Source organism: Polypterus senegalus, chromosome 11 (assembly GCF_016835505.1).
Source record: "Polypterus senegalus isolate Bchr_013 chromosome 11, ASM1683550v1, whole genome shotgun sequence".
In the NCBI taxonomy this organism is placed as follows: Eukaryota; Metazoa; Chordata; class Cladistia; order Polypteriformes; family Polypteridae; genus Polypterus; species Polypterus senegalus.
The window spans coordinates 156,612,534-156,681,193 of NC_053164.1; the positions used below are offsets into that span (position 1 = coordinate 156,612,534).

At 39.2% G+C, this 68,660-nt stretch overlaps 1 protein-coding gene across 2 annotated transcripts; it reads left to right on the forward strand.

Annotated features, from left to right (window-relative positions):
• The first annotated feature begins 6,152 nt into the window (after window positions 1-6,152).
• On the forward strand, window positions 6,153-53,355 carry LOC120539834 (nuclear transcription factor Y subunit beta-like). Of its 2 annotated transcripts, XM_039770211.1 has the most exons (4): window positions 6,153-6,512; window positions 39,578-40,053; window positions 53,002-53,044; window positions 53,205-53,355. In XM_039770211.1, exons 2-4 carry the CDS (start codon window positions 39,610-39,612, stop codon window positions 53,210-53,212), a joined length of 495 nt encoding a protein of 164 aa, XP_039626145.1. In that variant the 5' UTR covers window positions 6,153-6,512; window positions 39,578-39,609; the 3' UTR covers window positions 53,213-53,355. The 2 variants fall into 2 exon arrangements, with proteins under 2 accessions (XP_039626145.1, XP_039626146.1); XM_039770212.1 differs by lacking the exons at window positions 53,002-53,044; window positions 53,205-53,355 and adding an exon at window positions 40,212-40,281.
• The last annotated feature ends 15,305 nt before the right edge of the window (window positions 53,356-68,660 follow it).

Consider the following 68,660-nt stretch of genomic DNA (forward strand, 5'->3'; position numbering starts at 1 on the left):
ACGCTGATCTTGGAGCTGTTTTTTTTTTACTGGCTTCTCCAGTAAGTCCTGTCTTTTTGGGCAGTTGAGCATGTGTATGAGATATAATGTGTTTGTGGTTTTAAGATAGTATTGTGTCTTGGGATGATTTTGGTTACAAAAATTGTGCCGCTACAGAAAAAAGGTTGGAAAACACTAATATAGACAATAGATATTTTTTGGCGGGCTTTGTGAAATGATTCAATTTAATCAGAAAGTAACTGAGAAATTTTCAGGCCTGAAGGAAAGGAGGGCAAAATTTGTTCAAGGAAATACAGATATCCTGATCATAAAATCAGAATAAGATTTAGGTTGGACTTGTTCTGTGGGTTTAGTACAAGACAGGTTTTTTCAAGTTATTTTTTAAGATGTGGAGGTCTGTGGATCTTACAATGTGCATTAGTGCCCAGGTGAGGTACGCCTGGCAAACACAAAGGACTGGGTAGAATTGCAGCTAATGTAGAATAAAATTAGGGTGAGAATGACTCTATGGGTATGGTAAATATTAAACTGGGATAAAAGATTTCAGAAAAATCAAAGAACTACTGATTGTTTGATGTTAATTTATGGAATACAGTGGAAATAGCCAAGGAGTGAGCACTCTAATAGTTTAGGCAAAATAATAATAATAATAATAATAATACATTTTATTTATATAGCACCTTTCCCATGCTCAAGGCACTTACAGAATATAAGAAAGAACGGTAGGGTATACAGTATATAGCATTGTACAAACCAAATAAATAAAGAAAGAAGATTAAGACAGTAAATTCAGAGAAAGTTTAACAGACAACATAATTGATGGCCTAGCACACACATATAGGTTACAGGAGCATCTTGACAGAGAGGTAAACTAAGAGAAGGGTAATAAAGTCAAGTAGAGCTAAAAGGACCTTAGTGGGCAGGCAGGCACATAGTGATGGAGGAGGTCACTGATGTAGTTTGGCGCAAGGTTCTTTAAGGCTTTGTAGGTTATTAGTAGGATTTTATATTTGATTCTGTAAGACACAGGGAGCCAGTGAAGACGGAGCAGGATGGGTTTGATGTGCTCGCTGCTGCTGGTTTGAGTAAGGACTCTTGCAGCTGAGTTTTGAATAAGCTGGAGCTGTGATATAAGATTAGAAGGGGCACCTGCCAGCAGCGAGTTACAATAATTGATGCGGGATGTGATAAAAGCATGGACAAGTTTCTCAGCATTAGAAAAGGAGAGGAAGGAGCAAACACATGATATGTTACGGAGGTGAAAGTAAGAAAGTTTCTTAATGTGATTTATGTGGGTGGAATAAGAGAGGGAGGAATCAAATATGACACCAAGATTTTTTGCAACAGAGGCAGGTCTGACGAGATCACCTCCAAGATGGACTGGGAAGGAGCTCATTTTATTAAGTTGCATTATAATCCCAAATTGCAAGAGTTCAGTTTTGTTGCAATTTAATTTTAAAGATTTCTGCTCCATCCAGGTTTTAATTTCACTAAGGCAGGTTGTGAGCTGAGAAAGCTCTGATGAAGTTCCACTTTTAATATTGAAGTAGAGTTGAGTATCATCTGCATAAAAATGATAGCCCAGTCCATAGCTACGAATAATATGGCCAAGGGGAAGCATATAAATATAGAAGAGAAGAGGGCCAAGGACAGAGTCCTGAGGAACTCTTTGTGTGACTGTCGCCGAGCTGGATCTGCTGTTGTCAAGACTAACAAACTCTTGCCTATCAGTCAGATAGGTCTTGAACCACGGGAAGGCAGTGCCAGAGATACCCAGCATGTTCTTCATACTGGACAGTAGAACGTCATGTCTGACAGTGTCAAATGCTGCACTGAGGTCTAATAGAATTAATATGCTGGTTTGTCCAGAGTTTGCTGCCATAAGCAAATCATTGGTTACCCGTAGCAGAGCAGTTTCACAGCTGTGCCACGCCCTGAAACCAGACTGAAAGATTTCCATCAAGTTATTAGTGGTTAAGTAATTGGTGAGCTGGGAGGCTACAACATGCTCAAGAGCTTTTGACAGGAAAGGTAAGTGGGAAATAGGTCAGAAATTGTTAAGATTGTCAGCATCAAGACCAGACTTTTTTAACATTGGGGTTACTGAAGCGATTTTAAAAGTGAGCAGCACAGAGCCAGTGTCAAGGGATGAGTTTATTATTGTTGTAACACTCGGATTATGGCATCAAGGCAGGATTTAAGTAGTGTGCTGGGGATGGGAAGTACACAAGTAGTCGGCCTCATCTTACAAAGCAGGTTATTAACAAACGCAGATGTGACTGGTGGGAACTTAGAGAAGGAGCTGGATGGAGTGGAAAAACAGAGAGAGATATAAACAGATGATGTGTTTATGTTAGTTGAATTATTTAGATGTTTAATTTTGTTATGGAAAAAGTGGAGGAATTCCTCACAGACTTAAGTAGACGAGGTAGTTGGGCTAGATGCGGGTTCGAGTAGTTTATTAACTACAGAAAACAAAACCCTTGGGTTATCATGGCCACTTTCTATTATTCTGCCACAGTGGGTGTTCTTAGCAGCAGTTAGTGCTTATCTGTAAGCTCTTTGGTGGTCAGAGAAAGCCTGGATGTGCACGGTGAGGCCAGTCTTAGGTGACATTCTCTCAAGGCATCGACCAGCTGCTTTCATAGATCGCAATTCAAAGTTATATCAAGGAGATGAACGCTTAAAGGAAACCTCCTTATGTTTTAAAGGAGCTGTTTTATCCAATGCTGAATGAAGGGCTAAGTTACAAGACTATCTAGTGTTGACGGAATAGGTGCAGACAGTAAAAGATCAGAAATGGATCCAGAAAGGATAGAGGGGCAGATATTTTTAAGGTTTCTGTAAGAAATTTATTGTTTACAGGTAAAAGGAGGGAAAGGCAGTGAGACAGTGAAAAATAAAAATAAGTGCTGTAAATGTTAGCAACAGATAGTCCAGAAGTGCAGATCAGATCCAATATATGACCACTAGAGTGGGTGGGAAAATCAATATGTTGTGTCTGTTGAAGGAAATTTTTTTATATTAGCATAGAAAATTGCAAATTAACATAAAGAGCCATAAAAAGTAATTAAAAGCTTCTAAAACATTAGATTAAGCATAAATTAGAATGTTAAGCAAATAAGATAGGTCAAGCAAATAGTTAACTAAAAATCAGTTATATTGCATTATTTTTAACCTTACAGCAGAAATTACCAGTTTGAGAACGTACAGGAAAAAGAACAAAAAATGACGTACAGAAACCAGCTAGAATAGGACAAGAGGTTGAGAACACCTGTGTCCAAGGCTAGGAAGCTAAGGAAACGATACCTCAGACAGAAGATGGCTCTGGGAGGCACGTAAAGAAACCAGCTGGATTGGGGAGTCAGCAGAAAGGAAACAAAAGGCTTTTGCTGTAAGGTCACACTGACGTAATGCATGAAGAGAAAATCTTAGTAAATTCAGGCATTAGCAAAAATATTAGAAGAATATAGTAGAAATTAACTTTAGTATAGAAATTAAGACAAATCATGCATGCCAAGCAATGATTAAATGAAAGCATTCTCTTTAATAAAACCCCTGTGTGCGTCCAGGTGTCCGTGTGTGTGTGTCTTTTGGTGAAGTGCGCATGCGCTGGCCGCGCCGCACATTGTACCGTGCCCCGCCCATATGCTCGGCACGTGGACGCACACACACTGGAAGCTAGGCGCGCTCAGAAGAGCAAACCTTAGAAAAGGTTGGCATTTACTTGCCAGAATCAGTATTCAGCCATGGTCAGTTTTATGTTGCATTATTATCAAGAGTTAGAAGTTTTCCAGATGTTGTTGTCAAGGTTGTACAGATTCCTGAACAAGGCAAACTGTTGCCAAACTCAGGCAGAATATTTACAAGAAATGCTGTCTATAATGAAATTGTACAGAAAAATTTCATGAGGTAAAAAAATTGAAAATTTTACCTAAATATCTTCTTCAGATATTGTGTCTTACAGATTGTTACAAAGTTTTACACTAAGGTAATATTAATTATACTTACTGTATTGTCATGTACGTTTCTATTTTATTTTTATTATTATTTTACTTTAGGCTTCTTGAAAAAATATTTTTGACAAAAAAAAATTAAGACAAGAAACAGAATGAGGTCAAGGTCCCTTGCCATTTAATATAGACTGTTCCCACTAATGTTTATGCACTACTGTTCTAGCGCCCATTATTGTAACGGGCTTAATGTCTAGTATACTATATTTCTTTTTAATTAAAGCTTAGCTTTAGGCCACCAATGTAGCATAGCATGAAAGGCTAGAAAAGGAAGTGACACCATGAGAGACCAAATATGGAATAAGGAACGTCTGCCTAGTTGAAGAACCAATCAAGAATAAGAAAAACAGAAACTGGAGTGAACAATAGACAGTATAGCCAGGTGCAGAATGAGCTAATTGAACAAGGTTAAAATGATAAGAAATTGTTATAAAAACTTCGAATACTGCAATGTTCAGGGCTCAGCTCAATTTGGCCGAATTGGGTTGAGTCCTTGTTGTTTTTTGTGTTGTTTTATTCAGGGCCGTTTGAAGGAATTTGGGGGCCCCAAGCAAAATGGACATGGAGGCCCCCCGCACGCACGCACGCGCAAAGGAACCACAGCATAGCCATACAGTTTAAATTCACTCACACTTTATATAAATAAAAAAGGTTTACAGTGCAAATACTGCTGTTGCATATACTGTGCATAAATAAAAAAATGTTTAGAGTGCAAATACTGCTGTTGCATATAAAGTGCATAAAATTTGAACATTTTCAACAATTGAACATTTGCAAAAAACACCACTGTACCATAAAATCAAATACAGTAATCCCTCCTCGATCGCGGGGGTTGCGTTCCAGAACCCCCTGCGATAGACGAAAATCTGCGAAGTAGAAACCATATGTTTGTGTAGTTATTTTTATATATTTTAAGCTCTTATAAACTCTCCCACACTGTTAACATTATTAGAGCCCTCTAGACATGAAATAACAGCAGAGATTGCGTGGTTGGCTGGCTGCTGTCAGTGAGGGGGGCCCCCTTGAGGGGGATCCCGATAACAGTGTCATTGTACTTTACTGCATTCACTATCAATGGGGCGCTCACACAGTTTGTCGCTGCATTTTATTCTGACCAGTCGTTGTCTAGGGGCCCCAGGCCAGCTCGGGGCCCCAAGCAATTGCTTGGTTCGCCTGCCTTGTCACGACGGGCCTGGTTTTATTGCAATAAAGCTTTAAAATTCTGTCTGTCTATCCCGAGTCCTAATAGCCTTTATTTTTGGGTAAAAAACCTTCTGATGATGAATTTTTCGCCACCACAGATTGGTGACTTCCCGACGTGATAGAGATAACAGGTCACCTAGGTGAATCCAGCGGCAGGGACGATGCTCTACGAAACGGGCACAGATGGTGGCCACCTAAAAGGTAAGCGATATTTTCGCTAAACTAATTTGTGTAAAGTTTCAGAGAGCACCCGCCCCTCCAACGGAGACAAGCAGCATTTGGCCTTTCTAAAACGAACAGGTAGGAATAAGGGATGAGCAGACAGACTTAAATGGGATGTGTGAAGTCTATACAGCTAATATGAATGTGTATGTATGAATGAGAGTGCAGTAAATAAGACGCCCTGATCCGGTAGACAGAGGACAGGGGGCTGCACGGTGCAGTAAATAAGACACTCCGATCCGTTAGACGGAGGACGGGGGGTTGGGGGAGGACTGGGGGGTTGCATTGTAACGGGTAATGTTGAAATCCTATCAAATAATAACGTTGCCTTAATAACGGCGAACCGAGTATACTAAGGTTGCCGTGATGACGGCGAACCGAGTATAGATGGGTGTGGAATTCTTGAATTAGCACCCTAAGCTGTGGCTGTATATTCTCTTCAGTGAGACAAGTGAGATGTCGTAAAATTCCAGCGTCTCGAGAGGGAGCTAGATGTCGATTAGCTGGATTAAGAGTCACTAGAGATCTTGTATATGAAATACAATCAACTTTGGACCCAGAAGGCATTCAGCTAAGGAGACGCAGGAGACTGCGAAGAAGACATTACCGTGTGCCGGGACCAAATTACCTTTGGCACATGGACAGCTATGATAAACTCACACCTTTTGGTATCGCAGTAAACGGATGCATCAATGGCTTCTCACGCCATATCATCAGGATGCAAGCGAACGTAACAGTAAACCTGAAGTGGTTGCAGGTTACTTTATTAGTGCTGTCATTGAGTTGGGAGGCTGCCCAAAAATAATCAGATCCGATCTCGGTACTGAAAATGTGCACGTTAACAGACTACAGCGTTTTCTACGTGAGGATGAAAACGGCACACTTTCTGAACCTGCTATTCTTCAAGGAAGAGGTACTGCAAATCAGAGGATTGAATGGTGGTGGGGATTCTATCGGAGGCAAAATGTGGACTACTGGAGAGATTTGTTTCTAGAGTTTCAGTCTGTGAGAGACTTCAATGGTGACGTGGTTGACAAAGGTCTCATTCAGTTCTGCTTTCTTGGCGTTATTCAGGTAGGAAGAACTCGTTCGCACAAACACGTGTGGCTAAGTTAGTTTGTTTTATTGTGAACATTCTCAAATTTTTTTTATATACACTGAACTTCTTTTGTTTTATATATATTGTAAATTTTATTTTTGAATGTAATCATTGTATCTGTTGTATATAGTTCCTATTTGTCGGTTGTAGCGGGGTTGGTCCACTTTAATTGATGCAACACCCACGGGACGCGCATGTAGCGTACGGCAGACTCCTGGCAAAAGCTGGATGACGCTTTTGCAGGTAAGGCGCTTCTCAACGCTCTCCGTCTCTTGTATAAGTTGACAAGTTTTAAATAAGTGTTTTCTGTATGAAACTGAATGGAACCATCACGCCATGTGGTTGTCGATGTGCTTTAAGGTTCTGTTGTACCTTTTGGTCGGCAGAAATGGGTTTTAAAAGTGTTTGGTTTAGCGGAGATTCAACCTCATTGGTATATTGTTTGGCTTGCTACAGGAGACCGAGAGCGCCTGACGTTGCATGTGCTGACTGTGCCCTTTACTGCTTGTCTTGTAGGTATGTTGCAACGTTAATTATTGTCCTTCATTATTGTTGTTTATATTCAATTGTTAAATTTGTATTTATTGTATTTGTGCATACATGTTTAATTAAAAGAAAGAAAAAGCTGGATGACGCTTTTGCAGGAGACCGAGAGCGCCTGACGTTGCATGTGCTGACTGTGCCCTTTACTGCTTGTCTTGTAGAAAAAAGCTGGATGACGCTTTTGTAGAATAAACGGCAGAATTCGGGTATTGCTGTGTCTGTCTTCTTCCAAATCACCAGCAACCATTCTAAAGCCGCTACACACGCACACACACACCATAGTAACTTTTTGGCTAAGTATACATATGAATTCTATACTATTACAAGTAGCCTTCACGCTTTAACCATGAGCCCATCGATGTGCCAATTAGGCCTAAATGTATATGCTTGGCGGCTTTCCTTTTTTGGGTAAATATTTATGTTTGCTGAGCCATACCTATTGATGTGAAAGGTGGTGATGATTGTAAGGGTTCACAGCTGGATGGGAACCCACGAACATTTCAGTGAAAAAAAATTACACGCGTGGAATTGCGACTAAGCTATTTCTCACATTATTTGGTAAGAGATCTCAACGTCTTTGTAAAATTATTGTTAAGTAATTGTGCCTAATTTGTCATGTAGGGATTTAGTGTTTTTTTACACTTTACGTTTTGTTAAGTTCTCATGCATGCATCATGCAGCTACTGAATTGCGCAATTTGATCTGCTGTTTAGTGCACCTCTTCAAGTGCGCCAGCGCGTATTGCTGTATGTTTAAACTGCGTTTTAAAAGACACTTGACTAAACTTTATTTACTTAAACGCGAAGAACGTCTGAAGTACATTCTTACAGTAAAATCATACATTTCAGGAAATTAACTTGGATTATTTGGTGAGTCCTTAATCAACTTCGCTCCTTTTTATATGGTGAACTGACCGCAGTGACACAATGATGGACAGTACTCAAAGATAACGTTGAAAAAAGTGTCTGTTAAATATGCCCCTGTTTAAGGTTGCCATCAAACTCTAGAAAGAAAGACAATTCAGCTTATAAATGAAGACTTTGTAGAACGCATTACCCTATGATAGCACAATTCAACTTTACATTATTTTATGGTCTTTTAGAAGTGACTTTTGGTTTTGGCAAAAGTTCATGGCAATTTCAAAGTAAATGTGTACACTGGCTGACTTATAGTCCTTCTCAGGTTACTCCAGTACATAGTAGCAGAGAGCAAGAGCCTATAATGTTAGAACTGGGCTCAAGACAGGGCCTTGACAGGGTACTGGTACATCACAGTGCATGGGTTCAAGAATGTGGAAGGAAAAATGGAGTACCCAGAAAAAAAACACAGAGACATAGGGGGAACATATACACTCCACACAGACAATCATGTGCTGGATTTGAAACAAGCATGCTGAATCTGTGGCAGTGCAAATCAATGTATGCTGTGGTACCTCCCAAGCTAAGGGTATATTAGCTTTTCTTTTTTACTATTGAAATTTTCTTAAATTTGCAGCATTCACACTTACAGCCTTATGTTGACTGCTAAACTGTCTAAGACCTATGGAAAATAATATTATGATAAAAAAAACCAATATAGAATAGATAAAAAAATTAAAAAATACTTGTTTCCTTTTGCATAATTTATTTTACATTCTCTATAGATTTTTAATATTATATGGCAGCCCAGAGCAATATTCTTTCGGAGGACAATAATTCCTACCTCTGTCTATGTGTGCCTGTGTATTGAGGTTGTGCTGAGAAGATTAGTAACACATTTGACTAATTTAAATATTTTTTGCAGAGGGAGTTAGATACTGTGGTCAGAATGTGGAACAACCATCGGATCAGGCCAGGTGGGAGTGGTCGTGATTTATTTTATGGCAGACCTTTTCTCATGTACCAAGCACCAGAACTTTACCAAGCACAGGACTACCTCCGTCCAGTTGACTATGACAAACTTGATATAATTGTTGAAGAGGGTGTTTGTATTTGGAAAACTGGTATTCCCTGTAATCCAGATATTAATGAACTCTGTGTTCTGCTAATGGAGGAACACCACCTTGAATCTAGTTATACTGCTCTTGAGGCTACTAGGCTGTACAGAGAACTTAGGCCTTTGGTAAGAGAAATATTGTCAGTACCAGAATAGTCAGAACCTCCTGATGTACTCACACCAACATACATAATAATATGTCCATAAAGGATCTTATACTCACTGTTTTATTTATGTCTGTTTCTTTTGAGTGTGTATGTTTCCTTTAGATTTTTTTGCTTGTTTGTTTTGCTACTATGGTTTTGCTATTGATAGATTTCAGGTAAATGACCTAACCTTGAAACTTTTGTTGTGCTGAACTTAATTGTAGTGTATTTTGGGAAAGCTGAAAAATGGATAAATTATAACTGAATGAATTATAACTGTTTTCAGAAAGAGTTCTGAATTCAGCTTTAATTCAATTGTTCAGTTTGTGGCAAAAATCGAACATTTAATTCAGTTGCTTTCTGACACTTTTTGTAAAGAGCCCAGCTCATTTGTAAACATGGACATTTTGAGAGGAGCCATGGACATTTAAATGAAGCTTGCTACTTGCATAGCTGCTGGACACCTGTAAAGGAGCTCAATCTACAGCAAGAAATCTTTATTTTAACTTTTTACTTTAATGATATATAATTAATAACTAAGGAACTGGGCCATCTAGAAACTGACATCTGGGACTGAATAAAGATACATGAACCCACCCAGATTGTATAATCTTTGTATTACTTATACTTGTTTTTATTTGTTGTCATTAGTTATTATGCACATAAACATTTTTTATTCGCTGTCATTATGGAAATAAATCATTTTAAATAAAAGCTTAACTCGGTGACTTTGTCCAATTGCTATTGGGAAGCTCAGTGCTTTGATTGATCATTCCTTAGCTACAGCCATTTAAGGGTACAAAGGACAGTTCTTGGAAGCCTTGTATTGGTGGTAAGTTGGGTTGAATTAAAGGTTCAGCAAAGCAGTCTGCCATGGTGGTCTGTAGAGTTGACAGTGAAGGTAACAGATACATAGCTGATATTGAAATTTCTTCCTGTCCCCCAAGAAAAAAACCATAAACTTTAGTTAGTACATTTTGTGTTAGGTGCATACCACAGGTGATCTTATAACACAATAAAACACAAATATTATTTTCTTTTTTCCCTTCTGCTGATGGCTGAATGGAGGACAAGCTGAATTTGCAGCAACCTTCTCTTTCAGACATCTGAGTGAATGTCAGCAGCATGCCCAAAGTGCAGAAATAAGTTTTTTTACTTCATTTTTTTTAACTTCACTCTTCTTCCTCCACTTTTTGATTTCTTTGTAATGCAACATCACTCAATCAGCATGTAAATACATATCTACACTACTAGACAATCTGGTCATTGAAAGTAGTTTGGAAGTTAAGGCACAGAATTTTTTGACATATTTAAATCTGAAAACTAATATTTGAAATCAATATACTCACCCTATTATTTGGGGAAATAAGATGTCTGTAGATTAAGTGTTTATTTTTGTAATACAAAACAATAAAATGCAAATATAAAACTAGAAAAATGTTTTCTCCTCAAATCTTGTTTTCCTCATTATCACACAATAGACCTGCAAAAAAGAAAAGCTGTTAAATGTGAAACATGAATGTATATTAAAAAAACAAACTCATTTTCCAACAGTTCCTCTGGAAAATAATGTGCACAAAATTCAAAGATCAAGCAACAGAAATACAAATTTGAATTAGATGGACAAAATCCATGTGAACTTTGTGATGAAATTTTATATTAATACTTAATAATTACATCATTTATGTTGTTCTAGAAGAACTTTTGTGTAAACAAAATAACTTGCTTGATCTGTAAAGGTAACAAAATGCAATATGTAACAAAGTAATGCATTAAGGAGCATTATGTTGAACTATGAAGAATAACATTTAGTAGTTTGGCTCTTGTTGAAGGAACTATGTTGCCTTTGTTGCGATGACAAAGAAACAGAATGCATATGTAACTGATCTGTGTATAAAGTACCTCAGGGAGACAGCATCCACTATAAAACATTTGGAGCAGTATGTTAATTGTATTTCAGACACCTGTAGCACAGTTCAATGTATAATTGTGTTCCTTACTTGATGTACAGGCCTTCATCCCTGCAGTAACTTATCATGTGGCCATTCTGAGGTCTTCAATTGATCAAAAATTTTTATACCATATCCATGACCCATATTCCACTTTTTAACACAGACAGAAACTCTGACCTGAATTCTGAGAAACTGCTGTAGTTGCATGCTAGTTTCAGGGCACAACTGCAAGTATGGGCTACTGGCCGTCTAGTAAATTCAGACATGTCCTTAAATGTAACATTAATGGTCTTTGCCAGAAAAAGATCAGACCCTGTGCAAAACCTAAGGAACAGTCCAATCTCCTTCTGATCAATCTCTCTGACAAATCTTAGAAGGTAAAGAGATGTGGTCCTCTCAATTGGTGACATTGACTTTGGAAACTGGATGAATTTTGTGATGTTTCTTGGCTTTGGTTGAAGATCATCCAGGATCTTTTCCAGTGTCTTCCCACTCAAAAACTCTCCTATACCTTTCAGGACTGGCTACCAGCACTTTATTATAAATGCTGGCTCTTGGACCATCTCCTTGTGTGCAATTTCTTTCAACAAGGTCAGCAAGTTTTCTTTTGTTGGCAGAGAGGTACAGTTATGACTGCTCAGAATGGTAAGAAGCTCTTCCAAATCAGCTTGACGGAAATCACTCAAAGCCTCTGTCAGTGCATCCTTCTCAGTGGGGCTAATGTAGTTGAAAAATGCCTCCATTAGATTGCAGGTATATGAAGATATGGAAAGAGCTTCATAAAGAAATGGTGGAGCAAGCTGAACAGGTAAGTATTGAAATCTCTGCCACCCAAAGGCCAAGATTCGGGCAACAGCTTTCCACTCCAGTTCTTGATAAGCGTGATGCAAAGTGGGGATTTTATATGTGGCTCCACATGTTCTTGTTTTATAAAACGTGCCCCAGGAGTCAGTAAGACAGTCCATAACAAGCCCATATCCAACTCCATTCTCCAACTGTCCATTTTCTAGCACACGCTCAAATGTTATATTAGCATATAGTATGTTCTCATCTGAAAATGTCTGAATCATGTCAGACACACAATGAACTTTGCGAATAGCAATGGTTGGCTTCTCAGCTATATTCACTGCATTGTCATAGAAAGATGCAGATGAAGTATTTGGGGAGGCATGGTTTGACCTTGCTTCTGGATTTATGACATCAGGTACTGCTGATGGGCTCTCAGGTGAAGCAGCTGAGTTGCTATTTGTGGGTGTATGTTCGGAAGGTTGCACTTCAGTTACAGGTTCACCAACAATGTCTATCATATTATGGAATATTCTGCAATCTGTGTTATCACCAGCAGGGCTGGAAACCCCTTGCTCAAAAGCAGATTCAGCTTTCTGATCTCCTTTGTCTTCAATCACTTCAATATCATTTTCTAATTCCTGCTGTTCAGGGGCAGGCTGATAAATCAAAGTGTCACAGAGAACATCCAAGAACAGGTTTCCGTCATCACCAAGGAAAATAACTTCTTGATCAAATCTTGAAGTGGTGGTAACAGATGGTAAAACTGCAGTCATTAATGAACTGGAAGTAAAAGGTCTTTCTGAGGACAGAGAGCTATGGGATGAAGATATGGGAGATAGATCCTGCTGTGCGGGTGCCACTGATGTCTCAAATCTCTCTAGTGATTCATCCAATTTTACTGATTCATCACATATTTTGGGTTTTGAACAAATGTACAACCTGAGTAATTTATGATAAGTTGTATCATACAACCTGCCAACTGTGAGAGTTGCATCTAAGGGTTCCTCTGAGCCCATAATACATAAAGAGAAGTCAAAGTCTTCAACTCTTCCTTTAGATGATTTCCCCTTAGGAAAGAATATTTGCTTCCCATCTTCTAAAATTTTGTTCACAGTATTATCTTTACTAACAATGAGCTCTCTTGTGCCCCCACCAGTTGGTCGTCTAACCTGCTTAAAGTTATTATTTTGATACACCATTCAGCCCAGTTCTATTTTTCTTGTTTTTCGTTCAGCATTCTTGTTCCACTTACCAACTGCTCAACGAGGATTACTTTGTGAACCTGTTGTTGCTGGGTACAAGCTTGGAAGTTTCATTTTTGATCGCAGACGTTCTATGAGTTTCCTTTTCCTTTTGTCATTGTTTGAAGCTGCTGAAGATGAATCTGTCCAATTTCTTGCATATACACGGTCTCCAAAATGAGGAATGTATTTTGAAATTGTTGCAGATTTATTAAAAAAGAAAAACTGAAATATCACATGGTCCTAAGTATTCAGACCCTTTGCTCAGTATTTAGTAGAAGCACCCTTTTGAGCTAATACTGCCATGAGTCTTCTTGGGAAAGATGCAACAAGTTTTTCACACCTGGATTTGGGGATCCTCTGCCATTCCTCCTTGCAGATCCTCTCCAGTTCTGTCAGGTTGGATGGTAAACGTTGGTGGACAGCCATTTTTAGGTCTCTCCAGAGATGCTCAATTGGGTTTAAGTCAGGGCTCTGACTGGGCCATTCAAGAACAGTCACAGAGTTGTTGTGAAGCCACTCCTTCGTTATTTTAGCTGTGTGCTTAGAGTCATTGTCTTGTTGGAAGGTAAACTTTTGGCCCAGTCTGAGGTCCTTAGCACTCTGGAGAAGGTTTTTGTCCAGGATATCCCTGTACTTGGCCGCATTCATCTTTCCCTCGATTGCAACCAGTCGTCCTGTCCCTGCAGCTGAAAAACACCCCCACAGCATGATGCTGCCACAGCCATGCTTCACTGTGGGGACTGTATTGGACAAGTGATGAGCAGTGTCTGGTTGTCTCCACACATACCGCTTAGAATTATGGCCAAAAAGTTCTATCTTGGTCTCATCTTATTTCTCACCATCTCAGAGTCCTTCCAGGTGTCTTATAGCAAACCCCATGAGACCAAGATAGAACTTTTTGGCCTTAATTCTAAGCGTTATATGTGGAGACAACCAGGCACTGCTCATCACTTGCATCTTTCCCAAGAAGACTCATGGCAGTATTAGCTCAAAAGGGTGCTTCTACTAAATATTGAGCAAAGGGTCTGAATACTTAGGACCATGTGATATTTCAGTTTTTCTTTTTTAATAAATCTGCAACAATTTCAAAAATTCTTTTTTTTGTCTGTAAATATGGGGTGCTAAGTGTACATTAATGAGGGAAAAAATAAATTTAAATGATTTTAGCAAATGGCTGCAATATAACAGAGTGAAAAATTGAAGGGGGTCTGAATACTTTCCGTACCCACTGTATGTATATATATTTATGATCAATCAATGTACTGTATAGCATAGTAACCTAAGTTATACCAAGCCATTGTACAAAAGTTAAAAGTATTCAATGTGAATTTTATAAAATAATACTTTGGTGGTATTCCACTAAGCAAAACTATGCTTAGTAAAATCTAAAAAATGCACATCCGGAACATGGATTTGGTGAAAAGTTCCATTTAGAATGTTACTGATAGCAGTAATCAAAATAACTAAGCAATTAGAACATTAGAACACTCTAGACGAGAACAGGCCATTCAGTCCAACAAAGCTCGCCAGTCCTATCCACTTATTTCCTCCAAAAAACATCAAGTCGAGTTTTGAAAGATCCTAACGTCTTACTGTCTACCACACTACTTGGTAGCTTATGCCAAGTGTCTATGGTTCTTTGTGTAAAGAAAAACTTCCTAATGTTTGTGCGAACTTTACCCTTAACAAGTTTCCAACTGTGTCCCCGTGTTCTTGATGAACTCATTTTAAAATAACAGTCTTGATCCACTGGACTAATTTCCTTCATAATTTTAAACACTTCAATCATGTCACATCTTAATCTTCTTTTGTTTAAACTGTAAAGGCTCAGCTCTTTCAATCTTTCCTCATAATTCAACCCCTGTAGCCCTGGAATCAGTCTAGTCACTCTTCTCTGGACCTTTTCTTGTGCTGCCATGTCCTTTTTGTAGACTGGAGACCAAACCTGCACACAATACTCAAGATGAGGCCTCACCAGTGCATTATAAAGGTTGAGCATAACCTCCTTGGACTTGTACTGCGTACATCAAGGTGCTATATAACCTGACATTCTGTTAGCCTTCTTAATGGCTTCTGAACACTGCCAGGAAGTCGATAACTTAGAGTCCACTATGACTCCTAAATCCTTCTCATAAGGTGTGCTCTCGATTTTCCGACTGGCCATTGTGTATTCAAACCTAACATTTTTAATTCCTATGTGTAATTCTGTACATTTACTGACATTAAATTTCATCTGCCACAAATCTGCCCAAGCCTGTCTGCTATCCAAGTCCTTCTGTGATGATATAACGGATTCCAAATTATCTGCTAATCCACCTATCTTGGTATCATCTGCAAACTTAACCAGCTTTTTACTTATATTCCTATCTAAATCTATACTAATAAAAGGCAAAGCCCTCACTGACTGACTGACTGACTGACTGACTCACTTACTGACTCATCACTAATTCTCCAAGTTCCCGTGTAGGTAGAAGGCTGAAATTTGGCAGGCTCATTCCTTACAACTTACTTACAAAATTTGGGCAGGTTTCATTTCGAAATTCTACACGTAATGGTCATAATTGGAAGCTATTTTTCTCCATATACTGTAATGGAGTTGAGTTGGATGGCCGTGGGGGCGGAGTTTCATGTGACATCATCACGCCTCCCACGTAATCACGTGAACTGACTATCAACGCAGTAGAAAAACCAGGAAGAGCACAAAAAAGCGCTGAACAAAACATGCATTATATAATTGAGAAGGCAGCGAAACAATAAGAAGCGAGCGAGTGACATATACAACCATATTCGTGAGTGCTGCTACTTCGGTAACAAGGCACGGTGTAACCCTAAAGTTTAAATTAAGTTCATAGACAGGCTCCCGCTGGCGTTTGTAATTTAGTGCCTGCCCATATAAGGCCATCCGTCAGCGGCAATCCAATAGAAACACTGCCGCTAAATATTGACGGGTGAAGGACTGTGCTTATGCAGAGGAAGATGAGATGGTCAGGGTGTTGTTTGGCACAAACTCAGCGAAACTGTGAGAAACTTTTAAGTCTTAACTAACATTACATACAGCCATGGACATCACACGAGATGGCACCAGCACAGCTGGGAACCTTCGATGCAAGAACACCAAGCGGCTCACGTGAACTGATGCAGTGCATAGACAAAAAGCAACAGTTCCAAAGAGTGCTGAACAAAAACCGAATTACACAATTGAGAAGGCAGCAAAAAAATATGAAGCGTCTGATACATACAAGCATATTCATAAGTGCAGCTACTGCGGAAACAAAGCACACGGTGGAAAAAGTCAATGTCCCGCTAAAGGAAGACAATGTAAAAAACCTGTGCATGTAGTGTGTCACATCTCAGATAAAGAGGAAGACGAGCTGTTTATTGTTGCAGTAAGAAACGAATCGATGAATGAAACCTCTTATCTTTACAACGATTGACAAACACAGAATGTAACTTGAACACAACACATCCTACAAATACGACCGATTTAAAGAAATAATGATAATCAAATCCTTGATGACAGCAACACTCAATAACACTCACAAAACAATTACTGTATATTGACAATCATGTTACGTTATTTTAAAAATGTTTACTTTTCTTAGCACAGCTGAGAAGCTTCGATGCATGTACTCCATAACGCGTTAAAAAATAAGCATTTAATCACACTTTCAATTGCAAGCAAAGGGGAACTTTTGTCAATGCATGATTTCCTGGTGCATCGATTACACTGATGCACACATCACAGCTACAAAAATGTTAGAGTCGGAATAAAGCGCGTTCCTACGACTGATCGGAGCAAAATTTCATTTCAAAAGACTACCCGGGCGAAGCCTTGATAAAAGCATGGAAGCAAAATTAGATGCATTACAGAAAGCGGACTTACTGGGGATCATTGGACTTCCGTGACCGTTAGTAATTCTAATTACATCTAATTACAAAATGTTCAATGATCACACTGTTTTAGCCTAATGTACAAAATAATTTTGGCTGAGGTTACTCAGAGTTTAAAGATTAAGCTGGTCAAATTACCTTTTATGTTTCTGACTTATGTTTTTAAGAAGAAAATATGCACTTTATGTTGAAATTTTGGTTATTATTATTTAAAGACAATACCATTCTGAAAATGTACTTAAAGTAATTAAACTACCACTTTATTTTTAAGTCTGCCCAATTTTAACCAGGGATGATATTTTTGTTTCTGTTTTGAATTCAAATGCAGTTTAAAAGCATTTTTTTTTCCAGAAATTAAAACAGCTTGAGTTTACAATATTCATGTACATGTCTATTATTTGATTCTGTCGCCCACTAAAACCCTTTTAAATTAAAAAAAACCATTTGCGATTTGGGGCAAATTTACGTGTGCGATTACATACGATTAATCAAGATTATTTCTTACACAGCCTCTAATTAATTGGATTAGTTTTTTTAATCGAGTCCCACCCCTAATACAGTATATATCAGTATATATATGTAGATATATATATATGTAGATTTGTATATATATATAAATGTGTATATATGTAGATATGTATGTATATGTATATATATATATGATGTATATATATATGTTTATATATGTGTGTGTGTGTGTGTGTGTATATATATATATATATATATATATATGATGTATATATATATATATATATGTTTATATATGTGTGTGTGTGTATATATATGACAATGACAAAACAATTACATTGTCAATCATGTTACGTTATTATTAAAATGTTTCCTTTTCTTTTTACTTCTACGCTGCCAAGCACGGGTATTTTGCTATATATATATATAGATAGATATGACAACAACACTCATCTCAATGACAAAACAATTACATTAACAATCATCTTACGTTATTTTTAAAATGTTTCCTTTTCTTTTTCATAACTTCTTTAACACACTACTTCTCCGCTGCGAAGCGCGGGTATTCTGCTAGTCATTTATATATATTAAAAACAGCAGCGGCCCAAGCACTGCCCCCTGCTGGTCACCACTCTTAACATCGGCCAGTTCTGATGAGGTTCCTCGCACCATCACCCTCTGCTTCCAGTGTCTGAGTCAATTCTGCACCCATCTAAAAACATCACCCTGAACTCCCAGTTCTTTTAATTTGATGCCCAACCTCTCATGTGGCACCTTATCAAATGCTTTCTGAAAGTCCAGATAAATAATCTCATCTGCTCCACTTTGATCATAACCTTTTGTTGCCTCCTCATAGAATTCCAGCATGTTAGTAAAACAAGACCTCCTCTTCTGAACCCATGCTGACTGTTCAGAATAACTCCTGTCCTTACCATGTGTTGCTCAATCTTATCCTTAATAATTCCTTCCATTATTTTTTCTGTGATGCTTGTTAATCTTACTGGCCTATAGTTGCTTGGATCTGCCCTGTCACCCTTATTATATAATGGGATGATATTTGCCATTTTCCAGTCCTTTGGAATCTCTCCAGTGCACAGTGACTTCCTAAAAATGTGTCAAGGGTTTATATCTGTACTCACTAGCCTCCTTAAGAACACGAGGATAAATATTATCTGGGCCTGGTGATTTGTTTGATTTCATCTTATTTAATCTGAGCAGCACTTCTCCCTCTACAATTTCAAATCCCTCAGTACCTCTTTAGTAGTCCCTGTTACCTCTGGGGGTTATCCACTTGCTCACTTGTAAACACCTCAGAAAAATGTAAGTTTAGGGCATCTGCTATTTCATTGTCTGTATCTTTTAATTCCCTTTACTATTCCTGATGAACTTGACCTCCTCCTTAACTGTTCTTTTACTTCTACTGAAAGAATCTCTTGGGGTCTTCTTTCGCTTTATCTGCTATATTCCTCTCCAACTGTCTTTTAGCCTCTCTGATATCCTTCTTAATGGTTGCCCTCATGTTCTCATATGCGCTACGATTCACTTTGTAGTCATTAGTCTTATATGCCTTATACAGCAGTTTTTCCTTTCCTTTTCTAAATCTTTATTAATCCACTGTGGAGTTTTTTTTATTTTCCTATTAATTCCAAATTTAGGTATGTATCTGTCCTGCATTACATGTAAAACATTTTAAACCTGTTCCACTGCTCCTCGACTGTCTCCACATTTAAAAGCTTATCCCAGTCTATCCTACTTAGACTTTGTTGCATCTGCTCAAAATTAGCCCTACTAAAGTTCAACTTAACAATTTTAGTCTTTGCATCTGTACTCTTACAAAATACTGAGAATTGTATTACATTATGGTCACTTGACCCTAGTGGTTCAATCACCTCTACACCCTCAATTCTATCCTGATTATTACAGAATACTAAATCTAGACAGGCTTCACCCCGTGTTGGTGCTTTAACATGCTGTGTTAAAAAACAGTCACTGATTACTTCTATAAAATCCTGCTCTTGTGCTCCTCCATCTGCAAGGTTATCCCAGTTAATATTTGGATAATTAAAGTCCCCCATGACTATAATATCCCACTGTAAACTTGCCTTTTGATATTACTAAAAAGATGTGTGTTGAAGTTACTGTCTGAATTGGGTGGTCTATAACACACTCCTAAAATAAGACCTTTTCCCTAATATTTTCCAGGCGAAGCCACATGTCCTCACTAAGATGGGGCTCATCATCCAACTGAAGAGGACTTACATTTAAATTCTGTTTGGCACAAACAGCAACCAAACCTCGTTTTCTATTCTGTCTATCCTTCCTAAAAAATGTATATCCCTCTATATTACATTCATCCCCATCTTTGTTATTTAGCCAGGTTTTACGTTATTGCTATAATATCATAATTATGTTCTGTTACATACAACTCCAACTCACTTACCTTATTTTTGATACTTCTAGCATTAAGGCAAGATATTTTTAATGTGGTACTCCTTCTATATTTACATGTTTGCTTAGAATTTACATTGCTATGCATTTTTATTTCTACACCATTGTTTGTTCTTCCATGTATAGATCTAAACCTGGTCTGTCCTAAACTCCCTGCCCCCCCATTCCCTAGTTTAAACAATCCTCGAATAGCCTATACATACGCCTCCCCAATACATTGGTGCCCCTCCAGTTCAGATGTAACCCGTCATGGCGGAACAGGCCTCATCTGTTCCAAAAGGAGTACCAATGCCCCATAAACCTATACCCTTCTACCCTGCACCAATATTGGTACAAGGAAAACCACCAATAAATTGTAAAATCTGGACATAAACCAAAATAATTATTTACCTCAAAATCACACTGGGTTGCTTTAACAGGAGTTTAGTGCAGGCCTTATGACAACAGGAAACAGAAACTTACAGTATTTGCAAAACATCAGCTACCTCGATGTGCAACATCAGAGTATTCCTACTTGTGTATGCCAAGCATGTGTATGTCATATAACACATTATTTATTGACATCATGGTCTGGTTTAAAAATAAATAAATAAAAAGTAAAATGTACCATACATAACACCTACTACCATGTTCCATCTAGACAAAATATTTGGACATTCCCACAGGTTTTGTTGTTTATGCTATGCAAACCAGCAAACTGGATTTGAACTTAAACAATGACAAGGTGACAACAGCTAACTCTTTTAATGTCAATTGAACTGGAAGCTACAGTCCTTTATTGTAAAACCTTTCTCAGTGTTAGGGGTTCTAAAGATAGATAAACATTGAGGTAATTTTTTGCGCTGCTGTGCTCAGCAGTGACATCAATGAACACAAGAATACCAGTTCCATTGGCAGTTATACACACCTAAGCCATAACAGAACCCACACCATGCTGAACAGCTGATGATCTGCTTGTAGAAGGTATTGTTTGTTTCTTCTACATAGTTTGCTTTCTGGTACAGGTTCTTTGTTTTTTTCATATGACACCAGGAATCTGACTACAGATTTTTAACATAATCTTTGTTGTCTGTTGCCTGGCTTTTTCCTATATGTTTTATATTCTGATTGTGAGGCATATCACATGTTTGCATGTGGTGAAGCCTATGTGGTTGTTATTTAAGTAGGTGGCTTGTCTCCATTGCTGACAGATTATACAGATTATCTGTTTACATCCAGGCAAAAGTTAGAACAATGAAGGTGAAGCAGAGCTGCGCCAGGGAAGATAGATGGAAAGGGGCTGATGATATCTATAGGTCATATATGCTACTTAAAATATAGTTGACCAAAAAGGATCATTAATCAAATAATACATATGATGACTTTATTATTAATGTTATTATCCATCCATCCATCCATCCATCCATCCATCCATCCTCTTCCGCTTATCCGAGGTCGGGTCGCGGGGGCAGCAGCTTAAGCAGAGAGGCCCAGACTTCCCTCTCCCCGGCCACTTCTTCCAGCTCTTCCGGAGAATCCCAAGGCGTTCCCAGGCCAGCCGGGAGACATTGTCCCTCCAGCGTGTCCTGGGTCTTCCCCGGGGCCTCCTCCCGGTTGGACGTGCCCGGAACACCTCACCAGGGAGGCGTCCAGGAGGCATCCTGATCAGATGCCCGAGCCACCTCATCTGACTCCTCTCGATGCGGAGGAGCAGCGGCTCTACTCTGAGCCCCTCCCGGATGACTTAGCTTCTCACTCTATCTTTAAGGGAAAGCCTAGACACCCTGCGGAGGAAACTCATTTCAGCCGCTTGTATTCGCGATCTCGTTCTTTCGGTCACTACCCATAGCTCATGACCATAGGTGAATTATAATAACAATATTATTATTTTTATTATTATTATATAAAATGTCTTTATCATTCTTCTCCTACAGCTGTCAAGCCTGACAGACCTTTCCAGGGATCTTTCACATATCCTAGCATGGGCTGCATATAAATTTTGTTCTGTATCATTCGTGGTTTTGTAGAAATTTTAACTTTTGTTCGACTTTTTTCCTCCCATAAGAAGCAAACTTAGAAAATACTGAGACAATATAATTTCCATCTATTGCAGCCTTTGAGATATCATGACTCCAGACTGTAAAGGCTATCGCACACCATATGCGTCTGGCGGATGACACTTTGCGTTCTAAAATTCGAAATCATGGCGTTCAATGAAGGAACGCACTACTGCTCCAGTTTGCCGTCCATGGACAGAACTGACAGTAGTTATGACTTTCAGCACATGATTTTCAGCACTGTTCAAATCTTTAATGAGCTATTCACAATATTTCCCATAAAAGATTTACGGTAAATTCATTTTAGTATAGCCGTCACTTAGCTAGTTAACTTAATAAAAGTCGAACGTAAAGTATGGAGATATTTGAACATTGACCTTGTCTTGTGCCATTTGGTTTAGGTTCTCCTCCGGTATCCCTCTGTCTTTAAGTGCAATGATGAACGGAACCATGGTGCGGCTGAATGAATAAAAACGCAGTCTCATTTAGCCGCTGCAGTTTGCCAGACTGCAAACCAAAGTAGACATAGAACAGTTCATCTAATTACACAGCTGGCAAAATTGCATGATGCAAATAGACTTACATTTGTTTACGTATCACAGGAGGTTTCTGGTTACTATCGTTGTCATCAGATACTGTGATTTATGATAGCAAGCCCGCCAGGAGAAAAGGTTAAGTTTTGTTTCTTCGAGATCTCGATAAAATGATTTCGTTATCTCAAGAAAACAATTTTAAAAAATAGCGATATAGCTCGTCCTCTCTCGGCTTCCGTAGGTTGTGCCTCAGTAAAAGAGTTATTTCAGGTGCGATTGGAGGCCTATTATTACCGCCCCAGAGTAGAGAACGGGGGTCTGACATGCTAGGTAAAAATTCCTGTTTAGGTACCGCTTCCAAACTTTTAATAGAGAGCAAGTGGACGGAATGCGCCATGGAACAGGTGGAGTGAGTGTGCTAGTACTAGGGACAGATAAGGGAATTAGAACTATATGTAACTACATCTGGAATAGATACTAAGGATGCTCAGCATTTCAATTATGTTGTGTAAAATTAATGGCATTAAGGGTTGAGATGTCCCAAGATAAACATTGTTTATTGTCATGATGCAAAGAAAAAACGAGAGTTAAGTTGAAAAACACCAGCCGCAGCACCAGTGCATCTTTTTCACTCTCTGGTCACTAATAAATTCCATGAGTAGTCATGGACTTTTCAATGCTAGAAACTGCAAGTGTGGTGTTAAAGGCAGTATAAAAGCAAATTCAGGATTCAAGAACAGGTTGGCTCCTTTTGGACTAGAGGTAGAAGACGTTGACTGCAATACCAAAATTCTACGTCTGTGTTACTATTAATTCAGTCCAACAACATTTATAATTCTGGAGCATTCAGAAACAGTAGGTGACGTTGGTGGTATGTGAACTGTTAAAAGCCCGTAATGTTGCCTTTAGATCAGCTAACAAGGTAGCCCTCAAGAGAACAAGAACAAACCTGTCTCAGGGCATCAAAGCAGCTATGTGAGAGCATGTTAAGAAAATCCTTACCTATTTTCAAAACACCAGAGGTGCATGATACATGTGGCAGGGAATCTAAGTTATCGCAAACTATAAGAGCACACCACCTTTCTACAGTGGTGATGACTTTCTTCCAGACATTCTAAAAAAGTTCTATGCATAGTTGGATGCCCTTAACGATATAGTACCTATGAGGATGTTCATTCCCCCTCAAGTAGAACAGGTACTGTGTTTGTCCAGTGCTAATGTGAGACAGACTTTGTTAAATATAAATCTAAGCAAAGATGCTGGACCAGAAAACATACAGTACAGTGGTGCTTGAAAGTTTGTGAACCCTTTAGAATTTTTTGATATGATAATGATCGAATATTACATATTTGTGAGTGGCAAAAGTATGTGAACCTTTGCTTTCAGTATCTGGTGTGACCCCACTTTGCAGGAATAACTGCAACTAAACGTTTCCGGTAACTTTTGATCATTCCTGCACACCGGCTTGGACAAATTTTAGCCCATTCCTCTGTATAGAACAGCTTCAACTCTGGGATGTTGGTGGGTTTCCTCACATTAACTGCTCGCTTCAGGTCCTTCTACAACATTTCGATTGGATTAAGGTCAGGACTTTGACTTGGCCATTCCAAAACATTAACTTTATTCTTCTTTAACAATTCTTTGGTAGAATGACTTGTGTGCTAAGGGTCGTTGTCTTGCTGCATGACCCACCTTCTCTTGAGATTCAGTTAATGGACAGAGGTCCTGACATTTCCCTTTAGAATTCTCTGATATAATTCAGAATTTATTCTTCCATCAATGAAGGCAAGCCGTCCTGGCCCAGACGCAGCAAAACAGGCCCAAACCATGATACTACCAACACCATGTTTCACAGATGGGATTAGATTCTTATTCTGGAATGCAGTGTTTTCCTTTATCCAAACATAACGCTTTTCATTTAATCCAAAAAGTTCTATTTTGGTCTCATCTGTCCACAAAACATTCTTCCAATAGCCTTCTGGTTTGTCCATGTGATCTTTAGCAAACTGCAGACGAGCAGCAATGTTTTTTTGGAGAGCAGTAGCTTTCTCCTTGCAACCCTGCCATGTACACTATTGTTGTTCATTGTTCTCTTGATGGTGGACTCATGAACATGAAAATTAGTCAATTTGAGAGAGGTCTTCAGTTGCTTAGAAGTTACCCTGGGGTCCTTTGTGACCTTGCCGACTATTACACGCCTTGCTCTTGGAGTGATCTTTGTTGGTCGACCACTGCTGGAGAGAGTAACAATGGTCTTGAATTTCTTCCATTTGTACACAATCTGTCTGACTGTGCATTGGTGGAGTCCAAATTCTTTAGAGATGGTTTTGTATCCTTTTCCAGCCTGATGAGCATCAACAGCTCTTTTTTTGAGGTCCTCAGAAATCTCCTTTGTTCGTGCCATGATACACTTAACACAAACATTTCACCTTCAAACTAACTGCTAATCCTAGAGGTTCACATACTTTTGTCACTCACAAATATGTAATATTCGATCATTTTCCTTAATAAATAAATTAACAAATATAATATTTTTGTCTCATTTGTTTAACTGGTTTCTCTTTATCTACTTTCAGGAGTTGAGTGAAAATCTGCTGATGTTTTATGTCATATTTATGCAGAAATATAGAAAATTCCCTTGGCCAAGTGCTCAGGGAATGTGCAAATCAGTTGATGGATATCTTTGCAGACATCTTCAATATTTCCTTGAGGCAGACAGTCATTCCCCGGTGCTTTAAAATCTTCACCATCATATCAAAGTCCTCCTCTTCTTCACTCAATGATATTCAACCAATAGCACCCTTCCCTGTCATCATGAAGTGCTTCAAGAGGATACACATGAGCCACTTGAAACCCAGAGTTCCCACATCATTTCACCCTGTCCAGTTTGCCCATCACACAAATCATTCTACTAATAATGCCATATCATTTACTGTTAATTTGGCCTGGTCCCATCTGGACAAAAGAGACACTTATGATAGAATACTTTTTATTGACACCACTTCAGTCTTTAATACCATCATTCTTCTGAAACTCATAGGGAAGTTAAGCTAGGCTACAACACTTCTCTCTCCAACTGTATTCTGGACTTCCTGATGGATAGAAATCTTCAGTACCATCAGTTCAGCCCACTTCTGTTCACTCTCCTGACTAATGATTGTATGGCAACATACAGCTCAACAAAACATCATTAAGTTTGCAGAAGGCACAATGGTGATGGGTCTCATTATCAATGGGAATGAGTCATCCTACAGAAGAGAGAGAAAATGATTGGCAGGCTGGTACAACTGCAACAATCTGTTACTGTGGACAAGATGAAAAAGATAATTGTGGACTTCATTTTTGTAATATGTATATCTCTATTTATTTATTGCATAGGATATAAAATTTGAAGTAGCATGGTGGTACAGGGGCTAGTAATGCTGTCACACAGTCTTGTTTTTGAAACTCATTCACTGTCTGCCTGTAGCAGCAGCGGCTCAAGGATAGTAGTAGGTGGAAGCTCCTCCAATTCATAGACAGCATTGAGGAGAGGAGTTCAGGAGTGTGGGTGTTGGTCCTATGAATGTATGTAAAAGCGAAGTGTGGAGGTGTTCCCCATCGTAGATTTGTGCACACTTCATTAACAACAGATGGGTAATGGAGCTTACACCTAGAGCTGGCCTCACCTGTGTGGCATTTGCATGGCTTTCCTAACACATTCTAAAGATATACCTTACAAAAATTTTTATGTTTTTGATAGAAATGGATAGTCAACTGAGACACTTGATAAAGCTGATTTAACCTTTGCTGTTTTTGAAATCAGAGCTAAACATTAGGCATTCCAGTTCCATGCAACCCAAGTGAACAGGTTTCAATGATGCTAAAACAACTACAAAGGTTTCTCTACTAATCAATTAGCAATTAAAATTAGACTAATTAAGGATAAGCCAAGGGATGTGCCCATAAGGACACTGAAGGAATAGCTGTTGAACATAGGGCTTTGCAGTCTTATGTGAATAATAAATTACAAATCATGAATTTCAAGTAGTAATAGTCATTAGCAACACTAGTAATATTTTGCCTGCATTTTTAAATCAACAAGCCCCTGCTCGCTTTGCTCACCAACCCCATTCCCGGCCTGCGGTAAGTGCCAGCAACTTCGTGTCTCTGCCTCTTGCGTTGTGAAGAGGGGAGCTGAATGCACCCCAAGGAGACACAGTCACTCCTCCAAAACCCTCTTTAAACAGTGATACAATGGGAAACAAATACAGTTTTTTTTACCTCCTCTCTGATTGATCAGCTGCTGGATTGCTGCTGCTGCTATGCTGTGTGACCTGCATCTCACGCAGCGCTTCGAACATTTAAAAGCCTGTACAGCAGATGTCCTTTTGTCTCACTACCTTGTCTTTCTTCTCCCCCAGACATCCTCTGCTCCTGTTGGGGTCCCGCTCCCAAGGCGCAATCCCTATGAAGAGGAACATTTTCTATTCTTTTGATTAAGAGATGGAACTGTCTCCTCCGACTACACATGGAGCTCAATTCACTCCTGAAAGAGACTTATGTTTGTTTGAAGTGTCTGAATAACGGTTCTGTCTCTAATAATCTCCTGTGTACCTATGCAACTCTGTGACCCAAGCATGACAGCGTATGTGGATTTCATTTTCACCAAACAACAAATCTTTTCATTCTCGTGGATATGCCTCTTCATTGGGAAGAAACACTACTTTTCCCTGATGGCAACATGATTTAGATGATCTACATGTCTCTGATTTAAAGCTTAAATCCTAAAAATATATTCAATCTCTTTTCGCTGTTCCTTTATATCACTTAGTAATAATTTCCTTTTGTTTGCGCTTATGTAATCTTTACTATCATTTTTTGGAGACTTTTGAATTTTCATACTTCCATTATATCTAACCTGCTCTGCATGTGCATTGCACCAGCATTTTTGAATTCATAACTACGTTCTACTTTGTCATCTACTCTTTGTCTCACGGGCCCTAAAAGTGTCTCTCTGAGAAAGTCACCTCTCGTCTCTCTGAAAAAGTCTTGTCTCGTCCCAATATCTTTTTATATAATAGAGAGATATAATGGTATCTTGTTAAACAAAGGTGTCATTTTCTAACAAAAACATAGATAGATAGATAGATAGATAGATAGATATTCACATACTCCAGCAGCAGCATACTGATAAAAAACAATATTAAATTAAAGAGTGAAAAAATGAAGGTAATACAGACAATAACTTTGTATAATGTTAACGTTTACCCCCCCTGGGTGGAACTGAAGAGTAATATAGTGTGGGGGAGGAACGATCTCCTCTGTCTGTCGCTGAAGCTGCTCATCTGTCTGGAGATGATAATGTTCAGTGGATGCAGTGGATTCTCCATGATTGACATGAGCCTGCTCAGTGCCCATCACTCTGCCACGGATGTCAAATTGTCCAGCTCCATGCCTACAATAGAGCCTTCCTTCCTCACCAGTTTGTCCAGGCATGAGGCGTCCTTCTTCTTTATGCTACCTCCCCAGCACACCACTGTGTAGAAGAGGACACTCGCACAACCATCTGAAAGAACATCTGCAGTATCTTATTGAAGATGTTAAAGGACGCCAGTCTTCTAAGGAAGTATAGTCAGCTCTGTCCTCTCTTGCACAGAGCAACAGTATTGGCAGTCCAGTCCAATTTATCATCCTGCTGCACTCCCAGGTATTTATAGGTCTGTACCCTATGTACACAGTAGCCTCTGATAATCATGGGGTCCAGGATGGGCCTGGGTCTCCTAAAATCCACCACCAGCTCCTTGGTTTTGCTGGTGTTCAGGTGTAAGTGTTTTGAGTCGCACCATTTAACAAAGAACATGACAATTTCTGGGTGTGTTCAGTTTTTTAACAGTAATTCTAAGTTTAACTGTCAACTTTAAATGGCCCTGTGTTTGTGACTGTGGGTTTGTACATGGGTTTACCCTAACACGGACAAGCAGTTCAACTTGGGGGATATTCTGATGCTGTGGACACCATGACCTTGGACTTCATAGGTGGGTTACAAAATGGATGCTCAAATGGATGAATGTATTCTTATGTATACAGTATAATTTATAATAAGTCTTGTGATTTGGTTTTAGGTACATTTGAATATAATATGTGAAGCACCTATTGCAAAAGCCCATATCTGACTGACTGGCTCTCTCCCTCTCTTTCTGCATGAAACAACTCTTCACCCCATGTGCATCAATTTTGTTTAGATGTGGCTCACTTATTCTTTAAAGAAATTTGTTGAGACAGTTCAATTTACCATTGACTTTTCATTTACTGCAATAACCATGTTTTCATATTGAACTTTGCGTGTGTGGTGTGTGCTAGGGGTCACTGTTGCCCCATTAACCCTGACAGACAGGCACTCTGGACACGGAGTAAAAGTCTCAAGAAGTATTTTAATATTATTTTGTTCTTAAAGACAGTGCCTTAAGCACTACAGCCAAAATAGCATAGGTAAATAATAATAAATCAAGCACAAGACACATTACAAATGTTTCCTCCACACCTCCCAGCAAGCTCTGTCACACTCCTCCTGACTCTGGCTCGATTGCTGGGTCTCCAGTAGTCCTTTATATAGTCTATGACAAGGGCCTAATGAAGAACTGTCTTTTTCTTCAGGGCTTCTGTCCTTGTGACTACAATCGTACTTCTGGGCAATAGTGATAGGATGAGCCCCCAGGTCCTTCAACAACTCCCCTTGGCAGCACCCACGGCACTGAACAGGGCTGAGAAACCAAACTCCAAGTTCCAGGATGCCCTGCAGGAATCTGGGCTACTGGTAAACTCCAGGGGAGCTGCCATCTAGCATTTTGGGGGAGGCAGTGTCCAAAAGTAGCTGCCTTCTCCCATCCTTCCATCCTTTTGGCGTCCCGACTGGGTTGAGCTGCCAGCCATCCCTCACAGTGGACATTTGTTCTTTGTGTTGAAAATATCTATGTTTTATGCTTAAGAAAAGGGAGGATGGGGTCTGATTTGTATTTTTCCTTGGATTACTTCACATATTTGCAATTATATCAGGATTGGAGAATTTGGAGTGTGTGTAATATCTTTCTGATATATTAACTTTTATTTTTGACTTATGTGTTTGTTACACTACAATACTGTAGAACTTAATTTAGCACTGGCAATTTTTCTGGGTACTAGCCAGTCATAAGGCACACTAACACACTTCAGGCTAATTTAGAGTCATGCGTCAATCCTTTGCAACAATACCAGAAGAAAATTGATGTGAACCATTTGAGAACATGCTAAGTCCATGTACTCTGTGCCTGTAACTAGAGTTTCCTGGACTTTAATCACAGAACCAATGTAACACTTAAAAATAAATAAATATATGCATAAAAATGATAATTTTGGAATCGTAAACAGCTTCCATATACAGTATTTATCTTTAATTGAGGCAGCTATTCTGCTTATGCTTCTCCTTCCAAGTTGTAAAAACAAGCTTTAATATAAACTTATTTAAATATCTTCAGACAGTCTAAACAAAGACTGCCACCACCCCTCAATTTAACATTCATCCTGAAACTCTCAGCTCCCTGATAAGTTTCTTATAAAACCCTATGTCGTGTCATTTCCAGGATCACAGTAACGGGGCCTCTTACAGGGAAGAGGATCTCTGGGTGTCCTCTGGACATTTTATTGCCAGTATGCCAAAAGGGCCAGTCTCTTTAACCAATTGTTGTATTGTGAGCAGAGACACAGGGCATATGTCAAAACGCATTGAGTTGAGGAAAACAACAATATTGCTGGCAAGCATGTAAAGGTAAAGCACCACACCACACTAATGTGCTTAATCCTCTGCTTCTCTACACAGGGAAGAAATGCAAGGGCTTTCTGGTTAATGTCCACTGTGTTCTTTTCCTTCTTTCCTACACAGGACTTTGTGGCTCTATGAAGGTTTTCTCCATATGCATTTTGTCAGGTACATTTAAAATATACTAGGTCTGTCCAAAAATAAACCCTTTTTTTTAAAATTGCCACCTAATCAGTCTTGTCTCCTTCAAAGTATTCCTGCTCCCAAGGCGTTTCCATTTCTGTTGAATTTTCTAATGCATAAGAACTGGTAACCTTTCCAGGTGTAAACACAACTTTGGGAACACTTTTTTGTTAGTAGACGCTTGTTTTATTACCTGTTATGACATGTTTCGGAAATTTTTCATTCAGAGGGTCTAACAACTACTGACTGACTGTGACAAAGTACATTTTTGGCTCATCTGTCAAGGGACACAACAGAAATTTTGCAGCAACACGATTCACCTGTAGCTTTCCAGACAAAATTGTACAACACAAACTTTTACTGACATCTACTTCTTCAGCAACTTCACGTTTCCATATGATCACTATCTAGTATTGGGATTGTCTGTGTAATTTAAAATATTGGTACCATGTTAACAAAGTGTGTTTTTAAACAAGCCTCTTCATAAACCTGCTACAACATTTAAAATCTTTTTAAATATTTTAAATTATGTTTCTGGACTTCTCTAGCGCCTTCAACACCATCCAACCTCTGCTCCTTAGAGACAAGCTGACTGAGATGGGAGTAGACTCACACCTGGTGGCATGGATTGTGGACTATCTTACAGACAGACCTCAATATGTGCGTCTTGGGAACTTAAGGTCTGACATTGTGTTCAGCAATACAGGGGCGCCGCAGGGGACTGTACTTTCTCCGGTCCTGTTCAATCTCTATACATCAGACTTCCAATATGACTCGGAGTCCTGTTACGTGCAAAAGTTCGCTGATGACACTGCTATTGTGGGCTGCATCAGGTGTGGGCAGGAGGAGGAGTACAGAAAGTTAATCAAAGACTTTGTTAAATGGTGCGACTCAAACCACTTACACCTTAACACCAGCAAGACCAAGGAGCTGGTTGTGGATTTTAGGAGGCCTAGGCCCCTCATGGACCCTGTGGTCATTAGAGGTGACTGTGTGCAGAGGGTGCAGACCTATAAATATCTGGGAGTGCAGCTGGATGACAAATTGGACTGGACTGCCAATACTGATGCTCTATGTAAGAAAGGTCAGAGCAGACTATACTTTCTGAGAAGGTTGGCATCCTTCAACATCTGCAGTAAGATGCTGCAGATGTTGTACCAGACAGTTGTGGCGAGTGCCCTTTTCTACGCAGTGGTGTGCTGGGGTGGCAGCATAAAGATGAAAGACGCCTCACGCCTGGACAAACTTGTTAAGAAGGCAGGCTGTATTGTAGGATTAAAGTTGGACAGTTTAACATCTGTGGCAGAGCGACGGGCATTAAGCAAACTCCTGTCAAACATGAATAATCCACTGCATCCACTTAACAGTGTCATCTCCAGGCAGAGGAGTAGCTTCAGTGACAGACTGAGGAGATTGTTCCTCCCCCACACTATGCGACTTTTCAATTCCACCCGGGGGAGTAAATGCTAATATTAATTTTATTTTTATTTTTTTCATTTTTAATTACTATTTAATTTAATATTGTTTCTTTGTATCAGTATACTGCTGCTGGATTATGTGAATTTCCACTTGGGATTAATAAAGTATCTATCTATCTATCTATCTATCTATCTATCTATCTATCTATCTATCTATCTAAAAATGATCTGTAAAAGTTTTTGTCAGTTTCACACAGATTTTCATGGAAACATTTTGCTCATCAAAATCTTTTATATTTCAACTAGGAGAGAAAGCCCCCCTTGCGCCTTAGGCGCCCAACCCCAGTTGTGGCAAGAATATTAGTAAAATCTATAAATGTACAAAAGAAAAAATGTTATTGCCTGAAGAAGGGGCCTGAGTTGCCTCAAAAGCTTGCATATTGTAATCTTTTTAGTTAGCCAATAAAAGGTGTCATTTTGCTTGACTTTTCACTTCATTCATAATGGCTAACACTGTACAACACCCTAGTACTACAGTCAAAATCAGGAAATTCAAAAAATATGTAAAAGAAAATTTTATTATTATTTAAAGGAGTAAAAATCATGAAATGAGAATAAAATATTTACTCTCTTACCAATTGGAGTATTCCTGTTAAACTGAGGTCCACTATGCTCGATGAGTATTTATAAGAGACTAAAAAACTATCCATTCATTTTAACTGACAAAAAACACCACTTTCTTAATATTTTAGTTTATAATTTAAAAACGGAATAAGAATCTGAAAAACTAACAACATCACATTAAAGTTCGATAAATTCTAAAAAGAATGATACCAAACATATATGTAGGTTATAAAATAAGCCCGATTTAAAGCTTGACATAAAACCATTGCACAAAATCGTTGCACTTTTAGGCTTAGGGTTTTATATATAGGGAGAAGATTTGCAAAAACATTGCAAAAGGCACAGCAGACAAGTTCACTCTACTGCATATACTCAGTGACGAATTGATGTGGCAGGATGGAGCAAGCAGGGATTTTAAAGGTCAAGGTCACCACTGTACACTACCTCTATGCAAGTCTGCTATGTTTGGCAACCTTTTTAAGAAGTTTGGTTTCTTTATAGATAGACCTTGCATATTTTATGTTTTCAACTAAGTAAGTTTGGGTGATTTTTATTTTCTTCCATTTACCATGATTAGGCATTATTAGCTTGCTTTTGCTTTTCATGTTATCAATAGGGAACAGTGGGGTTACAAAACAGAAAGGGTAAAAAGAGAACCCAGAAAGGATATCCACAGCAAACTCCCTATTTATTGGCTCCTGGTTGTACTCCTTGATCTGGACACACATGTGAGAAATCTTCAGCTGTTGGCCTCAAGTCATGGCAATTTGCGGGATTGTCTGGGCCTTGTAACCTGGAAATTAGAAAAGGTGGTGTCAAAGGAGTGCTCTGAGAAACTCTTCTGGGTTGTTGTCCTCTTAAGTTTAGAAATAAATTACAAACATCTGTGGTGTAATCTTCAAATCCTTTCCTGGTGTTCCTGTTCTAATGTTACATTTGCTTTTATATGAGGTAGACATAGGAATGCTGTGCTGGTGTTTCTGAATAGCATACATTGATGTTTGTGACCATGCAGTTGGACTGCTGCATTCTTCAGAGTTTTGCCACAGCGAGTGGAAGTGCCTTGTATGTGTCTGTGTGGTTGATGAAGAAGACATTCCTGTGAGAGTATGGAAGAGGTATGTGATTGAATTTTTTTTAAACTTGGGAAGAGCAGCAATGAAACAACAGAATAATAAAAATTGAAAAAACAAAGGAGGAAGTTCTCCTCAGATGATAAAGTGAAAAATGCCAAGGCTGCACCACTAATAGCCATGTCACAAAACAGTCTGTTACTTGTCTTTGAATTGTTTTTGAACTGTGGAAAAAAATGTATTCAATGTGAAAGGCACTAATTCAAAAAGAAAATTTTCTGTGTTTTTTTCGAGTCATCCAATTCTGAATAAAAAGTCAATCTCATGACTTTTCAATCAGCCCTCGTATGTTGGTTTGGCATCTTCCACAATAATTTAAACTATCTTAACAACATTTTAAAAATCAGCAGTATAATTATTGGTTCACTGTATACCTCTGTCATTTATCTGTATTAAATTAATTAGAAAGAACTCCAACTCACTTTTGTCAGTTTGCCATACTCTTTTTCCTAAATTTTAGCTGTTGCCATCAGGCAGCAGATTTAGATTTCTGAGGGTAACAAGCAATAGATTTAAGAACTCTTTTAAGCTGAGAGCTATATACATTTTGAATTATGTTACGTCTAGGGATGCTGCTAAATGTTAAATTCTGAATTATTACTTAGTGTACTGCTGGAAGTAATTTTTCTTCTTTGCACTAATCTTGAGTGTGTGTATATGTTGATAACACTGGGTTGTCAGTTGTTGTATATTTGTTTATTTTGTTTGATTTTTGTAACAATTCCTTATTTTTTTACTTTCCTGCTGCAAACAAAATTCTCTATGGGATAAAAAGTATACCTAACTTAATCTAACCTTAAAATTTGTCCTTGTAAGACTGGCATCAGCCTTCTACATATGACAATGGATCAAGGGTAATTTTTACTTGGCCTGGCAATGTTTCTTTATAGTGAAGATTGACAGTTAAGCTTAAACATTTTCTCATTCAGTGGGTCTGTTTTATAAAGGTCACATCCAATTTATGTGTTTTTCTTGCTCCCCCTTTTTTGCAGATGGAAGTGGCCTGTTAATGATCTCATTAAAGGTTTAGCCTGAAACTATGATGCACTTTTATGTTCACTGAGTGCTAGGGAAGGCAGGCATGTGCATTGATAGAGTGGGGAACAGGCTAGAAAAACTTTGAAACTGGTTGTTGCAATGTAAGCAAAACTTATTTTAATACTGCTTACTTTATTTTCCCCTCTAGGAGACCATCAGAAATTGACTTTAATCTCAAAGTGAATAGTCCAATGCCTCATTCATTTTACTCTTGTTAATTTAAATCAAGTCTAAAAAATGGCTGTTTCCATGTAACATTTGTAAATAATGCTCCACTCACAACAGTGCTTTTGAAGCTGAGGCTGTCTTCATTTTATTTGTTGGGCAAAAACTACAACTGATCATTATAGGTTCACCTTTAGATATGTGTACTTTGGTTTTCTTATGTGCTTGAACAGAAATTTTGATTCTTTGTGACTTTTGTGTACAATATTTTATCTTCACTAAACATTAAGGCAGGAAACTGATTAAAGTATTACAGTAAATTTTAACAGATGTCTAAAAAGGCTCTTATTTAATTTCCCATTAACTTTACTTCACATCTGGAATGTTTAATCCATCTTTCCTACCATGTTCTTACTAGCAATTAGCTAAGGCCTATACTGGCAACCTTGGAAGGGAGATCAATACATTGCATTGTTGAACAAATTAATTTCATTCAGAGCTCACTTTAGTAGTTTCTCCTTATGTTCAATTGATGATCTGTGTTCGCAATTATGGCCTATCTTATTACCTAAGAAAAAAATTATTTTATTTCTGTCATCTATGCACCTTCTCCTGCTATTTCGATTACAGGATACAAGAGGCTATCTTAGTAACATTAGGCACAATGTAGCAATGTGATGAGAATTCTCATGGGGTCTGTGAAGATATGCAGTTTTATTAAAACAGTGCAGCAGCTCAGGCTTGTGTGTCTGTGGCACTCTGTTGCAAAGCTTCACGGCAGTAGGATGCTCATTGGTGGAGGTGAACTGATGGCTTGTTAGGTATGAGCATGATCAGCTCAGCAGTTCCCCAGTGAAATTTTACAGGTCATTAGGCAGAACACCTTCACCTATAAGGTAGAAAAACAGCCTGGGAAAAGAGAGAGGGGAGGCAAAAAGAATCATGAATGGTCCCAATGGAAAGGAGAAAAGATGATGGGGATTTAAAGAATAGGGAAAGTCAAGATCATGGCGGAGCCAGTGTAATAGTGAGGAGGCATAGCAGTCGGGAAAAGGCTCTGTGTAGAGCAGTGGTGCTCCAAAGGTAGGGTTGGTCCCTGCTGAAATTCAGATTAGAGCAGGGATCTACATCTGATCTGGGATGTCTCAAGGATGGTGAGGGATGGCGATGGGAGAAGGGCTCATGAGCTCCCCATGGACACAGAGGGATGGTGTCAGGGTATGAAGAGGTTAAAGGGTTGTCTGCTCATGCAGAGGGCGTCCTCTGCAGCTGAATAGACTTCTTGAGGTAAGCTGCAGAGGTACAGAATCGGATGGGTGCACTGTGATGCATATTTTGTAAACTGATTTTTTTTGGATTGTTTATTTATTGGATTTTAATCTCCACATGTACTCTTTTTTGTAATATTTAGTTACTGAAGATTAACTGCACAACATTTTGGAAACTGTTTTTATTTGTGTTAGTAAAATCAGAGCACTTTTTACATTAGTCTCTGTTGGTCTGAGTCCTGGTTGCAGCAGTTCATCCTTTGTACATGTCCTTATTCAAATAAGCCAGCTGCAGGCAACACAGACTGACAATCAACTAGTACTTGGCAAGACACAAGCCCATCACAAACAACCCCTCCCAAACTTACTCCTTTGTACTAGGCCAGTTCAGACAACCTAAAATGCAAATCTTTAGGATGATGCTAGGAAACTGGAAATGCATGTGGTAAATGCATATACAATTATTGTCTGTGTGGCATTTGAATATTTACCATATTTTCCAGGTACTCTGGGTTTGTTTTAGGTTTTAACTTGAGGAAGTGTTGGAGGATGTATGAGAGTGCTCTGGGATAAATTGGTAACAGCCCACCTAGACCTTGAATTGGACCTCCTCAAAATATTACCTAGAACAGCTTTGGCTCTCTGTGAAACTGTATGAGAAAAAGTGAGTTCAGAGGTGCATTGTGTGCATGAATGGACAGAAAAGTCATAAACTGATTTCCTAACTATTGCCATACCTGGATTATATTTTTTGAAATGGTACAAAATACAGAGTACCTTGACAGAGTTTTTATCCTATATAGAGTATCTAATCAGACACAGCCCACAAACCACCCTCACAAACTCAAGCAAAAGGTTCTCCCAGCTCAAACCAAGGCCCCTTATCTGCATGTGAGATGCCTGGAGTTGTATAGGGTAAATAATATATTGTCATTTGGAATACATTTTATGTGTGTTTCATGCCTACAACAATTTGTGTAAATGCAGAATGACATGCAAGGCAGGAATTTTTAATCACATAACTAAAAAAAATGTTTTTCATATGTTAGTAATAATTGAAATGAAGTGTATAATGTGTGAAGACTGAATAGCAAATATGAAATAAACACTTTCACAAAAGGTACAAATACAACAAAACAAGTGCACTTTTATTCAAGAATATAACCATAGAAAAAGAAATTGGTTTAGAGTATAATATTGACATGACTTTAGTTTTAGTGGTGCAGTTGTTAGAACTGAGTAGAGTAGAGTAGTGAGCTGCTCTTATTGTTATTATTATAGAATAAAAACATACATTTGATTTGAGTCTGTAACAGCCGGTGTAAATTTATGGTACTTGTAAAAAATACCTTTTTTTTTTATTCAGTTTTATTCTCTCAGTCACATTCACGCTCCCCCTGATCTGACACTGCTGTTTTCACATAAAGACATGCTATAACAGAGGTGAACTCAGATGAGGATGAGGGTTCTACATCAGAGAAAGAGAACAGAAGCCCTCCCCACAAGAAGCATCCACTCGCACATAAAAACAACGCAGCTTCACCAGGCATAAAGACGAAAGATGACACCGTTTGGATGAAGCAACAGGTCGGGCATCATCCTGCCAGTCAATGTGCCACACACATATCCTTCAAAGAAAAAGCTGGGCTTACAGAGCTCGTCAAGGTATCGTGTAAAGTCCTGTTTGTGATTATGTTTTGTGATGGTCTTTATGATTCAACACTTCTAACCACTGCACCACCGTAGCTGTCATGTCAATGTCGTACCCTAACCCGATTTCTTTTTCTATGATTATATTCTTGAATAAAAGCGTACTTGTTTTGTTATATTTGTACCTTTTGCAAAAGTGTTTATTTGATATTTGGACTTCAGTCTTCACACATTATACCCTTCATGTCTAAATTTTGTCAATTTTTATTAAAACTAGGGGGTTCGTTACTATCATTTTTTTTGAGACTTCCATTTTCTCTAACCTGCTCTGCAAGTGTATTACACCAATGTTTTTGAATGCTTTATAATGTTCTACTTTGTCATCTACTCTTTGCCTTTTATTTATGGCCCTGGGTGTGGTTAAATCTCTTAGTACAAAGTCTCATCTCACTGGATGTGAAAGTGTCTCTCTGAGAAAGTCGTGTCTCATTTCTCTTCCCAAGATTTTTTTATTATAATATAGAGATATGAAAAACGTTTCTTTTTTAGTTATGTGTTCAACAATTTCTGCCTCACATTTCATCCAGTACATGAAATGCATGTATGCCCACATGTTTTTACTGAAGCTTTAAAGTAAAAGTGCAAATAATGAAACTGAAACAATTCCAAAGAAAAAAACAAGCTTTCAAAATTGTATATCCGATTAACCAAACATGGGGGTTGGCGAGCGAAGCAAGCAGGGGGCGGAACCCCTTAGTATCATATAAAAATATAAATGAAAGACGTGCGTGTGTGCATGCGTGTGTGTGTGTGTGTTTGTGTATGTGTGGAGCAGTCCGCTCTGCTCACACTCAACCACAGCCATGGGAGTTGGTGTGAATTGTACAGAAGATGTAAAAGCTTATACAAGTATGACTTGCATTTGGTAAAATGGCGCATGCATGCACTTTTAAATTTTTTCAGTGCTTGCATGAACCTCATTTCTCAATTAACCCAAGCAGACAAATTCAGCTTCATGGTACATGTGCATTGTACATTCACATGACAAGCTACCAAACATTTGCCTGAAACAGGTTCCAGCCTGTCCCACTCAGTTTGTGCCACAGCTGCACTCGACTACATGTGCATCTCTGGCAAGATATGACCTGTCCCGGCCCATTTAGCTAATGCCTCTGCAAGTTCACCAATATAGTAAAACTGCTGGGGAGTCTTCAGGTTTTTTTTTGTAACGAAGACCACATGCAGTTAGTAACATCACAATTGACAGAAAACAAACAAAAATACATTGTATTAAGAAAAGAACCAAAAGAAGAGAATGAACAATTAATTGAAACAGAGCTAAAACAGAACTCTTTACACACAAAAAAAAAAAAAAATACAACGGAGAACAAAAATAAAACTGTGAGACCCACAACAAATGATAGCCACATTTAGTTTCTAGCAGTTGATTTTTTAACTCCTTTTGTGACAGCTCATACTCTTTAGTCTCTGAATGAATCTAGTAGCTGAGCTTATGTTTGCTAGTGACACAACAACAAGTGGTACTCTGCTGTCACAGTGCATGCATTGGTTTAAGCATGTTTTTTAAGATTTGTTCTCTAAGTTGACACATCACATCAAATTTATTAATTGAATTTTCAGATTGAAATACCTAACAGGATTAAATAATTATGTGTGTATACACTGAAATTAATTCTGCAACTTTTACATGCCATAGTCATGTTAATTTGAACTGAAATTTTTGTTTCCTTTTCCAAAAAAAGTGTTTAATAATTTAGAAGTTTGATGGGAATTGATGATGGAGAGTGACACAATGGAAGTACTAGAAGAGCTGGTGGAGAGAGGCCTGCAGCTACAGAAGAAAAGACACCAGCTAAAGAAACAAGAGCAAAATCTTTTAAAGGGGGATCAAACCCTGAAAACACATAAACAGCAGCAGTGGGAGGATGAACAAAGAACACGGGAGCTTGAACAACATTTGACAAACTTGAACTTACAGTTCCAGGAGCCATTTTCACAGGGTTTGGAAGTGATGCAGAAGATTTCAATGGAGATTAGAAACTGCTTGGAAAATCTCCACCAAGAACTCATGGGGAATCAGCAGGAATGGGAGAAAGAATGCAGACAATGGGAGGAAGACCAACAACAGTGGGAAGAGGACTGGCAGATGGAAGAGATGAACCAGAACTCCATAAAAATGCAGCTGGATCTTCAAGGAAAGCCAGAGATGGTGTTTAAGGTGTGTTCTCTGTTTTTTGAGCCATACAATTGCTGAATCTCTCTCTCTCTATATATTTTTTTTTCACAGTTGCTATTGTCTGCTATTCTCATTCCATCTTCATTTTGTAACCCTCCCATGTACCTGGTAGCTTTCACCTTCTTTCTGTGTTCACACAGGTTTTCTCCAGGTAATCCAGATTCCACTCACATCCCAAAAACATGCAGGATGGTTTGATGGGCAATTCTAAATCAGCCAGTAGTGAGTGTTTGGGTGTGATATCCTTTTTAAAAACTACCCTCAGTAAAGCATGCATACATGTAACAGCTTTGACTAAATAAATTTTTTAAAGAGTGGATTCGTCACAGGTAATTCTGGTGCTGAATGTCACTATGAAGCAAGCCCTAACAGTAGAGCACCGGCTCACATGTTTTTTAAATATGTTTTTCTGAAGTCACTAAAATATACATTCCTAAACATTAAGGCCACATAATAGGGATATGATGTATAACAAATTACATTTCTTTAGGCAGGATAGCACAGGTCAGTTTATATTATAAACACAATAATGGAAAGATAACAAAAATGCATTGTCAAGAGGCACACATATACAGGTCTTGACATTTCGTAAGGATGGCACTCGGCAAAAGGCAGAAAACACTGCAGCACAAACTCACTCACATATGCACATTTTTGGGGATATGAGATGGAACCCGTGCTAAAAAATAATTGGGCACAGGATCTGAACCCAGGGTGGTGGATCCATGAGGCAGCTTCACTAATTACTGTGGCCCTTGGTGTCCACTTCTAAAGTAATGCATTACAAGTAATAAGCAATTGAACAGATAAGATCAAAATTGATCAAACTCTATAAACAATGTGCTGTGTGGAACTAGGATCCTCTTCCAAATATAGTGTCTGCCAGGGATAATGTTGAATTGTTAAACAATTTTAATGTCAAGAAATGAAACGTATTCTCTGACACCTTAACAGCTAGTTCAATAGAGGAGGACATGAGAAAAATTCACATTTTGACACATACATGACAATTAATGAATAACAAAGAAAAAAAGAAAATTCTCAAACTTGCTTAGTCCAATTCAGCATTGTAAAATCTGGAAAATATCTCAGTAGCACTTGAAACCAGCCAAGAACTGATCCTGGAAAGCACACTAGTCTAGAGATCAAAACATATACAGTCTATCTACTGTTTTCTAATGGACATTCTGAAGTTTTTGGTACATATCTCTCTATTATAAAAAAAATCCTGCGGAATGAATGACTAGGAGACACTACATGGTCTTCATGTTAAGATCACGAAAGAAAAATAAAAGAACCACGAGACGAAAGAGAATGGGCAAAAAAAAATCAGTAGTGTAAAGGGAAGCAGCACACAAAGATACAGGTGTCTCATCAGGACCAGGTGTAATTGAAAAATTAGCAGGACAAAGCGAGGTCAGAAATAAAAGGAAATGAGCAGAAAACAACGTCTTTTCGCATTCGCATCATTCAATGCACAAAACGTAGATTTACACAGTAATGGAAAATACATTATGACAATCTGTGGACCCGCAACAGTTAAAGCTTAAAGTTTAATTTCAAAGAAAACATAATTCAGTGAGGTGTATATTTATGATCACGGAGATGCGATCACAACATGAGCAGCAGAGACACAAAGTTGTAAAAAGGACAGTGGCTGGACAGGCTTTAAAAAGATGGAAGGGCAGCGCGACAGCAGCCCCTTCCCACCCCCTGACAACGCGCGCAGCATTATACGTCCTGCAGGAAAGAATTTAACCACACCAGGGCTGAAAATAAAGAAGTATTGTTTTTACAATGTCACGTGAGACCAGGCAGTGAGCCATCATTTAAAACAAGTTCACAGACATCTAACCTAGCAGCTGTTGGATTGCTTTTGCCAGACAAGCATCATGTGCTCCCAGCTCTTAAAACAACAATATGCGACAAGAAGAACAGGCAGCTCGCAAGCTGCAAAAAGACAGTAAATGATCCAAAGGCATATCCTTAGCGTGCATTCAGCTGCCCTCTCCCCTTCATAACATGAGCAGCATTATACGTCTGGCAAGAAAGAGATGTAACCATGCTCGGGGCCGGAAATAAAGGACAAGTATTGTTTTTACAAAAGTTTTTAAAGTAAAAGTAAAAATAATGCATATGTAACAATTCCCAAGAAAATAGCAATCTCTTTAAATTGTATTTTGCCAGCCTAAGGTAAAGTCATCCCTGATGGAGGATCACAGAAATTGTGGGAAAGAGGGGTCCTTTCATTGGATTAGCGCTATTTCAGATGTGGAATGGCAAAATAGGGGAGGTAGCTTGATGAATGAGGTCTCCAGGACTTAAAACAAATCCAAAGCATATTATGTGATATCATCTCATGTGAAATTTTACTCTGTACTTCTAGAATTTTTTTTTTTATACTATACTAGCAAAATATCTGCACTTCGCAGCGGAGAAGTAGTGTGTTAAAGAATTTATGAAAAAGAAAAGGAAACATTTTAAAAATAACGTAACATGATTGTCAATGTAATTGTTTTGTCACTGTTATGAGTGTTGCTGTCATATATATATATATATATATATATATATATATATACTGTATATATATATACACACATATATGTACATACATATATACATATACATACATACATACACACACATATACTGTATATATATATATATATATATATACACAGACACCTATATATGCATACTGTATATATACATATCCACATATATATACACATATATATATATATACACATACATACATATATATATACACATATCTACTGTACACATATATATACTGTATATAGTAAAAATCCCCGCGCTTCACAGCGACGAAGTACTGCTTTTAAATTTTTATTAAGAAAAGAAAACCTTTTTAAACTGAGGGAAAATATACCAATAACTATCTGTTAAGGATCTCTTTGTATACCACGTTGTCAGTTCAGCAGTCCGGTTGTAATATGACCAAGCTGTGCACTGAGTTTACTTTTGAGAATGCAACGTATAGTTGTCCAGGAGAAAAGCAATGTTGCCTCAAATCAGTGGCAACCTTTTATAGGGTCTGTCCCTGAGACTTATTACTTGTCATCGCGCAGCAGAGCTTTACTGGAAATTGGAGGCATCTGAATTGAAATGGGAGATCAGAGGGTATAACGGGGATGCGAGGAATACATTGAGTATGGAGAAACTCAAGACAGCGTGTGTATTAACTTGTGGATTTTCTGTGAGTATTTGGTGGCAGCGTGACGAAGTTGCTTCCGCAAGACCGCATTAACTGTGGAGCTCAGCTCGGAGCATATTCTTTTCCTACCTTGTCAATTGTGTAATGCATTTTCTGAACAGGTTTGATGCATGGAAGTGATCACTTGTACTGTGTTCAGTCAGTTCACATGAGCTGCTCTCTTGTGTGATGTTGTGATGTCCACGGCTTTATTTAATGTTAGCTAAGACCCGGCACTTAAAAGTTTCTCGTTACAGCAATTTTAACTTTGTTACAAAGTGATCCAAAGTCTTGTTTATACCTTGTGTCTTCTCATTAAACTTGTATCTCACGAATAAAGTATCTTGCGAATAAAGTATTCTACGAAGGCATGACAAACGGCAACGGGAGTGTGTCCATAAAATTAATTTAAACTTACGGTTTACACCGTGCTTTGTTTCCGCAGTAGCTGCAATTATGAATAAGCTTGTATGCGTTTTTCTTCAGTGCTCTTTGGGAGCTCTTCCTTCTTTTCTACATACTGCGTTCACAGTCAGTTCACGTGATTACGTGGGAGGCGTGATGATGTGACACGCAACTCCGCCCCCCACAGCCATCGAGCTGCAGTCCATTACAGTATATGGGTAAAAATAGGTTCCAGTTATGACCATCACACGTAGAATTTCGAAATGAAACCTGCCCAACTTTTGTAAGTAAGCTGTAAGGAATGAGCCTGCCAAATTTCAGCCTTCTACCTACACGGGAAGTTGGAGAATTAGTGATGAGTGAGTCAGTGAGGGCTTTGCCTTTTATTAGTATAGATTGAGGATTTATTCTGTTCTATGTATTGTACTCTATTGTATTCACCTCCTTCTTTTTGACACCCACTGCACGCCCAACCTACCTGGAAAGGGGTCCCTCTTTGAACTGCCTTTCCCAAGGTTTCTTCGAGTTTTTTCTGGTCTTCTTAGAGGGTCAAGGCTTGGGGGCTGTCAGGAGGCAGGGCCTGTTAAAGCCCATTGTGGCACTTCTTGTGTGATTTTGAGGTAAACAAAAAATAAATTGTATTGTATTGTATATCCGGTAAACCAAACACGGGGTGGGCGAGCGAAGCAAGGAGGGGGCGGAGCTCCCTAGTCTCTTTTCAATATTTTTTTATTTATTATTATGGTAGATACAGTAGTGGTGACAAGCTGGAGGAAGGTCAGACATGCATAATATATAAGAATTTTACTCCACTCTCTAGATATGACTATAAAATGTTTTGAAATACCCTAACAGAAGTACAATACTCAACTAAGGGTCAGCCATGCCCTAGTTGTTATATTAACATGGTTGCTTGGAATCACTTAGTTTGCCACACACCAGACAAATGTAGGAGCTGGAATAGTTGGCATTGCTTTCACCTGAAGCTTTTTAGTACAGATTATTATCATAGGTATTTTTCCCTTGTATAATTTTAAAAATTATAGATGGTCTGATTTTTGTTTTATTTTAACTGATAAATTGTAATTGAAAGATATTGCCAGATGTTGTTTATCTTTATCTAAAGTAGTTTCTGGTTCTTGATCCAGTACCAACAACAACATTTACTGATGTAGCATATTTTTGTACTTGGAAGTAGCTCAAAGTAGTCAAAACTGGCACTTCATAGACACAGTACATAATTAAATCCAGAGGCCACTTTTAGACACCAAGAGTTTAGCTCGAAGTGCAGCTTGGCCTGATTAGTGACAAAACACACCTAGTAGTAGGATGAATGAAATGGTATGCTCCAGCATGCATCTTAGTTCATCACCACCATCAACAACTCGATAGAATACGCACAATGAGTCCACTTAGTTCCCCGCCAATAATCATTCACTTACTACATTCACTTACTACTGGTATGCAGCTCACTGGTTTACAAGGTTTTTGTTTCCTTAATAATTTATTGTGTGCCAGATAGATCATGTGATGCTGATCACAGAAATATCTTTAGAATTTTCTCATGACACAAGATGTTACAAAATTTTCAAATTGGGTATTTTGCATAGTCATGAGTGCTCATGTTTAGCATGTTTAGATCTTCTTAGGTCAAAATCATTATATTTCACAGCCATAACTGATGCCATTTAAGCTAGAGACTTGCTTAGATAAAATACTAGAAGAAAATCATCTGATCATGTGTGCTCATGCACACCCATGCATGCCCAAATCTGCCTTCAAGACTATGGCTTGTTTCCATGGCAACACAACCCTATATTTACCTAACAGCAGCAGTGAGTAGCAGCTGCAGTCTTTTTAACTGATATCACTGTCAGTGAGTTTTACTTTAAAAATAAAACTGTTGAGTTCAAAGGCCGTGAATTTTATTTCACATAATTTCTGGAATGTCGCACTAGTATCGCAATAGCTGTGACACGTTTTGTTACATCTGTTGCAAGTTCACTTTGAAAGCACAGAAATGGAGAATGACAGCACTCATAAAGAAGGCATATGAGTTATATTTTGGTTGCAAAATTGGTGTCCAGGACAAAGTATGGGCTCCTCATATATGTTGTGCATTTTGCACTACCAGTCTGCGAGCTTGGCTGAAGGGTGGGTTTCCATCCATACCATTTGCCCTCCCAATGATATGGAGGAAGTAGGAGGATCATGTAACTGATTGTTACTTCTGCATGAGGAATGTCTCAGGATTTTCTTACATGAACAGGAAGTTTATTGAGTACCCTAACCTTGCCTCTGTAATTAGACCAGTGCCTCACAATTAGTCGTCCTGGTCCAAAACTGCCAGAGGTGTGGATTCTGGAAGATGAGGACAAGGAGGCAGAGATTGATGAGCCAATGCAGATAAAACCTATTGTTTAACAATTCATATTTCAAACCATCAACTTCCAGTGATCCTCATTTAATTTCTCAGATAGAGGTCAATGATCTTCTCAGAGATTTGGATTCATCGAAGAGCCAAGTATAGCTTCTTGGATCAAGGTTGCAAGGATGGACCCTGTTGTTACCAGGTATAAAAATTTCAGTATTCCGCCGTCGTTATGAAGATTTGACAAAATTCTTCAAACAAGGTGACAGTCTGGCCTTTTACAGTGACATTGATGGATTGCTTTCTCTTAGATGTGAACATGATCCAACAGAATGGCGACTGTTTATTGACTCATCATTGTTAAGTTTGAAGGCCGTTTTGCTACACAATGACAATACCTATTCTTCCATACCTGTTGTAAATGCTGTTCAAATGAAGGAAACATATGAGAACATGCAGCTGCTGCTGAAACACATTCAGTACTCAAGGTACAACTGGAATAAATGCGACGATCTGAAGGTTGCAATTTTACTCCTTCTGCAGCTTAGATAGACCAAGAACAGTTGTTTTCTTTTTGAGTGTGAGCAAGTTGAGAAAGAGGTTCACATTACATGATAAAGGACTGGCCACCTCACAGGAAACTGGTTCCAGGTCAGAAGAATATTGCACATTATCCACAGGTTGATGTGAAGAACATATTTTTTTTATACCTTTGCACATCAAACGTGGGCTAATGAAAAACTTTGTTAAGGCAATGAACAAATAAAGTGAAGCCCTTGTATGCTTGCAATAGATGTTTCCACATATCAGTGATGCCAAGATAAAAGGTGTTTTTCGTTGGCCCACAGATCCTTCTGCAGTATGGCAAACATGTAACATGGACCGTTTTCAAGAATATCATTTCATATTTATCATTTTATCATTGCTGGCAGACATTGTTGGATGTAATGCATCGGACAGTGAACTCAAACGAAAATCTACTGCAAACATTTCTAGTTTTCTCTTGTGTTGCTTACGTTGCAATATTGTAGAGTAGGACTATGCCGCTGAAGATGTTACAATATTAAATGCATAAATGCAGTTCTCTTCAAAATGCTACATGATACAGAAATTACAAATTCATATTTGTGTTCAGCATGTAAGAATCTATTGGTTTCACCAAAAATTGTAGAGGAAACAATTTTCCATAAAATTTGGTGGCCATTGAATTGGTCTTGCCTATGAGAAATTTGACAACATTGAATTTAGATACAGTGCATCCAGAAAGTATTCACAGTGCATCACTTTTTCCACATTTTGTTATGTTACAGCCTTATTCCAAAATGGATTAAATTCATTTTTTTCCTCAGAATTCCTCCATAACACCCCATAATGGCAACGTGAAAAAAGTTTTACTTGAGGTTTTTGAAAATTTATTAAAAATAAAAAAACTGAGAAATCACATGTACATAAGTATTCATAGCCTTTGCTCAATACTTTGTTGATGCACCTTTGGCAGCAATTACAGCCTCAAGTCTTTCTGAATATGATGCCACAAGCTTGGCACACCTATCCTTAGCCAGTTTTGCCCATTCCTCTTTGCAGCACCTCTCAAGCTCCATCAGGTTGGATGGGAAGCATTGGTGCACAGCCATTTTAAGATCTCTCCAGAGATGTTCCATCAGATTCAAGTCTGGCCTCTGGATGGGGCACTCAAGGACATTCACAGAGCTGTCCTGAAGCCATTCCTTTGATATCTTGGCTGTGTGCTTAGGGTCGTTGTCCTGCTGAAAAATGAACCATCGCCCAAGTCTGTGGTCAAGAGCACTCTGGAGCAGGTTTTCATCCAGGATGTCTCTGTACATTGCTGCAGTCATCTTTCCCTTTATCTTGACTAGTCTCCCAGTTCCTGCCGCTGAAAACATCCCCACAGCATGATGCTGCCACCACCATGCTTCACTGTAGGGTTGGTATTGGCCTGGTGATGAGCAGGGCCTGGTTTTCTCCAAACGTGACGCCTGGCATTCACACTAAAGACTTCAATCTTTGTCTCATCAGACCAGAGAATTTTGTTTCTCATGGTCTGAGAGTCCTTCAGGTGCCTTTTGGCAAACTCCAGGCGGGCTGCCATGTGCCTTTTACTAAGGAGTGGTTTCTGTCTGGCCACTCTACCATACAGGCCTGATTGGTGGATTTCTGCAGAGATTGTTGTCCTTCTGGAAGGTTCTCCTCTCTCCACAGAGGACCTCTGGAGCTCTGACAGAGTGACCATCGGGTTCTTGGTCACCTCCCTGACTAAGGCCCTTCTCCCCCGATCGCTCAGTTTAGATGGCCGGCCAGCTCTAGGAAGAGTCCTGGTGGTTTCAAACTTCTTCCACTTACGGATGATGGAGGCCACTGTGCTCATGGGACCTTCAAAGCAGCAGAAATTTTTCTGTAACTTTCCCCAGATTTGTGCCTCGAGACAATCATGTCTCAGAGGTCTACAGACAATTCCTTTGACTTCATGCTTGGTTTGTTCTCTGACATGAACTGTCAACTTTGGGACCTTCTATAGACAGGTGTGTGCCTTTTCAAATCATGTCCAATCAACTGAATTTACCACAGGTGGACTCCGATTAAGCTGCGGAAACATCTCAAGTATGATCAGGGGAAATAGGATGCACCTAAGCTCAATTTTGAGCTTCATGGCAAAGGCTGTGAATACTTATTTATGTACATGTGATTTCTCAATTTTTTTTATTTTTAATAAATTTGCAAAAATCCCAAGTAAACGTTTTTCACATTGTCATTATGGGGTGTTGTGTGTAGAATTCTGAGGGAAAAAAATGAATTTAATCCATTTTGGAATAAGGCTGTAACATAACAAAATGTGGAAAAAGTGATGCACTGTGAATACTTTCCGGATGCACTGTATGTGAAGCAACATGATAGAAGTGCCCACGGTAACTCAGATATAGGGAAAAAGATGGACAAGAAAATTCTTTGAATGTTTTAAGCTCAAGCAAAAAAATAAAATGAGAAAATATTTTCCTTTTAATTAATATTAGTATTTTTTGTTTTAAATAGGATCTTTAAAAGAAGCACTAAAACGCTACAAAAATAAAGAATACATTTCAGAAAAAGGTAAATATAATATTTCTTTTGCACATGGAAGACAACTTAGCAATTGAAAGTCCTCTCTTGAACAAATGCTGCAAACTTAAAACTTTTTTTATTTTGTTTTGTGAGAAACATTTGAGCAATTGTATCCTACTGCACCAAGTACATCCATCCATCCATTTTCCAACCCGCTGAATCCGAACACAGGGTCACGGGGGTCTGCTGGAGCCAATCTCAGCCAACACAGGGCACAAGGCAGGAACCAATCCCGGGCAGGGTGCCAACCCACCGCAGTCACCAAGTACAATACAGCCAATATGCACAACAGCAACAGTCATGTTGTCTTCTATTCCAGCCTCTCTCTCTATCGCCTCTGCTCCTCCCAGCAAGCTTCATCTCCTTCCTCTTGACTCTGGCTCCTGGTGTTGGGCAGGCAGCTCCTTTTATGTGATCCCTGGAAGTACTTCTAGTGTTCCAAAGGCTTGGCCTGGAAGCACTTCCAGGTAAGGCTGGAGCCCCATGAAGTAGGGCTCCCCAGTCCTTGCAGCACCCCCTGGTGGCACCCATAAAACCCACCAGGGTTGAGTCAAAGAAGTTTAGTTCCCATGATGCCCTGTGGGAAACCAAAGTACTAAAGCAATCCAGGGGGGACAATGTCCTGTGTGTGCTGTCTCCATCTGTTCTTCCAGAGACAGGCTGTCTTTCTCCATAGGGTCTGTCAGGCAATCCATGACTCTGTCCTAAAATACAGAAACGTAGTGACAGGGAAATGCTGCGCCAACGCTGCCTTCAGTTTTTTTTTTTGTCATATACAGTGCATCCGGAAAGTATTCACAACGCATCACTTTTTCCACATTTTGTTATGTTATAGCCTTATTCCAAAATGGATTAAATTAATTTTTTTCCTCAGAATTCTACACACAATAACCCATAATGACAATGTGAAAAAAGTTTACTTGAGATTTTTGCAAATTTATTAAAAATAAAAAAATTGAGAAATCACATGTACATAAGTATTCACAGCCTTTGCCATGAAGCTTTAAATTGAGCTCAGGTGCATCCTGTTTACCCTGATCATCCTTGAGATGTTCCTGTAGCTTAATTGGAGCCCACCTGTGGTAAATTCAGTTGATTGGACATGATTTGGAAAGGCACACACCTGTCTATAGAAGGTCCCACAGTTGACAGTTCATGTCAGAGCACAAACCCAGCATGAAGTCAAAGGAATTGTCTTTAGACCTCTGAGACAGGATTGTTTCGAGGCACAAATCTGGGGAAGGTTACAGAAAAATTTATGCTGCTTTGAAGGTCCCAATGAGCACAGTGGCCTCCATCATCCGTAAGTGGAAGAAGTTTGAAACCACCAGGACTCTTCCTAGAGCTGGCCGGCCATCTAAACTGAGCGATCGGGGGAGAAGGGCCTTAGTCAGGGAGGTGACCAAGAACCCGATGGTCACTCTGTCAGAGCTCCAGAGGTCCACTGTGGAGAGAGGAGAACCTTCCAGAAGGACAACCATCTCTGCAGCAATCCACCAATCAGGCCTGTATGGTAGAGTGGCCAGACAGAAACCACTCCTTAGTAAAAGGCACTTGGCAGCCCGTCTGGAGTTTGCCAAAAGGCACCTGAAGGACTCTCAGACCATGAGAAACAAAATTCTCTGTTCTGATGAGACAAAGATTGAAGTCTTTAGTGTGAATGCCAGGCGTCACGTTTGGAGGAAACTAGGCACTGCTCATCACCAGGCCAATACCAACCCTACAGTGAAGCATGGTGGTGGCAGCATCATGCTGTGGGGATGTTTTTCAGCGGCAGGAACTGGGAGACTAGTCAGCTTAAAGGGAAAGATGACTGCAGCAATGTACAGAGACATCCTGGATGAAAACCTGCTCCAGAGTTCTCTTGACCTCGGACTGGGGCAACGGTTCATCTTTCAGCAGGACAATGACCCTAAGCACACAGCCAAGATATCAAAGGAGTGGCTTCAGGACAACTCTGTGAATGTCCTTGAGGGGCCCATCCAGAGCCCAGACTTGAATCTGATCAAACATCACTGGAGAGATCTTAAAATGGCTGTGCACCGACGCTTCCCATCCAACCTGATGGAGCTTGAGAGGTGCTGCAAAGAGGAATGGGCGAAACTGGCCAAGGATAGGTGTGCCAAACTTGTGGCATCATATTCAAAAAGACTTGAGGCTGTAATTGCTGCCAAAGGTGCATCAACAAAGTATTGTGCAAAGGCTGTGAATACTTGTGTACGTGTGATTTCTCAATTTTTTTATTTTTAATAAATTTGCAAAAACCCCAAGTAAACTTTTTTCACATTGTCATTATGGGGTGTTGTGTGTAGAATTCTGAGGAAAAAAATGAATTTAATCCATTTTGGAATAAGGCTGTAACATAACAAAATGTGGAAAAAGTGATGCACTGTGAATACTTTCCGGATGCACTGTATTGGCAGTGGCCCAGCCATAAAACAGTAACAGTAATAGACACCTTTGTATGAAATCAGTTTCTTGCAATCTGTGACATGACTCTGCAAAGAAAACAATAGACTGACATATTTGGATTAGTCAGGGATGCAATCTCGGCCTCTCTCTTCATTTCCCTCCCTTTTTGCCATTGTTAAAAAAAATTTAAACCACTCACCAAAGAAAAGGTACTGATTTTGTGGTTCAGCTAAAGTAAAATAAAAGTCAATGAAATAAGATGGTACCCAAATGCAAAACATGTGGCAAAATAGGCTGACACTTCCTTATGAAAAAAGTGGTCCTACTGCAGCACTTCAGCTCCATATACAGTAGCAAAACAGTAGCCTGTACCTCATTGGAGATAAAGATTCAGAGTAGCTTTGCTTCAGGTACAAAAGAAAACAGTGAGAAAGTAAGTCATTTAAAAAAAGGAAAGTGAAATCAACTTACACATAGTTTAAATCTGGATACATTCTGTCAGCAAAGGACTGCTCACAACTCTTGAAGCTTCACAGGCACAGAAGAATTGCCTCTCTTCCCTCTCCTCAGTGTCTATGCTTCTGCATTGGCTAAAATATTGCCACATTTTTGTAGAAATCTAAGAAATAATGAAATTGAAGATATTGCCTGAAAAACATTTCCCGACACTTTAATGGCTTGACACTCGCACAAAGTGATGTTCTCTGCTGTTTTTGGACATTGGAGGTCATGATCTGGTCTCTGATTGGTAAAACTTGCCATTAAAGTTTGAAATAGGCTTTCAGATATTAAATAAACTTTGAAAAAAAATAATCAGTTTGTCAAAAATTGCTGCCAGTCTACAATTGAGAGAGGAGATAGAAGCCAGTCCTAACAAGTCTATTTCCACAATGGATGAACAGAATGTGTCACTAGCAGCTCTTTAGTGTATCACCAGTGATGCATTGGTTCTTTTAGAATATGACAATGCCACACTGCCTGCCATATATGGGGTGTGATTTGGATGGTGGTGGCTTCAATGCTGAAACAGGGGTGAATTAAATGAAATAAATAACACACTATCTAGAAATTATTCTGAACACTTGAATAAGCCATTAATGGCTTCCAGCTACATCACTTAGAAATGATATGCAGAGTTTGAATGTTTAATTTACTGTATAAGAAAACTGTATTTTCACATCATATAATATTACTTTTCTTGGTTTATTTAATGCACCACACAATTCAATATCATGTCTTTCTAAATATCATGCTTACATTTTTGACATATTGGTAGTTTGGACTTGTTCTTGAACAAAATACCAAGGTGGCTGTTATGCATGTACCTATTTATCACAGTGAGTCTAATATTTCTAGTTTGTTAAATACTTGGATTTGAATAAAATATTTTGTGTTTCACTTTTTCCAGAAAGAAGATGGCACTAAATCAGTGAATAACTGCTGCAAGTTCTGTAAGTAAAATAAATAAATAAATAATACAAAATCTTTAACTTGTAGGTAACAGTAACTCAGGCTGTGTATCCTCTGAAATGTAACATGCTGAGCTGGTACCTTCTCAGTCGTTTTGTTAGTATGGTCTGGATTTATGGATATCATGTCTTCTTTTCCTAGGTATATAAACGTCAAACGTTAAATGGACTATTTTACCATCAGTGTTAAGTTTTTTCTACATGTTTGCAGTCTTGAGTCTCCATTAGCCTGATTCACTTCAGAATAAGAAGAAGGAAAAAGAATAACCTGCAGCATGTACAAGGGTCAGTTACTTCCCTTGTTGGGTCACATTTTTTGAAGATAGTGCCATTGTAGAAATATGTACCCTACTGTGACTGTTTTTGCTGTGAATAAATTTTTCCCTATAATTTTAAACGTTCTATTTAACAGAAGGTGACCTTAATTTTTCAGTTCTTTGCTTTTTTAATAATAGTAAATCCTGCTAAACTTTCTGTATTTTTTTTTTTACTTTATAAGAGCTTGTTTAGTCATTTAAGTATTTTATGTTTGAGCGAGTCCAGTGATTACACATGAAATAAGAGGTTTCAAGGGGAAATTCTGTGTGGTTTTACTCTGAACATAATAAACATAAACTTGTCAAGCTCTGCTACTCATTAGACTAGAGTCTGTCAACAAGCATGTAGACCATTTTGTTAAGGTTAGCTCAGTACAATGTTATAATTTTGCTCAAACAGGCAAGTGGCACAACAACACAGAAAGACGAACTATGAGTATAATAAGATATGTTTACAGGGAAACATAACATATGGATGTTTTATTATTTAGAATTGCACAAAGAAGTAAAAGGAAGTCACTGTGCATGTTGGGAGTCTTGTGCTCAGGTAGTTGTAGGTGATAAGTGCACGTTTCTGTATTTGATGATCATCTCAAATATCCTAGTTAACATTTAATATCCCAGTTCCAAAGATGATTTGGGGCTTAGCCAGAAAAGACCATGGGGGAATAAAAAGAAGTCAAATTCTCAACTGGCAGGGGGAAGATGAGCTGGACAACAGACAGAGAAGGAAAGTCTTATGTGTCAGTGTGTTGGTGGATAAGTGGATGAGCCAAGCCACAGGTAAACAGGGTCCTAATCCCATTGTGATGGGCCATCCTAATTAGCTATAAATCATACTAGAAAATGATAAATTAGTAGGAACATGATAAAAGAGAGTTAAGAAGTTACAACTTTGGCAAAAAGAAGCATATTTCTTAATGGCATATAAATGTAAATCTAACATCACTGCTTTTTTTTTTAAATGAACAACAGAAGAAAAATAAACAACTAATTAAACAAAGAGATCAATTAAAAGTGGAATTGACAAAAACAAAAGCCTGTAGCTACATTGGGGGTGGTAGGGTAGGTGCTGTGCGACTCAGGTCTGGGTTTGGAAATCACTCTTACTGAAAGAAAGTTGCTAATATCTCAAATATTAAAAGTATCGTTAAAAATGGAGTTGTCGTTTTTTCCAGCATTTTTCATTCAGTCCACTAGGATAATGCCAGTCCTCTCAGCCTTATACATGTTCCATATTGCAGAACAACTTATTGATCTAATACTGTTCCAGCATATACAATCTCTCAACAAACTAGTAAAGTTCACAATGCCATTGACCCTAACTGAGCTCTGAACACATCAAGATCCACTTCTGTATTTTATGGGGGATATGGTATATGTGGCCAAACATCAGTTTTATTTTGGTCCAATCCACTTATCAAACTTCTTTACTCAAGCTGTAGATTGCTTACATTTGAAAGCTAATCTCATGAGAGGCATTTTTTGTAAAGCTTCATATCAAATCAATCTCAACCACTAGCACTGGATAAGCAGTTCATAGATGGCTACCTGTGTTTGGAGTTCAGTTTAATCACAGTTAACTAAGAATCAATTAACTACTTCTTTACTAAAGGCTATCATATTTTCAATTGCTGGTATTTCATAACTTCTACAGACCATCCAGATCAGTACCAATTCATTTTTTTTCTCCCTTTATTAGTTTTAAAATAATATACAACAATAAATATGATAAAGTTAAAGGTGAATATCATACGTCATACAACAGTGCATATCAAGGTCACATTCAGCTTCAGTACCATACCCAGCCCAAATAGAGAGCTATGAAACTAGGTGAACCTTTGTGTCATTATCACTCTAAGATACTGAAAAGGTTAACAGAGGCATAGCATGTTATTTCAGGATAACAATAAATCTCAGCTGTGAGGAGTCACTTGCTATTTGCTTGGGTTTTTAGAACCATCATCATTAGAACACTCTAGACGAGAACAGGCCATTCTGCCCAACAAAGTTCGCCAGTCCTATCCACTTATTCCTTCCAAAAAAAAAAAATTGAGTTTTGAAAGTCCCTAAAGTCTTACTGTCTATCACACTACTTGGTAGCTTATTCCAAGTGTCTATCGTTATTTGTGTAAAGAAAAACTTCCTAATGTTTGTGCAAAATTTACCCTTAACAAGTTTCCAACTATTTCCCTGTGTTCTTGATGAACTCATTTTAAAATAACAGTCTTGATCCACTGTACTAATTCCCTTCATAATTTTAAACACTTCATGTCATCTCTTAATCTTCTTCTGCTTAAGCTGTACAGGCTCAGCTCTTTTAATCTTTCCCCTTAATTCGACCCCTGTAGCCCTTGAATCAGCCTAGTTGCTCTTCTCTGGACATTTTCTAGTGCTGCTATGTTCTCACCAGTGTGTTATGAAGCTTGGGCATAACCTTCTTGTACTCCACACATCGTGCTATATAACCTAACATGCTGTTTGCCTTCTTAATGGCTTCTAAACACTGTCAGGAAGTCGATAGTTTAGAGTCTACTACGACTCCTAAATCCTTCTCATAAGGTGTACTCTTGATTTTCTGACTGCCCATTGTGTATTTAAACCTAACATTTTTACTTCCTATGTATAATACTTTACATTTACTGACATTAAATTTCATCTGACTCAAATCTGTCCAACCCTGTATGCTAACCAAGTCCTTCTATAATGATATAATGGATTCCAAATTATATGCTAATCCATCTATCTGCTATATTCCTCTCCAACTGTCTTTTAGCCTCCCTGATATCCTTCTTAATGGTTGCCCTCATGTTCTATTATGCTCTACGATTCACTTTGCAGCCATTATTCTTATATGCCTTATGGATTTAAATGATGCATCCCGCCCCCTATCGGTTGATTACTGAATTACAACCTGTCCCCTCCCTAACCCTGCCTTAACCACACCCCATCCACCTGATTGGTTAAGCAATGTGTCAAAAGCAGTTTGATGGGTGTCGGTCCCGCCTTAATCCCACCCCTCTACCTGATTGGCTAGGCATTTTGTCAAGAGCAGTTTGATGGGTGTTGGTTCCTCCTTAATCCCACCCATCCACCTGATTGGTTAGGAAATGTGTCAAGAGCAGTCTGATGGGTGTCGGTCCCACCTTAATCCATCCCCCTCCACTTATTTGGTTAGGCATTGTGTCAAGAGCACAAGACTGATGCGGACTCTGCATTGGCCCCCGACCTGTCAACACTTGTTTGTTGGCTGGCCCCTAACTTCCCTGCCCCTTCTCCTGTGGTCCTTTATATCAAAAGAACGAACTTGCCATGATCCCAAGGCCTGATTGACATGTCCAGACATGAATTGCCCGCCTCTGACAGGTGAAAAGAACATGTTCAAATAAGTTCCCTCCTTCTGAAAGTTGTGTATAAAAAAGCAGTTCATCTTCTTCGGCTCTAAAGACTCTGTGAAGAAATGGAATCTATTGCCAATGCCCCAGTGAGGCGTCGGATCCGCAGGGTCTATTTGATTGCCCATTTGAAAGGGGTTAAAAGACATTTGTTGCCCGCATTTCTTGTAGTTGAAGTGGCAGACAAGGACCGGACTAAGTCATGCAAAACACGGGCAGAATCAGAGGATGATGAATAGGAAAACTACCCGCCACCTTTAGTATTCAAGTCATGAATTTCTGCAAGCTGAAGCAGCGGACAAGTAACAGACTAAGTTGTCTGAAATGTCGACAGAATCGAGCAAGGATTTATTCTATGCCACGCCCCTCACTTTTACAATAAATACTCAGCCTGCTATCAAATATGACCTGCTGATTTTTAGAGTACGGCCTAATTACAGTCTCTGGTGTAGAGACATTGAGGTAGAGAGTCTATTCCAGTCTCCAGGACCGGTGATGTCTACTCCCGTCTCTGCTAATGGTGCTCAGATCGATACCTCTTACCTAGCTCAAGGACAGCCTTGGGTGAACAGACAAGTTCCACAGAAACCAATATCGATCGGACTTTCTGAGACAAATGTGGATTGCCCTGGTGGTGTGCTGCCTGAATCCTGGAAAAAGGCCCAGCAACTTGTTAAAGGGCTGTTGACGTCTCTGGTGGACATTATTGTCTACCGCGACCAGAAAAAAGAATGTCAAGGCTGTGAGATAGACCATCCTAGCCAGAGAAGACATTCCTGCCACAGTGAACCTGATAGCGCCTACCGTGTAATAATTCCGAACTTCCGAAAGTCTTGGCTGAAACGACTGGCTGTGAAAGTCCTGGGGTATTATAACATTTTACTGCTGTTTTACAAAACACACGTAGTGATTGAAAAGACTGTTGATGAACTTGAAAATACCTATTCTATTCATGATTCTATAATGCAGTCATTTTATGAAATGAATGAACACTCCCAACTCTGTAACCCCGCCGTATTGCACATGAGTTTTGTAAGCATAACCTTGTTCATGAGGGTTGTAAGAACCCCTGGGGTGAATATGACCTTGAATATGCTGATGTGGCAGAACTTGTTGGTAATTCTGAACCTGAGGCCGTATCAGTCTGAACAACTCAGACTATTGAATAAATGTTTTCTAAGTTGATAAGTTGTGTCAGTGTCTTTTTTATCATTAGCGATGGCGCAGGTCTTGGAAAAAACATATAACTCTGAGAACACGGGATCCTTGGGGGGTAAAGAATCCTTGAAAAGAGCTCTCTTACAATTGGGTCATAATATTAGGGACCAAGAGGTGTTCGAGTGGTTATCGGGGCAATACACCTACACGATACATAAACCGGCCAGAATCCATTTTAAAAGGAATAAGGTGTATGTTTCCAATATAGACGGGCAATGGCAGATCGATCTTGCGGATATGACAAACCTGGCCGACTAAAACCAAGGTTACAAGTATTTACTGACTTGTATAGAAATTCTTTCTAAATATGCCTGGGTCAGGGTTCTGAAAAACAAAACGGGTAAAGAAGTAACAAGGGCTCTTCGAGAAATTTTGGAGGAAGGTAGAGATCCCGTCAAACTTCAGACTGATAGCAGTAAAGAGTTTCTCAATCAAGAATTTCAAAGCTTGCTCAATAAACATGGGATAAAACATTTTACCACCACAAGTGAATTAAAGGCTTTGGTAGTTGAGAGATTCAACTGATCTCTGATGACCAAAATGTGAAGTTATTTCAGCTCCCGCAATACCTGGTCCTATATGCAAGTGCTACAGGATTTGAAGAAATCTAATAATCCGAGCTATCACTGCGGCATAAAAATGGCCCCTGCTGAGGTGAATAGTTCCAATTATTGGAAAGTCTTTAAAACATTATTCAACCTAACTAAACCCAAAAGAACCCCAAAATATAAATTCAAAGTCAGTAATATGGTGAGAGTGTCGAAATCCCGGAATCCTTTTACAAAGGATGTGACAGATAGGGAGCGCTATCGCTCACTTGAACCCTTGACCAAGATGTCAAACACCAAATAAAAGTCCAAATATATGACTTTATTTTACAATAACATGCACAAAGCACTCTCCTCCCCACTATATTCATAAACCAATAAACAATAATCACTAATAAACAATCCTCCTACTCCCAGACGCATTGCCACCCTTCCACCCAGCTCAGCTCGACGTCTGGGGATTTCCCACAGTCCTTTATAGTCCTTGACCTGCACTCTCTGTCCACGTGACTAGGAACACTTCCGGGTCAGATAAAAATCCTTTTTCTTCTCCCCGGAAGCACGTCATTCTTTTGGTCCATGTGACTCAGATGTACTTCAAGGGCGTGAGGAAAATAATCTTTGCTCGTCCCTGCAGCTCCATCTAGCAGCCCCTGTGGTATACAGCATGGATGTGAATGAAAACTCCATTTTCCATAATTCCCTGCTGGTATTTGGGGCACCTCCATGCCACAGGGAGGGCTCCATCTGGTGGCCTGGGGGTATTGATGACTGGCTGGCCATAGACCACAAGGGATATGAACAAACATTTTCAGATGAGGTATTTACCGTTTCTGAACTAGTCCCGAGGAAAACACCTGTCTACAAGCTCAAAGACATTATAGGATCCTTTTACAATGCAGAGTTACAAAAGATTCGAGGTATAGACGTCTTTAGGATTAAAAAAATTTTGGTGAAAAAAAATATCAATAGAAAAAAACATATTTTGGTGAAATGACTCGGGTGGCCCAAAAAGTTTAACAGTTGGATCCCTGAAAGCTACATGCAAGACGTTAAATACTGAGAATCAAAAATAGTACTTCATTAACTGTGTGTTTACAATAGAGAGAAAAAGCTTTTACGTTGTTCTTCCCAGCAATTCTTCCAGGGATGTTTTCCCGAACAATACCATTGCCAATTTTACCATCAAATTAGCCGCCCCAATTGAACTACAGGGTCTCTGGGAAGTTGGATTGGCCGAAATTCAGTATCCACACACCTGGAACACCCTAGACAAACCAGATAAAGACTTTATGGTTGTGTCCCCTGTATTCCTGCATGCTATTACTCTAGCCTCGAGAAATTTACATCCAAGATGAATGAAGTTGTCACGAAAGAACCAAAAGCCGTCGAGGCCAGTTAAGCAGTCACTATGATACCGGAAAACACCATGAGATTCCGCTACAGTGCTATGGAGCAAAGATTCTACATCATAAACACATCGTAGGATGAAACTCTTCATGTCAGGGGGCAGTTGGGGATGATTCTAGGAGCTCATTCGGACAAGACCATAGGCCTTGTGAATGAGGCTCCTTACCCCGCGGATATCAGAGTGGGGTTTTATACCTTGTATGTCTACAGTGACATTGTGTCTCACCAAAGAGTTGGAGACAGCTACGTTCCTCTCTTGAGATGTGTACATATTGAGGATGAGATGAATAAAATTGCCACAATCACCTATGACAAGCCACACTACGCTCTGGTCAGGAAGACTCAGTTTGATACTTTGACCATTGAAATAAAGATGAATCAGAACAAAGCGGTTCCATTTCAGTTTGGCAAGGTCATAGTCAAGTTACAGTTCAGACCCTCTAAGTGGTGTATACACGATTAATACAGAGATGAGATCTTACCAGGACCCTAGCCCTTATGGGCATTATTATGAATCCCAAGCGGGCAACGGCCTCCCTGGGTTCTCTGGGGCACCCGTAATGTACAGTTCTGGGATCGTCAGAATATTTTGCAGTCTGTTTAGAAGAGCGTTGCCTCTCTTGAAAAGATGTCTGGAGCTATGACTCGAGGAAGCGAAGAAAATCAAGGAGAATCGGGGCTGATGGTGATGACGAAAACTAAGAGTAAAGCCTAGACAGGCCTGATCATCAAAAAGATGCTCCGTTCAGCTTTTATCATTTTCTTCTCTCTGCCACAAGTCTGGCGCCGCAGAAAAAAGAAATTGAAAAACACTTTTTAACTCAAAATGTCTTTTGTTCATCGAATGTCTCAAGAGTGTTTGAAATCCGAACTGGGTTTGTTTACAGTGCCCTATACTTAGACTAGCATAGAAAAAAGCATCTATGTCGAGGTGCCTCCTCTCTCAGCTCTATCTGAAGTCGCACTGCTAGAGTTTCTGATTACTGGGAAAAGTGAAGACTACTTGGACCTGAATAACACGCTTCTACATGTCAGATGCAAAATCGTCAAAGCCGATGGAACTAATCTGGCCCCCGCGGCCAAGGTAGCCTTTGTTAATTATCCAATAGCCAGTTTATTTTCACAAGTGGATGTAACCCTGGGAGATCGCTTAATATCACAGAGTTCCAGCCTTTACCCATACAGGGCCATTTTCTTGGGACTGGTAAATTACAGCAATGAAACTCTCAAGTCCCAATTTTTACAAAGACAGGGCCAAAGAACATGAAAACACGGCCTTGGACTGTCCGAATGAGGGATTCAAAAAAAGAAACGGTTATACAGCCCAGGGTAAAATAGTAGAACTCCTTGGACATATTCATTTTGACCTATTTTTTCAAGAAAAATTAATTCTAAATGGTGTGGTGTGGAGCAAAAATGAACTCTGTCTGATGTCCGGAGATGCAGAGCATTACAAAGTAAACATTTTATCCGCCGCTCTTTTTGTCAAGAAAGTTAAAGTTTCAGTGGGCGGTGAAATTGGGGCACGCCCACACTCTCACATCCGCCAGTGCCAAGTAACCTGTGGAAAGAGTGAATATGAAAGTTCTCAGTATGCCGACTGGGATACAAGTGTGCAATCGGGAGAACCTGTTCTTGGAACAGCTGCCCAAGTACTGTATGTGGTCATAGGCATGGTGGATAATGATGCCTTTTCAGGGGATTACGCCAGAAACCCCTTCAATTTCAAGCATAACAATGTGCAGTTCCTGGCCTTGTATTGGACGAGCAGATTCCAGTCAAGCCATTTCAGCCCAATTTTGCTAATGACAACACAATTTGAGAATATTATATACTCGTGTTGTCCTCCGGAAAGCATTTGAAAGACCTGCCTCTATCAATCAGTCGTACTGACTTTTCCCGGGGATACACCCTGTTTGCCTTTGATTTGACACCTGATCAAGAATGCAGAGACCATTTCTCATTGGTGAAAACAACGAACATGAGATTTGAAATCCTCTTTCGGCAGCCCCTACCCCATACTGTGAATCTAATAGTGTACACCGTCTTTGACAACATTTTTGAAATAAACTGGAGAAGAAACATACTTTATGATTACTAAAAAGCATGAACACCCTGCAGATCAATTAACTCATGTCCTGTAATCCGTATGCAGAAAATCAGTTTTACAGAGTGTTGGCGTGCGATGAACTGCCTGAAAAAATACTTACGGATCTCCCGGCCATGATCATCGTCAATACTCACCATCAAAATCAACCTGGAGAACACTGGTTGGCGATACATCTCAGAGAAAACGGAACTGGAGAATTTTTCGATTCCTACGGAGCCCCACCGGACTTTATCTATTTTCCTGAGGAAATATACAGCTTTTAAAACAGAAACTGTAAAGAAATTATTCACCATACTTGACAGCTTCAAAGCTGGTTTTCCACCATCTGCGGACAGCACTGTATTTTTTTCCTGCATCACAGAGGGAAAGGACGCCCTTATAAGATGTCATGAACCTGTATTTTAGTGAAGTCACCAAGAACGATTATATGGTTAAAAAATTTGTCAGCCACCTTGTCTAAGAACACTTCTAGAGGTTTTCAGGATCACCCCTGTATGCAAAGGTCTATGACCTGTAATTATCTTAATAAAGAATAGGCAGGCTGTGTAATCAAATGTAATATTTTATTAAACAAATATATAATTACATTTCAATAAGGAGTCCATTCATTCTTTTTGTGAGATCTGGTTTTCTTGCCAACAGGTATATCGGAAGCAGCGGCAGTAACCCCATCCGGGGCAGAAGGTTTGAAACTCTCCAGAAGTTCTCTCATGTCGGCGTTTGGCATGGTGGATGCCGGAATGTTTAAACCAGCCATGGCTTTGACAAAATCTTTCCACCCCCTAGGTCTCTGATAGGACGGTATGTTGTGACAAGTGGTCAAGTTCCGCATTAGATTGACCATATTCATGCCAGCTAATGGTTCTCCATGAAACACAAACTCTCCCAAGCCATTCCAGTAGGTTGTATTAGTGTTATGCAACATTTTCTGCCAAATAAGTTCTGTATATTTCTTTGATTTATCCAGCGCACTTTTCAAAATCTCATCGTACACCCGATCTTCTGGTGTACTAAGAGATTCTTTGGTCTCACCCAGCGGTTCCCCCTTGCTCTCTGCAGGCAGCAATTGTGTCAGAGTCCCGGTTTCTTTATCCGTTTTTTTCACAAAGGTAAGGTATCTTTGCAAGACGGTTGTATAAAGTTTTACTTTTGCATCTGTGCTCAAGTCACTACATTCGAGTATGAATTTCATTTGTTTATCCAGTGCACTTTCTGTAGCGCTTAAAAGGTCGCTGGAAGCAGGGGCTTTCTGTTGCAATTGAGCCATTTGTTGAGGAGGTACCAGGTACATCTTGCGCGTGTATTCCATATTTATACTCTGGAATCTATTAAATTAGTAATGAAAGGAATGACCGCGCTTAATAGGGCTCAGAGAAACCCTCCTTTCTGATTTAAAAGGGCATTTTTCTTTTTAACAGTTACATTTTTTATCGCTGAGTTTTTTACTAGCACAACGATGCTTCTTCAGCAGCTTGAACTGTCTGGAAGTCAGTGGTATATTGCCTTTTAAAATATTGAGAGCTATTTCAGCCAGAGTGTAAGTTAAATTCTCCGGAGCCTCGCTCACCACCGCTTTTCTTCGGTGACAGGAAACCCTATGCAGAGTCTTGAGCAGAGGGAGATTTCTTTTTATTCTGCATGACATCCTGGCTTTTTCTCAAATACTTGGAAAATCATACGTCTTTATCTTTTCATGATGTATGCCGCAGGCCAGTCGGGAGGAAACAATCCAGCACATAAACAAAATTTGTCAGGCATATGGGCTTTCAGATCCATCAACAAATAACAGTAAGGGGCCCTCATAGAGTCCTCAAAGGCCTCCAAGAAAAATTTAACCTTCCCAGGGTACATTTGACGAGCTAAATTGGTGATTTGCAGCTTATCTCAAGGGCTTTTAAAGAGGGTTATGTAATTGGCATTCAGATTTATCATTCTACTTTTCTTGCCTTGAAAAAATAAATTTTGTACCAAGTAAATGATGGACAAATTTCTGTGATGAGTATATTTTGTGAAGGCCCGCTCTATCTACTCACTATGGCTCGCCTGTTCCATCAAACTGTCGACGATCACCAAGTTAATTCTGTCAGGCGACAGTAGATCATTGTCGCTTAAGAAAAAAGGTAAACCCTCCCAAAAATTTGGTTTTGGAAATTGTACTAACAGTTCGTCATACAGAGGCTGCCAACAGCTATAAAACCAGACTATACAGTATTGTCAGGGCGGCGAGAAAGCATGATCCACGTGCTCCAAAAGCTTTTTCACATGATGCGATTTACCTGAACAAGAGGGCCCAGAGACTATTTTTGAGAATGGATGCTGAAGTCTAACATCAAAACCCTCTTTAGTATCCATAGGGGAAAGTTGTGAAATCACAATCAAATTCTTAAGGGGAGGACCGGAAAATACAATTTGCAAGGGGCTAGCATGGTGATTTTAATGATCCCGAAGTAATGCTTAAGATCAGCAGACTCCGCAAAAACAAAGGTCATATGGCCGATTGTGTAGGTCTTTGTTTTGTTGACGTAAGGGTACAGACTTTTAAAATCGTAATAATGAATTTGCTTGTCGCTTTGAACCTTATAATTTAATTTGATAGTGTTGGTGCACCCTCCAAACAGGGCATCACGGGAGTTGATAGGTTCAGGATACTCAAATCGCTTTAATAAATCTTGAACCACAGAGTCCTCTTTTTTCATGCATTCCCACTGGTGGTCCCAAATCACTCTAACCAGCAGATTAAATTTTTCACGCAATTTCTTCAGTTTGTCGTCAAACGTTTGAAACGATTCCGCATAAGACATACCCGTGAGAGGATATTTGGCTTGCGCATCGTAGCACTCTGGACAACCATGATAAAAGCAACCAGAAAATTTAAAGGCTGTTGGTACACCCTGAATTTCGGCGTGACCACCTAGGTAAAATGGCCCCATCTTTACTTCACCGTGATTCAGGGCATGCTGACTGTTTATTTTTTCCTTCTTGGATAGAAACATCAGCTATTGAATAGAAACATTAGAATAAGCTTTGTGGGTGCTTTTGTAATTATCACTCGGAATTATTCCAATTGATTTATTAGGCATGCAATTTTATCTGTACATGGACATGCAGAGAGAAGCTAGGGTCATACACTAAAAAGGATCAATATTGCTGATCCTGAGTACTTCCTCTCTAAATTTCAAGCAAGCTGTTCTCAAAATAACAACGTCGTTTCTACAACAGTAAGCCATTTCTTGTCTAAAGTTGAAGGTTTCGCTTTTAATCGATTTGTACCAAGACAAAAATTCCTGTCTTTCCTTGCTCATCATGTGTTGAAAGTCGTAATATTTAGAATCTGGGTACACACCGATGTAATTTTGATTTTCAGCGGTGTTAAAGGGAAAGTACCCTTTTTGAGCCTGGAATCCCATGGCTTTGGGTATACTGCTCAATTTCATAGATAAGAAGTTCAACGAGTCGATAAATCTCAAGTCATAATCTTCTTCTATAAAACACATTAGTTTACATCCCTGAGCTGTAACAAATGGAGTTTATCCACTCTCGACGAGATATTTCATTAAGACATATCCATCATATCCTTTAGAATTGTGAGCTTGTAATCTTTGGGCTTCAATATCTGTTGAAGAACTTTGCTACGCAGTCCTCACTGGCCCGACTCCACGATTTACCATTCCAATGCATGCAGTGGATGTAATTTGGGATGTGGGTTCCGTCATCTTGATGGCACTCAAAATTGTAGAACACATACTTTTCGTGGACCAGTCTTTGCGCTAAGCTTTGAATAAAACACTGATGATTTTCATCCAACTCTTTCATTACAACTCTACAAATGAGACAGTGTCTGGGGTGACACTTGTGAGGTTTTGACTCGGCTTTCACGCTGTATCTCTGGTAACAGAGAGTGCAGACTTTAAGAACCTTACAGATGCTTTCAGACTGATGCGTCTTTTCATTTAATTTATGTGTTTTGTGTAACTCAAAGCAAAGCCTTCATCGGCAAAAACGATTGCAATCGGGGCATTGAAAAGCCTCACCGTCAACCCATCGGCAGTCTGTAAATAAACAGACGTCACAGTGATGGTCGCAGAGATGTCGTGACGGGCTAGAATATCCCGTGTAGCAGAAATCGCAGATATAGTCAAATCCCAGAAATCCTTTTAGATTCAATATACCATAATAATGTTCATTTTGCAAAAACAGGAATGCCGTCTTTGGTTTTCTGGCACGGGATGCTTCAAATTTTAATAGAGCACTAGTGTTCAGTTCCTGGTACCATATGATAATTTTAATACCCATTAGCCTCTCAAATTTTTCAACATCTGAAAACGCTACTTTCTTATCCAGTGATAATCTGGCCCTGACGTGCCACTGACGGGCCTCTGGTCCACACAATTTCTGGTTGTTTCTGTACCTGTCATTTAATACAGCCAGCAAGCCCCTGGCAAAACAGCACTGATCATCCGAGTTGAAGGAGATCCATAGGTGCTTCCATTTCTTTTGCATGATTATATCATTTAAAAGGGTACATGCTTTACGCCTATGAGTCCCACCACCAGATGGGGCCCTCACAACCTGAACGATTAGCATTAGACTGGAATCGGCTAAAATAGTAGCGTGACTCTGGAGAAGTAATTCAATTAATTTTCAATTTCAGAAGTCCTCAACAGAAAGTATACCAGCAGGGGTTAGGGAAAAAAACACTGGGATTGAGAGAATCGACATGTAGTTTTAGCTGGACTAGATCCTCAGGATTCAAAGTGCTCGCAAAACTGTCTAATATTTGCTGAAGGGTCTTGTGTATATGATTAAAAACTTTGGCGAATTAATCAAGTTTGTAGGCCTCTGAAAAATTGAAACGGTGTCCAATTTTGATATTGTTAAATTTTGGACACTCAATTATAGACAAATAATTTAATCTAGTGGTAGAGGGCTGCGGGGAGCTTACTGACAGCTCTGGAGACGAAGGATTCACCGTATGTGATGTAGATGGCTTTGGACACTCAAGTTTGCTCCAGACAGATTAGTCACTCCAGCTCCTGTCTGAGGATGTAAGGCTGAATTATCCTATGCTGTTAAGTCATCAACAGGTAAGTGTTGAAGTGAGGATCTATTTGTACCTGAAGTAGAAGGTTGTGGGGATTTTACATTCATGTTTAGGGTGCTAGGATATTGTGAATGCCCTGGATCTGAAGATGTTCTGGCCTCAGAATAGATATTATTCAATAGCTCCAGCAGAGCATTAAAGACGGCTATTTCATCAGAATTTAGAACCTGGAGCGAATTATTAATGATGTCAAAATCAGATGTGTAACTGGGGATGGTGCTTGAAAAATTTGAGGAGATCACAACGGTGCGGGGATTTTAGGGGGCTTTATAGAATATTCAAGGTTATCAGACATTTCTTTTAATAGTCTCAGGTTTTCACTGGATGGTCTTTTCCTACCTTTAGGCCCTCCAGGATGTTCACGTTCAATATCGGTATCGCTGCTGCTAGTGTTGCCGCTATACATGTTTTCAGGCATGACCTAAATTTAATCAAAGGTTATGAACACAGAATATAATAATAATTTGCAGTCAATGTTATTTTAGTGAAAAAAGGAAAGTAAAACCTATCCTTTAATTTCGGGTTAGACCCATGTAAAAAGCATACAGTACATATGTGTAAAATGTGCACTGTACTGTATTATTGCTTACTTCAGTCATATGAATTTGTACATTAATCATTGTACACTGAGATAGATAGATAGATAGATAGATAGATAGATAGATAGATAGATAGATAGATAGATAGATAGATAGATAGATAGTAAATATAAAATGCTACAACTTATATTATACACACACAAGCACACTCACACACCTACACACACAGAGAGATGGTACTGAGCATAATAATTAATGGTAACCTATGATCATTTTGGATATTAATACCCCTCTCATTTTAAACAGATATAATTTTTTAAAAAGGGACTTATCGGCTTCCGAGTAATATGTCGGAGAATCAACTTGGAAATATTCATCTGATATAGGATAAAATTTAAGGATTCAGCCATGCGTTTTTTAAAGCATTATCGTTTGACACGTATAATAATCAATAAAATAACGTATTGTTATCCTGATTGTCGGAACTCTCAGGAGAATAGTCTGTATTAACAATAATTATATTTCATTTAGTCCCATCCATAAAAACTAAATAAATAGAAATCATTGTTCTAAGAAGATAATGAAGACGCACCATTTCGTCTTTCAACGAGATATGGAGTCATATTTCAGTATTAACGGCAAGCAGGTTAATGGGACAGAGTCCGGCTGAACGATTATTTATATATACAGTGTGGACGCCCAGGAGGACCGGAGGAGGGCTTGTGCTTCCTCCAGACCGCGAGGGGGCGTCTGTCCTGGTTATGTTGGGGGCCTCGGGTAAAGGGCTTGGAAGCCCAGCCCTGTAGGGACCCATGGCCACCACCAGGCGGCGCCCCAGTGCCTGAATATACCGGGAGCCCAGCACTTCCGCCACACCAGGAAGTGCTTGGGGGAAGACGACAGGGGACACCCGGATGGCTTCGGGTGCGCCGGCACTTCCGCCACACTGGGGCGTGGCTA

Excerpts from the sequence above, each read along its gene's own strand:
- LOC120539834 (XM_039770211.1), top strand. The coding sequence starts at position 39,610 with ATGATGGAGAGTGACACAATGGAAGTACTAGAAGAGCTGGTGGAGAGA. Across the intron at positions 40,054-53,001 it reads AGCCAGAGATGGTGTTTAAG|AAAGAAGATGGCACTAAATC; the intron begins GTGTGTTCTCTG and ends CACTTTTTCCAG.